The following is a 60,948-nucleotide window of genomic DNA, read 5'->3' on the forward strand; positions in this document are numbered from 1 at the left end:
TCAGCCAGGGGTGCCCTGTCACAGCGCGGGCAGAGACAGAGCCCGGCCTGGCCCTTTGCTCCTGAGGACAGAGCGAAGCCGCTTAGTGGCGGCGCGGGCTGCGGGCCCCGCCTGTAGCCAGGCCTGGGGCTGTGCCCGTGCTGCGGGGCTGCCTGTCCTGTCCTGCTGGTGACCTGCCAGCGTGCCTGGCCTGCCCTCGCAGCAGGCAGCAGCTCCAGCCCCCTGTAAGCAGGGGTGCAGCCTCTTTGGCAGCTGCTTTGCCAGCCCAGCTTTGTTTGCCCAGAGGACCTCGCTGCCACTGTCACCAGTGCCAGACCTGCGGCCAACGATGAGGTGAGACCGCCTGGACTTGCAGGCTTTGCTGCTGGTGAGGGGTCTGGGGGTGTTTCGGTGGTGGTTTGCAGAGTTGCCTCTGGGGCTCTTGGGTGCCCTATCCCTTCAGTTCTTGGAGCTGGAGCTTCTCAGGCCTAACTGTGTCCTCCTTGCTTGGCAGAAGGCGTCGAGGGAGAAAGAAGAGACGGCGTGGCAAGAGGATGGGACGCTTCGAGGTCAAGAGTGGAACGGCGTGGCAAGATGGATCAAGAGGATCAGCAGCGTCGTGGTCAAGAGTGGACCGGCGTGGCAAGACAACGGAGCAAGAGGATCAGCAGCTTCGTGGTCAAGAAGGTGACACGAGGGACCCTCTGGGCATAGCATCCCTGGTATTTCCAGGAGGCAGATTCCTAAGAGTCTGCTGGGCACCTTCACAGTGCCCTGTTTTGTGCTGGGCGACCTCCCTGTAAGCAGGGCTGGGTCTCTGCGTTGTAGCCGTTGGCCTTTTGCCATTGGGCTGCTTTGGCTGGCCGGAGAGAGAGGCAGCCCTGTAAGGAAGGGTGAGAGCCCCGGTATCCGAATACAAGGAGGCAAATGCAGCTCCCCCAGATCAGCTGTGAGTGGGGAAGGGCCTTTTCCCCGTCCCTGGCAGCTTTCAGTTTTGCGGGTGGAGCCACAAAGGGAACAGGGGAAGGGCCTGAAGCATACAACACTGGCATGGGACAAGCTGTGCTTGGAGGCTTTGGAGCAGGTGCGGGGGGATGTGTGACCCAGTGGTGGTTTGCAGAGTTCCCTCTGAGGCTCTTGGGTGCCCTTTCCCTTCAGTTCCTGGAGCTTCTCAGGCCTAACTGTGTCCTCCTTGCTTGGCAGAAGGCGTCGAGGGAGAAAGAAGAGACGGCGTGGCAAGAGGATGGGACGCTTCGAGGTCAAGAGTGGAACGGCGTGGCAAGACAACGGAGCAGGAGGATCGGCGGCTTCGTGGTCAAGAAGAGGTGGCACGAGGGACCCTCTGGGCATAGCATCCCTGGTATTTCCAGGAGGCAGATTCCTAAGAGTCTGCTGGGCACCTTCACGGTGCCCTGTTTTGTGCTGGGCGACCTCCCTGTAAGCAGGGCTGGGTCTTTGCGTTGCAGCCGTTGGCCTTTTGCCATTGGGCTGCTTTGGCTGGCCGGAGAGAGAGGCAGCCCTGTAAGGAGGGTGAGAGCCCCGGTCTCTGCAGCCAAGGGGGGAAGTGGAGCACCCCCAGGCCGCCCTGTAAGCGGGGCTGGGCCTTTTCCCCTGGTCCATGGCTTTGTGCCCCTGGCCAGCGTGTGAGCCCTGTACTCGGGGCGTGTCACAGCCTGCTGTGCCTTGGCCTCCCCTGAATCCTCGGAGCAGGTTTAGGCCCTTGTGGCCTTCCTGCAGCCGCCCCCTGCCCGGGACAGGCCTGAAGCTCTTGGTCTCGTGTTCAGCGGCAGGCAGGCCCCCTGGTCTGCGCATAGAGCTCTCTCCCTCTCCTGGCCCCTTGTCCTTCCTCGTGTGTTGCCCTGTCCACCTGAGTGTGAGCGAGGCGGTGTGTGTGTCCCTTTGTCCCCGTTAGAAATAGAGCAGAGTAGCTTAGGCTTCCCAGGAGAGGAAGAGGAGCTTGTGTGACTCAGCCAGGGGTGCCCTGTCACAGCGCGGGCAGAGACAGAGCCCGGCCTGGCCCTTTGCTCCTGAGGACAGAGCGAAGCCGCTTAGTGGCGGCGCGGGCTGCGGGCCCCGCCTGTAGCCAGGCCTGGGGCTGTGCCCGTGCTGCGGGGCTGCCTGTCCTGTCCTGCTGGTGACCTGCCAGCGTGCCTGGCCTGCCCTCGCAGCAGGCAGCAGCTCCAGCCCCCTGTAAGCAGGGGTGCAGCCTCTTTGGCAGCTGCTTTGCCAGCCCAGCTTTGTTTGCCCAGAGGACCTCGCTGCCACTGTCACCAGTGCCAGACCTGCGGCCAACGATGAGGTGAGACCGCCTGGACTTGCAGGCTTTGCTGCTGGTGAGGGGTCTGGGGGTGTTTCGGTGGTGGTTTGCAGAGTTGCCTCTGGGGCTCTTGGGTGCCCTATCCCTTCAGTTCTTGGAGCTGGAGCTTCTCAGGCCTAACTGTGTCCTCCTTGCTTGGCAGAAGGCGTCGAGGGAGAAAGAAGAGACGGCGTGGCAAGAGGATGGGACGCTTCGAGGTCAAGAGTGGAACGGCGTGGCAAGATGGATCAAGAGGATCAGCAGCGTCGTGGTCAAGAGTGGACCGGCGTGGCAAGACAACGGAGCAAGAGGATCAGCAGCTTCGTGGTCAAGAAGGTGACACGAGGGACCCTCTGGGCATAGCATCCCTGGTATTTCCAGGAGGCAGATTCCTAAGAGTCTGCTGGGCACCTTCACAGTGCCCTGTTTTGTGCTGGGCGACCTCCCTGTAAGCAGGGCTGGGTCTTTGCGTTGTAGCCGTTGGCCTTTTGCCATTGTGCTGCTTCGGCTGGCCAGAGAGAGAGGCAGCCCTGTAAGGAAGGGTGAGAGCCCCGGTATCCGAATACAAGGAGGCAAATGCAGCTCCCCCAGATCAGCTGTGAGTGGGGAAGGGCCTTTTCCCCGTCCCTGGCAGCTTTCAGTTTTGCGGGTGGAGCCACAAAGGGAACAGGGGAAGGGCCTGAAGCATACAACACTGGCATGGGACAAGCTGTGCTTGGAGGCTTTGGAGCAGGTGCGGGGGGATGTGTGACCCAGTGGTGGTTTGCAGAGTTCCCTCTGGGGCTCTTGGGTGCCCTTTCCCTTCAGTTCCTGGAGCTTCTCAGGCCTAACTGTGTCCTCCTTGCTTGGCAGAAGGCGTCGAGGGAGAAAGAAGAGACGGCGTGGCAAGAGGATGGGACGCTTCGAGGTCAAGAGTGGAACGGCGTGGCAAGACAACGGAGCAGGAGGATCGGCGGCTTCGTGGTCAAGAAGAGGTGGCACGAGGGACCCTCTGGGCATAGCATCCCTGGTATTTCCAGGAGGCAGATTCCTAAGAGTCTGCTGGGCACCTTCACGGTGCCCTGTTTTGTGCTGGGCGACCTCCCTGTAAGCAGGGCTGGGTCTTTGCGTTGCAGCCGTTGGCCTTTTGCCATTGGGCTGCTTTGGCTGGCTGGAGAGAGAGGCAGCCCTGTAAGGAGGGTGAGAGCCCCGGTCTCTGCAGCCAAGGGGGGAAGTGGAGCACCCCCAGGCCGCCCTGTAAGCGGGGCTGGGCCTTTTCCCCTGGTCCATGGCTTTGTGCCCCTGGCCAGCGTGTGAGCCCTGTACTCGGGGCGTGTCACAGCCTGCTGTGCCTTGGCCTCCCCTGAATCCTCGGAGCAGGTTTAGGCCCTTGTGGCCTTCCTGCAGCCGCCCCCTGCCCGGGACAGGCCTGAAGCTCTTGGTCTCGTGTTCAGCGGCAGGCAGGCCCCCTGGTCTGCGCATAGAGCTCTCTCCCTCTCCTGGCCCCTTGTCCTTCCTCGTGTGTTGCCCTGTCCACCTGAGTGTGAGCGAGGCGGTGTGTGTGTCCCTTTGTCCCCGTTAGAAATAGAGCAGAGTAGCTTAGGCTTCCCAGGAGAGGAAGAGGAGCTTGTGTGACTCAGCCAGGGGTGCCCTGTCACAGCGCGGGCAGAGACAGAGCCCGGCCTGGCCCTTTGCTCCTGAGGACAGAGCGAAGCCGCTTAGTGGCGGCGCGGGCTGCGGGCCCCGCCTGTAGCCAGGCCTGGGGCTGTGCCCGTGCTGCGGGGCTGCCTGTCCTGTCCTGCTGGTGACCTGCCAGCGTGCCTGGCCTGCCCTCGCAGCAGGCAGCAGCTCCAGCCCCCTGTAAGCAGGGGTGCAGCCTCTTTGGCAGCTGCTTTGCCAGCCCAGCTTTGTTTGCCCAGAGGACCTCGCTGCCACTGTCACCAGTGCCAGACCTGCGGCCAACGATGAGGTGAGACCGCCTGGACTTGCAGGCTTTGCTGCTGGTGAGGGGTCTGGGGGTGTTTCGGTGGTGGTTTGCAGAGTTGCCTCTGGGGCTCTTGGGTGCCCTATCCCTTCAGTTCTTGGAGCTGGAGCTTCTCAGGCCTAACTGTGTCCTCCTTGCTTGGCAGAAGGCGTCGAGGGAGAAAGAAGAGACGGCGTGGCAAGAGGATGGGACGCTTCGAGGTCAAGAGTGGAACGGCGTGGCAAGATGGATCAAGAGGATCAGCAGCGTCGTGGTCAAGAGTGGACCGGCGTGGCAAGACAACGGAGCAAGAGGATCAGCAGCTTCGTGGTCAAGAAGGTGACACGAGGGACCCTCTGGGCATAGCATCCCTGGTATTTCCAGGAGGCAGATTCCTAAGAGTCTGCTGGGCACCTTCACAGTGCCCTGTTTTGTGCTGGGCGACCTCCCTGTAAGCAGGGCTGGGTCTTTGCGTTGTAGCCGTTGGCCTTTTGCCATTGTGCTGCTTCGGCTGGCCGGAGAGAGAGGCAGCCCTGTAAGGAAGGGTGAGAGCCCCGGTATCCGAATACAAGGAGGCAAATGCAGCTCCCCCAGATCAGCTGTGAGTGGGGAAGGGCCTTTTCCCCGTCCCTGGCAGCTTTCAGTTTTGCGGGTGGAGCCACAAAGGGAACAGGGGAAGGGCCTGAAGCATACAACACTGGCATGGGACAAGCTGTGCTTGGAGGCTTTGGAGCAGGTGCGGGGGGATGTGTGACCCAGTGGTGGTTTGCAGAGTTCCCTCTGAGGCTCTTGGGTGCCCTTTCCCTTCAGTTCCTGGAGCTTCTCAGGCCTAACTGTGTCCTCCTTGCTTGGCAGAAGGCGTCGAGGGAGAAAGAAGAGACGGCGTGGCAAGAGGATGGGACGCTTCGAGGTCAAGAGTGGAACGGCGTGGCAAGACAACGGAGCAGGAGGATCGGCGGCTTCGTGGTCAAGAAGAGGTGGCACGAGGGACCCTCTGGGCATAGCATCCCTGGTATTTCCAGGAGGCAGATTCCTAAGAGTCTGCTGGGCACCTTCACGGTGCCCTGTTTTGTGCTGGGCGACCTCCCTGTAAGCAGGGCTGGGTCTTTGCGGTGCAGCCGTTGGCCTTTTGCCATTGGGCTGCTTTGGCTGGCCGGAGAGAGAGGCAGCCCTGTAAGGAGGGTGAGAGCCCCGGTCTCTGCAGCCAAGGGGGGAAGTGGAGCACCCCCAGGCCGCCCTGTAAGCGGGGCTGGGCCTTTTCCCCTGGTCCATGGCTTTGTGCCCCTGGCCAGCGTGTGAGCCCTGTACTCGGGGCGTGTCACAGCCTGCTGTGCCTTGGCCTCCCCTGAATCCTCGGAGCAGGTTTAGGCCCTTGTGGCCTTCCTGCAGCCGCCCCCTGCCCGGGACAGGCCTGAAGCTCTTGGTCTCGTGTTCAGCGGCAGGCAGGCCCCCTGGTCTGCGCATAGAGCTCTCTCCCTCTCCTGGCCCCTTGTCCTTCCTCGTGTGTTGCCCTGTCCACCTGAGTGTGAGCGAGGCGGTGTGTGTGTCCCTTTGTCCCCGTTAGAAATAGAGCAGAGTAGCTTAGGCTTCCCAGGAGAGGAAGAGGAGCTTGTGTGACTCAGCCAGGGGTGCCCTGTCACAGCGCGGGCAGAGACAGAGCCCGGCCTGGCCCTTTGCTCCTGAGGACAGAGCGAAGCCGCTTAGTGGCGGCGCGGGCTGCGGGCCCCGCCTGTAGCCAGGCCTGGGGCTGTGCCCGTGCTGCGGGGCTGCCTGTCCTGTCCTGCTGGTGACCTGCCAGCGTGCCTGGCCTGCCCTCGCAGCAGGCAGCAGCTCCAGCCCCCTGTAAGCAGGGGTGCAGCCTCTTTGGCAGCTGCTTTGCCAGCCCAGCTTTGTTTGCCCAGAGGACCTCGCTGCCACTGTCACCAGTGCCAGACCTGCGGCCAACGATGAGGTGAGACCGCCTGGACTTGCAGGCTTTGCTGCTGGTGAGGGGTCTGGGGGTGTTTCGGTGGTGGTTTGCAGAGTTGCCTCTGGGGCTCTTGGGTGCCCTATCCCTTCAGTTCTTGGAGCTGGAGCTTCTCAGGCCTAACTGTGTCCTCCTTGCTTGGCAGAAGGCGTCGAGGGAGAAAGAAGAGACGGCGTGGCAAGAGGATGGGACGCTTCGAGGTCAAGAGTGGAACGGCGTGGCAAGACAACGGAGCAAGAGGATCAGCAGCTTCGTGGTCAAGAAGGTGACACGAGGGACCCTCTGGGCATAGCATCCCTGGTATTTCCAGGAGGCAGATTCCTAAGAGTCTGCTGGGCACCTTCACAGTGCCCTGTTTTGTGCTGGGCGACCTCCCTGTAAGCAGGGCTGGGTCTTTGCGTTGTAGCCGTTGGCCTTTTGCCATTGTGCTGCTTCGGCTGGCCAGAGAGAGAGGCAGCCCTGTAAGGAAGGGTGAGAGCCCCGGTATCCGAATACAAGGAGGCAAATGCAGCTCCCCCAGATCAGCTGTGAGTGGGGAAGGGCCTTTTCCCCGTCCCTGGCAGCTTTCAGTTTTGCGGGTGGAGCCACAAAGGGAACAGGGGAAGGGCCTGAAGCATACAACACTGGCATGGGACAAGCTGTGCTTGGAGGCTTTGGAGCAGGTGCGGGGGGATGTGTGACCCAGTGGTGGTTTGCAGAGTTCCCTCTGGGGCTCTTGGGTGCCCTTTCCCTTCAGTTCCTGGAGCTTCTCAGGCCTAACTGTGTCCTCCTTGCTTGGCAGAAGGCGTCGAGGGAGAAAGAAGAGACGGCGTGGCAAGAGGATGGGACGCTTCGAGGTCAAGAGTGGAACGGCGTGGCAAGACAACGGAGCAGGAGGATCGGCGGCTTCGTGGTCAAGAAGAGGTGGCACGAGGGACCCTCTGGGCATAGCATCCCTGGTATTTCCAGGAGGCAGATTCCTAAGAGTCTGCTGGGCACCTTCACGGTGCCCTGTTTTGTGCTGGGCGACCTCCCTGTAAGCAGGGCTGGGTCTTTGCGTTGCAGCCGTTGGCCTTTTGCCATTGGGCTGCTTTGGCTGGCTGGAGAGAGAGGCAGCCCTGTAAGGAGGGTGAGAGCCCCGGTCTCTGCAGCCAAGGGGGGAAGTGGAGCACCCCCAGGCCGCCCTGTAAGCGGGGCTGGGCCTTTTCCCCTGGTCCATGGCTTTGTGCCCCTGGCCAGCGTGTGAGCCCTGTACTCGGGGCGTGTCACAGCCTGCTGTGCCTTGGCCTCCCCTGAATCCTCGGAGCAGGTTTAGGCCCTTGTGGCCTTCCTGCAGCCGCCCCCTGCCCGGGACAGGCCTGAAGCTCTTGGTCTCGTGTTCAGCGGCAGGCAGGCCCCCTGGTCTGCGCATAGAGCTCTCTCCCTCTCCTGGCCCCTTGTCCTTCCTCGTGTGTTGCCCTGTCCACCTGAGTGTGAGCGAGGCGGTGTGTGTGTCCCTTTGTCCCCGTTAGAAATAGAGCAGAGTAGCTTAGGCTTCCCAGGAGAGGAAGAGGAGCTTGTGTGACTCAGCCAGGGGTGCCCTGTCACAGCGCGGGCAGAGACAGAGCCCGGCCTGGCCCTTTGCTCCTGAGGACAGAGCGAAGCCGCTTAGTGGCGGCGCGGGCTGCGGGCCCCGCCTGTAGCCAGGCCTGGGGCTGTGCCCGTGCTGCGGGGCTGCCTGTCCTGTCCTGCTGGTGACCTGCCAGCGTGCCTGGCCTGCCCTCGCAGCAGGCAGCAGCTCCAGCCCCCTGTAAGCAGGGGTGCAGCCTCTTTGGCAGCTGCTTTGCCAGCCCAGCTTTGTTTGCCCAGAGGACCTCGCTGCCACTGTCACCAGTGCCAGACCTGCGGCCAACGATGAGGTGAGACCGCCTGGACTTGCAGGCTTTGCTGCTGGTGAGGGGTCTGGGGGTGTTTCGGTGGTGGTTTGCAGAGTTGCCTCTGGGGCTCTTGGGTGCCCTATCCCTTCAGTTCTTGGAGCTGGAGCTTCTCAGGCCTAACTGTGTCCTCCTTGCTTGGCAGAAGGCGTCGAGGGAGAAAGAAGAGACGGCGTGGCAAGAGGATGGGACGCTTCGAGGTCAAGAGTGGAACGGCGTGGCAAGATGGATCAAGAGGATCAGCAGCGTCGTGGTCAAGAGTGGACCGGCGTGGCAAGACAACGGAGCAAGAGGATCAGCAGCTTCGTGGTCAAGAAGGTGACACGAGGGACCCTCTGGGCATAGCATCCCTGGTATTTCCAGGAGGCAGATTCCTAAGAGTCTGCTGGGCACCTTCACAGTGCCCTGTTTTGTGCTGGGCGACCTCCCTGTAAGCAGGGCTGGGTCTCTGCGTTGTAGCCGTTGGCCTTTTGCCATTGGGCTGCTTTGGCTGGCCGGAGAGAGAGGCAGCCCTGTAAGGAAGGGTGAGAGCCCCGGTATCCGAATACAAGGAGGCAAATGCAGCTCCCCCAGATCAGCTGTGAGTGGGGAAGGGCCTTTTCCCCGTCCCTGGCAGCTTTCAGTTTTGCGGGTGGAGCCACAAAGGGAACAGGGGAAGGGCCTGAAGCATACAACACTGGCATGGGACAAGCTGTGCTTGGAGGCTTTGGAGCAGGTGCGGGGGGATGTGTGACCCAGTGGTGGTTTGCAGAGTTCCCTCTGAGGCTCTTGGGTGCCCTTTCCCTTCAGTTCCTGGAGCTTCTCAGGCCTAACTGTGTCCTCCTTGCTTGGCAGAAGGCGTCGAGGGAGAAAGAAGAGACGGCGTGGCAAGAGGATGGGACGCTTCGAGGTCAAGAGTGGAACGGCGTGGCAAGACAACGGAGCAGGAGGATCGGCGGCTTCGTGGTCAAGAAGAGGTGGCACGAGGGACCCTCTGGGCATAGCATCCCTGGTATTTCCAGGAGGCAGATTCCTAAGAGTCTGCTGGGCACCTTCACGGTGCCCTGTTTTGTGCTGGGCGACCTCCCTGTAAGCAGGGCTGGGTCTTTGCGTTGCAGCCGTTGGCCTTTTGCCATTGGGCTGCTTTGGCTGGCCGGAGAGAGAGGCAGCCCTGTAAGGAGGGTGAGAGCCCCGGTCTCTGCAGCCAAGGGGGGAAGTGGAGCACCCCCAGGCCGCCCTGTAAGCGGGGCTGGGCCTTTTCCCCTGGTCCATGGCTTTGTGCCCCTGGCCAGCGTGTGAGCCCTGTACTCGGGGCGTGTCACAGCCTGCTGTGCCTTGGCCTCCCCTGAATCCTCGGAGCAGGTTTAGGCCCTTGTGGCCTTCCTGCAGCCGCCCCCTGCCCGGGACAGGCCTGAAGCTCTTGGTCTCGTGTTCAGCGGCAGGCAGGCCCCCTGGTCTGCGCATAGAGCTCTCTCCCTCTCCTGGCCCCTTGTCCTTCCTCGTGTGTTGCCCTGTCCACCTGAGTGTGAGCGAGGCGGTGTGTGTGTCCCTTTGTCCCCGTTAGAAATAGAGCAGAGTAGCTTAGGCTTCCCAGGAGAGGAAGAGGAGCTTGTGTGACTCAGCCAGGGGTGCCCTGTCACAGCGCGGGCAGAGACAGAGCCCGGCCTGGCCCTTTGCTCCTGAGGACAGAGCGAAGCCGCTTAGTGGCGGCGCGGGCTGCGGGCCCCGCCTGTAGCCAGGCCTGGGGCTGTGCCCGTGCTGCGGGGCTGCCTGTCCTGTCCTGCTGGTGACCTGCCAGCGTGCCTGGCCTGCCCTCGCAGCAGGCAGCAGCTCCAGCCCCCTGTAAGCAGGGGTGCAGCCTCTTTGGCAGCTGCTTTGCCAGCCCAGCTTTGTTTGCCCAGAGGACCTCGCTGCCACTGTCACCAGTGCCAGACCTGCGGCCAACGATGAGGTGAGACCGCCTGGACTTGCAGGCTTTGCTGCTGGTGAGGGGTCTGGGGGTGTTTCGGTGGTGGTTTGCAGAGTTGCCTCTGGGGCTCTTGGGTGCCCTATCCCTTCAGTTCTTGGAGCTGGAGCTTCTCAGGCCTAACTGTGTCCTCCTTGCTTGGCAGAAGGCGTCGAGGGAGAAAGAAGAGACGGCGTGGCAAGAGGATGGGACGCTTCGAGGTCAAGAGTGGAACGGCGTGGCAAGATGGATCAAGAGGATCAGCAGCGTCGTGGTCAAGAGTGGACCGGCGTGGCAAGACAACGGAGCAAGAGGATCAGCAGCTTCGTGGTCAAGAAGGTGACACGAGGGACCCTCTGGGCATAGCATCCCTGGTATTTCCAGGAGGCAGATTCCTAAGAGTCTGCTGGGCACCTTCACAGTGCCCTGTTTTGTGCTGGGCGACCTCCCTGTAAGCAGGGCTGGGTCTTTGCGTTGTAGCCGTTGGCCTTTTGCCATTGGGCTGCTTTGGCTGGCCGGAGAGAGAGGCAGCCCTGTAAGGAAGGGTGAGAGCCCCGGTATCCGAATACAAGGAGGCAAATGCAGCTCCCCCAGATCAGCTGTGAGTGGGGAAGGGCCTTTTCCCCGTCCCTGGCAGCTTTCAGTTTTGCGGGTGGAGCCACAAAGGGAACAGGGGAAGGGCCTGAAGCATACAACACTGGCATGGGACAAGCTGTGCTTGGAGGCTTTGGAGCAGGTGCGGGGGGATGTGTGACCCAGTGGTGGTTTGCAGAGTTCCCTCTGAGGCTCTTGGGTGCCCTTTCCCTTCAGTTCCTGGAGCTTCTCAGGCCTAACTGTGTCCTCCTTGCTTGGCAGAAGGCGTCGAGGGAGAAAGAAGAGACGGCGTGGCAAGAGGATGGGACGCTTCGAGGTCAAGAGTGGAACGGCGTGGCAAGACAACGGAGCAGGAGGATCGGCGGCTTCGTGGTCAAGAAGAGGTGGCACGAGGGACCCTCTGGGCATAGCATCCCTGGTATTTCCAGGAGGCAGATTCCTAAGAGTCTGCTGGGCACCTTCACGGTGCCCTGTTTTGTGCTGGGCGACCTCCCTGTAAGCAGGGCTGGGTCTTTGCGTTGCAGCCGTTGGCCTTTTGCCATTGGGCTGCTTTGGCTGGCCGGAGAGAGAGGCAGCCCTGTAAGGAGGGTGAGAGCCCCGGTCTCTGCAGCCAAGGGGGGAAGTGGAGCACCCCCAGGCCGCCCTGTAAGCGGGGCTGGGCCTTTTCCCCTGGTCCATGGCTTTGTGCCCCTGGCCAGCGTGTGAGCCCTGTACTCGGGGCGTGTCACAGCCTGCTGTGCCTTGGCCTCCCCTGAATCCTCGGAGCAGGTTTAGGCCCTTGTGGCCTTCCTGCAGCCGCCCCCTGCCCGGGACAGGCCTGAAGCTCTTGGTCTCGTGTTCAGCGGCAGGCAGGCCCCCTGGTCTGCGCATAGAGCTCTCTCCCTCTCCTGGCCCCTTGTCCTTCCTCGTGTGTTGCCCTGTCCACCTGAGTGTGAGCGAGGCGGTGTGTGTGTCCCTTTGTCCCCGTTAGAAATAGAGCAGAGTAGCTTAGGCTTCCCAGGAGAGGAAGAGGAGCTTGTGTGACTCAGCCAGGGGTGCCCTGTCACAGCGCGGGCAGAGACAGAGCCCGGCCTGGCCCTTTGCTCCTGAGGACAGAGCGAAGCCGCTTAGTGGCGGCGCGGGCTGCGGGCCCCGCCTGTAGCCAGGCCTGGGGCTGTGCCCGTGCTGCGGGGCTGCCTGTCCTGTCCTGCTGGTGACCTGCCAGCGTGCCTGGCCTGCCCTCGCAGCAGGCAGCAGCTCCAGCCCCCTGTAAGCAGGGGTGCAGCCTCTTTGGCAGCTGCTTTGCCAGCCCAGCTTTGTTTGCCCAGAGGACCTCGCTGCCACTGTCACCAGTGCCAGACCTGCGGCCAACGATGAGGTGAGACCGCCTGGACTTGCAGGCTTTGCTGCTGGTGGAGTTGGGTGGGAGAGAGTTTTTTCCATTTGGAAGTTTCTAAGTTCTTTCTGCCCAAGAATTTCCTATGGTGTTTTGAGGTGTCAGGGGCTCAACAATTGTATTTCTATCTTTTTGCCCCCACCTTTAGGGTATTTGCTCATCTTTAGATTGATTGTTTTTGTCTTGTCTCTGAACATGTTTTCTGGTTTTTGCAGCATAAAACCTCTGTATCTCAGCATTAACATAATTCTTTTTTGTTTTTTTTCTTCCAGGAACACCAGCTTGGATTTCTTTTCCTTCAATAAAATACTTTTTTTGTGTCTGGTGTGGAGTTTTTCTTGACCCTTTTTCTCTCATGATTTTACACTTGTCCTGTGTTTCTTTGACATTTTCCCCTGCCGTCGTAGATTGTGGTGTCATGAGTTGTTTGTCCATCCTTGGTGTTCCTAAATGCAGGTTTGTTACCATGGTTTGGTGTCCAGGTAGGTGCCTTTACGATGCTGCAGCTTATATATTATGGGCAGATTTCTGTGAATTACCTGAAGAGAACATGAGAGTGAGTTGTAATCAAGTGCTGCCTGGCAGCATCTCAAACACCTTAGGCAGAAATGTTCTACCAGATGCTGTGTAGCTTCTGCTTTGGAACATGCTTGAGCTCCCTGAGCCACAGGGAGACATTTCTTCCATTAAATACAGACAGGAGGTGGTTTTGCAATGAAGACTTGAAGATTTAAAGGAGATTTATTAAGTATGTGTTGTCTTTTCTTGTTTATTCCTGGTGTTCTCAGCTGTGAATTCCTCAGCAATAGGAGAGCAATCTCAGCAAAACCTGATTTTACTCAGGTCTGTCGTGCTTCTTTGCAAACTTAAAGAATTTGCAAGTGGCAGGGCCTCCACTGGCTGAGTTTTAGGTACAGTAGAAAATAAGAACTAATAGAAAGGTAAGTAATTGATAATAATAGTAGATAATAAATAATTAATGATAATGGATAGTAAGTAATAGCTCAGAGAGATGAGGACTCACAGGCACAGTTCTTCAAGTGCCTGAGCAAGTTCTCACTGCTACAATCCTGAATTCTTTTTCCACTTTCATTTCTTACCTTTTTCTCTCATTGGGACTCTTTCTAAAACTCAGTGCTGCTTTATGACAGTGCTGTCTATATCCACACTCCTACACTGATATTTTCAAGCAGAGGGTTGGCCTGGACTTTAAAAGAAAGGAGTTTTTTAAGGGTGTGTTTTTCTGTGGCAAAATTGCTCCCCGGGGATGTGAAGTGACCAACTTGCTGTGCCCGAAGGTGACAGTGGAAGGGTTGAGGGACTTGGGTTCTCAGCTCTGCTGTGAGAGCCCAGACACTTGTGGGTTCTCCAGCCAAAGCAGGAGTGAACAACAAATGGGGGTTGAGCTGCCTGGGTGGCACTTGCACATCTTCAAGCTGCACCCCTGTGCTCCAAACCATTTGTGATTCTGGCCTGGCAGGGATCCCCGAGTGCCCAGGTACAGCAGAAGAGGTTGATGTGGCTTTTCGGCTGCTGCTGATCAGGGTGTGGTGCTGAGAAGGGGAACAGTTGGGCTGGCCGAGTGCCTGGGGCAGCCACAGCCCGGGGTGTGGCCAGGCAGCGCTGCCTCCTCCTCCTCAGGCACTCGGCTGTGCTGGGGCAAGAGGGCTCCTCAGAGCAGGGGAAGCCCTTTCTCCCTCAGCCCTGCACATGTGCCATTGTCCCTGCTAACAATGGGGAGAGGAGGGAGCGCTGGAGCTGATGACACAAACCCCAGGGCAGGAGCAGCTGCTGGCTGCTCAAGGGACGCTCTGTGTGTGCAGGCACTGCCCTGCCAGCACTGCCCAGCTCCCAGCCAGGGCTCCTGACAGCCTCAGGGCAGGACTGAGTCCTGTGCAGTGCTAGAAGGGGGCAAAATTATTTATCACAGAATCTCCTGAGTCCAGAGGCATCATTGAGTCCCCAGAGCACAGCCCCAACACTCCCACCCTGTGCATCCCTGGGAGCGTTGTCCAAACGCTCCTGGAGCTCTGGCAGCCTTGGGGCTGTGCCTGTTCCCTGGGGAGCCTGGGCAGTGCCCCACCACTCTCTTCTCTTAATAGCCAACCTATATCTTCCCTGGTATAGCCCCAGCCATTGCTTCCCTTTGTTTCCCTGGTCATCAAAGAGATCAGGGCTGCCCCTCAGGAGGAAGTTGTAGATTGTATTTAACCTGGTGCTCTCCAGAGTTTGGGGCTTTCCAGCTGGCTCAGAGCATAGGGACACCCTGCAGGCAGCCGCTTCCTGTGGTTCCCCTCTGGTGCTATTCCTCGGAATCTGCATGGTGGGAGTTAACCATCCTGCCCTAATGGTCCCCTCATAAATAAGGAATGTTAATAAACACTTTCTATTCCTGAAGGCCCAGCAGATCGGAAGAGAATAATCAAGGAAGCTATTTCCACTTTCTGTTACTTGTTAGTCATCTCTCGTGAGACAGAGGGGAAAGTTTGGCTGGGGGTGTCAGCAGATATGGTGCTGTGCTCCACATCTCTTTTTCTGTCAAGCAGCTTCTCCTTTCTGACGTGAGTACGTTTCCCTAAAACAAAGGGGCTTAAGGTTTATGTGGCAATCAGTTCCCTCTTGGGCCTTCCAGTGCTGCACAGCCCATATCAGTCCCCACAGGTACTCAGCATTTTAAAGGGAGTGAGGGTGCTGGTGTCAGGTGTTCAGCAGGTGGCAGAGGGGAGTTTCACCATCTGAAGTGGCATCTTTTCTCAATCCCAACTCTGTCCAAAGAGCCCATGGGATGTGGCACGTTGCAAAGAGCTTGGAATCCAGGCCCTGTGGCCGCTGGCCCTGCAGGTAAGAAAGGTCTGTAAACAGCCAAGAGTTACCTGCCAGACCTGCTGGGTTCAGCTGGCAGAGATGTCTTTCCAGCCCCAGGGATCTCTGCTGAGCTCCTGCCACAGCTCAGCAGAGATCAGATTTGCAGGGCATAGTGCAGAAAGCATCTCTCCCAAAAAAAAACCAGCCCCTGCCAAGAACTAACAGGATGTGATAGGAGGCAGTGAGGAGGAGGCTGGAGCAGGCAGCCAAGCACCCTTCCCACTCAGTCTGGAGAGCAGATGGAGCAAACTAAGAGCTCTCTACCTCAGTCAACCTCCTCTTCTAGGCTGAGCTGGCTCCTCGTGTCCTGGCTGGCTCCCACAAGGATTCCTGACTTGTAAAGAGATTTTAGTGGCCTTGTGCTGGAGGCAGACAGAGATAGTCACCCACTCCTCAGATGGGTACCAGTCTCTGGGGACAACAGCTCTGCTCGGGCAGGACAGCTGGACTGCTGAGCTCTTGCCTGGTGGAGCCCAGTGGGCTGGGAAGGCAGCAGGTGAAGCAGAGGTTTACTGGGGAGGGTCCTACACTGTAGGGAATGTTCAGTGCTGGCAGCCTCCCGGAGAAGCTCCCTCCACAACACTCCCACTTTGGGTCACTGCTGTGACTGTCTGTGAGCACAGAGCTCGGAGCTCCAAGGCAGCTCCAGCATACTGTGTGCAGCAAACGGAGGGAAGGGAGGGACGTTCCTGCTGGCAAGTGTGTCAGTGCAGGGCTGGAGCTGATTGCTCACAGGCACTCCCTAGCCCTGATCACTGTTCGAGATCTTCACTCTCTGGGGCTTCTCTTTATGCAAGACACAGGCACAAAGCAGGTAAAGGCTACCACGGCTGGGGCTCTGTGCCAGCCATGTCCTTTGCCAGGCTGATGTGACCCCAGGCCAGTGCTGCAGCAGGAGTCCTGCCTGCCCCTGTTTTCCCTGGCTCTGTGGTGCCTACAGGAAGCCTGGGAGCACAGTCTCCTCCACCCCTGCTCTGTGCAGCACTGCCACAAAGCCCAGGGGCTTCAGATCTGGGCCGTGCTACATTTAGCATCTGTGGGGCCTCGCTGGGCTCCCGAGGGCCATTCTGTCCCTCCAATCAAGGGCACAGCTCTTCTGCAGCCTCCCTTCCTTGTCCCTCAAAGATGGGGTGGGAAGGGCCTGGGTTTGGCTTAGTGCAGTGAGGAGCAAACCCTTTGCAACCCTCCTGTCTCTGGGGCAAGGGCTGAGCTGTGAGGCAGGTGAGCATCAGTCACTCCTTGGGCTGTGATCTCTGCAGCTCCACCACTGATTCCCAGATTCTCTCCCCTACTCCTCCATGTTGCAACTCCCCAGCCCTAATGGTCTTGGGAAGGGTGTCGGGGTCTGTGCACAGCACAGCTGCCCCCAGGTCCTGTTGCCCGTGTCCTTACATCACCTCCCCCCAGCAATTGGCAGTGTGGGAGGGAATGGCTGCTGTGTGGGTATTGTTTTGAGCAGGACCCAGGGTGTGCTGCTGTGCAGTGATTCACGAGCAGGGAGAGACTCTCCAATTCCTGTGTTTGGGATAGGCTGAGGGCAGGGCAGAGATGTTCCTCTTGGGAAGGATGTGCATCCACCTTTCTCATAGAAGAGTGTCTCCTGCAGCAGGATGTCCTTGGGCAAGGCCAGGTTTTAATTGCTGCAGCATCACCAGACACCCGAGTCATGGTGCCCCTCAGAGCTTCTGCTCCCAGCCTGCCTCCTGCAGCTACTGAGTTATTGGGAGCAGTGAATTTCCCCCCAGGGACCCCCACATGTCCTGGCTTTCTCTCCAGAGAGGATCCAGGGGCAGTTTGGCTGCTCTGAGCTCCCAGAGGAGCTGTCTGTGCCCTGCCTCTGCCTGCTGGTCTGTCTGTCCTGCCTCATCCTCTCCCTCCTGCTGGTGTCTGTGCTGCTGTGCTGCACTGTGCCCGTCTGGCTGCCTCCTTGTCCCTCTTGCTGTCTGTCTCCCTGACTGACACCTGCCACTGCAAACACCGCCTGCCCCCTCTCCACCGCTCTGCCACTATTAGCTTGTCTCCTCCCTTTCCTCTGGCTGCTGTCTGGAGGCCTCTGCATTAGGTGTCACTTGGGTGCTTTTTTCTGGTTTATGGATAGCAGCCAGGCTGCAATCTGCAGCAAAAGGACTATCCAGTCTTTTGCAAGGAGCCTCCTGCAAATACCTAGGCAGGACAGTGGCTGCCAGCACTGCCCAGAAACTGCACACTCACGCCTGCCTCCACAGCACCACAGCCAGAGACTGAAAGGAAGCCCAAAATCTCTTGCAATAGGACTTGAGTCACTGCATGCCTCTAAAAGCCAGTCATTGGGCCTTGAATTCCCTGGTTCCCTGTGCGATAGATGGGGTTGAGGCTGGGGATGTGGAGGACACACAGCTTGTGGAGATGCGATGCTAAATGTGAAAAGGCCCCTTGTGTGTGTGTGGTTACATGTGCTGCGCCACATCACAGCTGTGTTTGGACTGAGACCTTGTGCTTGCAGTTTCTCCCCCTGACAACATTGCAGCTTGCCTCGTGTCTGTGTCTTTGCCTTGCATTCGTCTGCTCCCAGTGCCGGTATCTCTCCCTGTTTTGCTGTGCCTCTGTTCCCATCCACAGCCAGCCGTGCCAGCCTGAGACAGCAGTGTGGTGTGTCATTGTGCTGCCACAAGGGTCAGACCTTTGCCCTCCTCATGGCAGCACACTGGCTGCACACCCAGGCCACCACAGGGCCCCCGGCCAGCTTGGGGGGCTGTCCCCATTCGGGCCAGCACACCTGCAGCCAGAGCCAAGCTTCTGTAGAATTAGCAAAACCCCCTGCACAGCCAGCTTGCAAAACCTCAGCACTCGAGTGTCACCTGGTTTCGAGTTCTGCTGGAGCAGAACATGACTTTTATATCAACTTTCCCAGCGTCAGCCCTTTCAGCAGAGCCCAGCCAGGGGTGTGGGAGGAGGTGAGGGCAGGGCAGGCATCCTTTCTGTCTCTGTGCCTTCCTGGGATACCTCTGGACCCGAACTCCCAGGGAAAATAGCACCCTAATGCTGCCCTCCCTCTGCTGTCATGACCTTGCCAAAGAGCAGGAAAGAGGTCTTGTCCCAGGCTGTTTTCTGGATCCAAAGCTATTTTGCCTGTGCAGAAGCAGCTCTGCTTATCTCCTTCCCAAAGGTGCTGATAGGAGCCTGTGGGGAGCAAAACCTTGGTTTGTCCTCATTGCCACCAGACCTGGCCCTCAAACTGAAGGTCTGTGTCCAGTGACATCACGGACAGAGCCTGGAGGTGTGACACTTGGGGCCATGGCTTAGTGGTGGATTTGGCAGTGCTGGGTTAGCAGTTGGGCTCAATGGTCTTTAAGGTCTTTCCCAAATAAAGTGATTGTGTGGTTCTTTAATTCAGCTGAATGTCCTGCCATTCCCACAATGATTTCCCACACGTGTCACACAGGCCTTTGGTGACTTGGTGCAGAGTGGCCTCTTCGAGCACCCGAGCTGAACTCATTTGGTGGCAGGGTATGATAGCTGCCCCCATCCTCAGCAAAGCCCACGCCAAGCTCCCTTTTCCCCTTCCCGACCATCCTCCTTTCCCAGCAAAACACCTCCCACGCTGCCGGGGAGGATGAGGGCTGGCAGCTCTTCCGCAAAATGATGTTCCCATGGCAATGGGGATGTGTCGCCCTTCCTGGGGAACATAAGGGAGGCGAACGGCACCTTCCGCATCAGTGCGCGCCCCTTGTCCGGGGCGGGGGCGTCCGAGTCCCGCAGAGGCAGGGCCCCCCCGCACCGCCCCCCGCCGCAGGGCCGGGGGCCGAGCCTCAGTGACGCCTCCCGGTCCCCATTCGCTGGGTCCGCCCGCCCAGCCCTGCCCAGACTGCGGGAGCGCCGCGCCCACAGCCCGCCGGGCAGCCCCGGACAGCGCCGGCAGCCCCGCAGGCAGCGGGCAGCACCGGACAGCGCCCGCAGGTAGGCACCGAGCGCCCCGCAGCGCCCCGCACGCTGCCGGGCCGGGAGCAGCCGCCGGGCTCGGGGCACCGCGCGGGGCTGCGGGGAGGGTCCGCGCCGGGGGCACCGGGGGCATCTCGCTCCTCGCCCGGGGGATGCTCGGCCGGCCGGAGCGCGCTGGAGGAGGGAACGGGCTCAGCTTCTCGCCCCGGTGCCGGTGCCCCCCACCCTGGGCTCGGGACTGCGGCATTGCCGGGGGCGCGCACGCCCGTACCGCAGCCGCGCTCCCGCTCCGCGCTGCCGCAGGGGGGGAGCTCGCCCACCCCCAGCCCTCCTGCCCCTCTCGAGGGTCGCCCCATCGCTGTTCCCTGCGCGTCCCCCTGCACCCCCTTTGCTGGCAGCCACCCCCCGGCACAGCCAAGCTCCTGCGGCTTTGCGTTTCCCTCAGCCCACCAGCCTGGCTCCGCACGCCCCCGTCCCCGCAGCTCGTTTGTCACCCTGAGCCTGTCACGCTGGCGGGCACAGGGGGTAGGTACCGCCGTGGGGTGACCCCGAGCAGGCGGGGAACGCGCCAGGAACTCTGCCCTGTAAGAGCTGGAGCCCCTCGAATGCCACCGTCCTCCTGAGCCCTGTCCCTACGCCAAACCCCTGGGATCATGCGGGAGTTACCTGGCTTGCTCTGCTCCCAGCACCGCTGCCAGGAAAAGAGGGGTCCAAGGGCTAACAAGCCAGAGCCTAGAAAATCGGGGAGTTTGGGCACATAGATGGGAGGAAGACCCCCTCTCTGGGAGCTTCTTTGCACTGATTTTCTGGAGGAAAGCCAGGCTATGACCTAGATAGTGTCCCAGGACATTCAAAAAGGAGCAGGTTGGAGAAATGACAAAGGAAGGGACAGGGGGACAGTTTCTAGGAATCCAGAGGTTCAAGCATTTACCCCATTGGCAACCTCTTGTTTGTCAAAATCAAACAGAAATTATTTTTTCCCCCTGGCCAAGGATTAGGGTTCTGGATAACGATTTTTCAGAGCTTCAGGGTGAGCAAATGGGTTTGGTATTTCCTCTTAGAATGTTAGATGAAAAACCAAAAAATTACTAAAGAGAAAAATGCAGCTGGCTGTGGTACAGGCAATTCCTTGCTCTTCCCTGGATGTTTTACCAAGCTCAGAGGGAGCAAACTGAGGGTCTCTTGTCCCCTCTGCCAGCCTGGAGTCATGAAGGGCTGGTTTATCAGCTCCCCCTCTTGGACCTGGCCCCACAAGGCCAGCCTGGAGGGCTGACTGCAGGTTTGGTGTGTCCTTCAGCCAGGCGGTTGCCTCGCTGCTCCCCCACCCTCCATTCCGCATGTCTGTGGCTGGATTCCCCACGAGGCTGCTTGGCCAGGCTGCAAACCCTTAATTGATTCCTTGTGGCTGCATTGGGCCAACGGGAATCAGCAGCCCTGGTGTTTGGATGGCACATCACGGGCCCCTTACCCACACACACAGCCTGGAGAGAGACAGGCACCGGGCAGGGACCCAGAAAGTGGATGCTGCCACCCAAACCCCTTCCACCCCGTGGCCAGGCAGGCTGAGCTCAGCTCCTGGAGGCTTCATGCCATCCTTTGGCGGTCTTGGCTCCCTGTCCAGCTGCTGTGTCCCTCTTCCTCGCTGCTCTTGGCCCCTTTCCCTCACTGCATCGCAATGACTCATCCTTGCTGAGCTCACCCGCTGGAGCTGCGGGAGGACTGGCAGGGCGGGCGCCCACCGGCCCCAAATGAGGGTCCCTCACCTGGCAGCCCCCTCACTGTGAGGCACAGACCTCTGGTCAAGGTGTGCAGGCACTGGGGGGCAGCCTGGCTTCACCTGTCCGAACCTTGGCTGGCCATGGGGATAAAGGGGGAGCAGGCAGGACGTGCAGGTCTTGCTGCGGGTCTGGCCACTCTCATTTAATGTCTGCTGGGGGATCTGCACCGGGAAAACCAAGTGTGGCTGGGGCATTGCCTGGGGATGTGCAAAGGTGATGCTGGGCAGACACACAGTGCCTGATTCCCCAGCTGGGTGCAGTGCCAGCCAGGCTCTGTGCAGTGAATCAGACCCTGGTGAGCAGGAGCAGACTCTAGAGCATCGTTTGTGCAAGAAGGGCAGCCTGCACCACCGAGTGCCCACATCCATGGGGCAGTGGCCTGGCTAACTGCCTCTCTCTCCCCCTGCCCAGGTTCCCCTCTCAGAGACAGCCCCCACCGGGCACCTCAGCAGCGAGATGAATCCCACCGTGGGCATCGCTGTCATCCTGACAGGTACAACCCTCCCTGCTCCCTGCTGGGCCCAGAGCAGCCTGGAGGCTGCACAGGCATCCCCAGAGCTCGCTGTTCCCTGTCCAACCCCCTCCTGCCTCTCCCAGTCCTCCAGGCCGCCCACTGCCAGATGATCAAGGACCTGAGTGCCTGCCTGCTGGGCCAGAACCTGCGCGTGGACTGTCGCTATGAGAACAAAACCGACAACCCCCTGACCTACGAGTTCAGCATCACCAAGGACAACAGGAAGCACGTCATCCACAGCACCATCAGCGTCTCCGAGAACATCTACCGGAGCCGAGCCAACGTCACCATGCACAAGAACCTGGTGTGCCTCCACCTGCAGAGCTTCACCACCAGCGATGAGGGCATCTACATGTGCGAGCTGAAGGCCACCAATGACTACACCGGCAACCAGATAAGGAACATCACTGTTATCAAAGGTGAGACCTGGCCTCAGCCCTTCCCACCTGCTCCTTGGCTTGGCAGGGCCAGCAGAGAACACCACAACTCTCTGTGGTGTCCCCAGATCCTCCCTGATCTCCATGAATGTGTCCCGAGCCTTACACGCCCTTCAGGTGGGCTTCATCCCCCAGATGGGCTCACTCTACCCCATCTCACACTGCTTCTCCTGCCTCTCTTGGGTCCCACCTCAGGCACATTGCCTAGATATGCCCCCATAGAGAGGACAGTGGGCATCCTCCACACCTACATCCCACAGGAGCCCTTTGTCTCACCTGGTGTCACCACCTGTTGCCTCAGTCAGGCACAGGCAGGGTTATGCTGCTCAGAGTCCCAAAAAATCTTTGCTGCTACACACTGGGAGGGAAGCAGGCCAGGATGGGATGTGCTGCACTTCTTTGACAGAGGAAAAGCAAGAAGCTGTGTGCCAATACCAGGCACACAGGACTCCCAGCCTGAGCCCCATTCCCGAGGGATTTCATTGCCTCTCTTCTCTCCCTCCCCATTCCTTCTCTTCACAGACAAACTGGAGAAATGTGCTGGCTTCAGCCTCTTGATCCAGAACACCTCATGGCTCCTGCTGCTGCTCCTTTCCCTGCCTCTCCTGCAAGCCGTGGACTTCGTGTCCCTGTGAAAGGCGAAACACACACACAGCGCTCGCACACACTCGCACGCACACACCGAGCACCCCGGCCACCCCGCCTTCCTTGCAGCCCATGGAAAGAGAAGCTGAAGCGTCTGGAAGCCGTGAAACCTCTCTGTGTTATCTCTATTTAGCCGTATATCTAACGCTAACCACCGTCCCGTGCCGAGGCCCACCATCCCACGCACACACGCCCCGCTCCGAAGCATGGTGGCTCTGCTAGGCAGCGTTGTTGCTTCTCCCATCGCGCCTCCCCGCTCCGTAGGCTGGCTGGTTTGCTTGTGCTGGGAGCACTGGAGGCCTCAGCCTCGCTTGTCCCATCCCTTTAACTCTTGGGGTTTGCCTGTTCTCAGCTGGGGAAAGACAGCTGGATTGGCAGGTAAGAGAGAGGGGTGATGTGAGAGCGTGCGGAGGGTGCCCGCGGTGGGCACTGTGCCCACGGCCCCTGGAGGTGACAGGGCTCTGCCACACAGGTGACTGATTCCTCACCCTGCTCCTCTCACCCTGAGCTGCCAAGGCTGGGAGAGGGCACAAAATGACTCCTGGCTCAGTGAAGAAGGGAGCCATGGGATGCTGCTGGGCCTGGCAGGCTGGGAGGAGAGAGGGCAGCAGGTTTAGGAGACACCGTGAACACCCCCTGCCTCCTTAGGGCTCCTCTGGGGCTCTGGGATCGGGCTCAGTGCAAATATGCTTCGGCAACAAGTTTTTCCTAATCTGTTTCTTACAGCTGAGCTGGAGGTGAGGCCTCCTCCAGACACCATCTGGTACTTTGGGCTGCCCGAGCCAGAGATGCCACTCGCTGTCCCCAGGGACCAGCCCTTAGCTGTGACGAGAGAATTGCTGCCAGCACCAGTGGAGGCAAGCAGAGCCTCTCTGAGCTAGCCACAGGCCCCCTACCCTCCCCAGGGCCCTCAGAGCTGTACCCAGGCTGGCTGGTGACGAGGGGGTTCCCCTCTGGGAGTGTGACCCCAGGGTCTCCGCAGGGACTCCTCTGCACCGGCACCTTGTCTTCCCTAAGGGAACATCTGGGGACCCCAGTCCTTCCTCGTGGAGAGGCAAAGCAGTCTTCCTCAAATCCCACCCTGCTCCTGGGAGGAGCCCATGTGCCCCCTCCCCTCTCCCTCCTCCCGTTCAGCATTTCCCTCTCTCCCTTTAAGAGCAGCAAAGGTTCTAAGGGCAGCCCACGACCTCGGTAAGGCCAGGATGGTGCCAGGGGTTGGCGAGAGCAGGGACAGGGATGGCCAGCACAGCTCAGACCTGCCAGCCCAGGGCTGCCCGCAGGACCCTGAGGAGCCTCACCCAGGGGAGGGCACAGGAGAAGGAAGAGGCAGGCAGGAGCACCCAGGTGCATGGGGTGAACCCCAGCTGTGCTACCCGTGCAGCCCGGGCTGTGCCACCACGGCAGAGAGCAATACACAGCAGCTGCTCCCCACTCCTTGCTCTTCTCCAGAGCTGCTTCCTACCCCCGTGCCCGTCCCCTGCCCATCCCTGCCTGCTTGCTTGCTGTCTAGTGCTGCTGAGGCCGTGCCCAGCTGAGGCCTGGCTGTGCCCAGCTCCCTGGGCGTGCTGGTGAGCGCCGGGGCAGGCGCAGAGCCCAGCGGCAGAGCGCGGACACGGCTCGAGTCTCATTTTTTTGTGAACATTTGTAGTTGTTTCCACAGCTTGTTGTCAAAGAAATTCTGTTAAGGGAAAAGGAAAAAAAATGGGAAAAAAAACCAAACCTATGAAAAGCAACAACAACAACAACAAAACAAAAAACCCCAAACAATCTTATCATCCAGGAGTGTTCCTCTGTCTGCACAATAAAACCCTACCTAGGTTGTGTGTTGGAGCCATGGGCGCCCGTGTGTGCGGTGGTGGGGACAGGGGCTGTGTGGGGACAGCGGCTCCTGCTGAGCGGTACAGCCCCCCTGCACCCCCAGTACCCCAATGCCTGTGGGACAGAAGGAGGCAGAGGGACAGCACTTGACTTTCCTGGGCAGGGCAACCCCCTCCTGTCCGCCTGGAGCGTGGCCCCCTGCGTGGGGACCCTTTGTCTCCATCCCTGTCCCTAAAGCCCCGCTCCATCCCAGAGGCCACCCAGTCCCCTCGGTGGTGGCAGGGAGGCAGAGCAGGGGAGCAGGTCTGGTCCTGGCCTATCCATCCTCTGGGGAGGGAGTTGCCAGGGATGGAAGTGGCCATGGGAGCGGGGCTGGGTGTGTCCGTGTCCCAGAGCTCCTGTGCCTGGCTCCTGCTGGAGCCCCTGTGCCCAAACGCTGCCGGGGTCTGCCAGGGGCTCCCGTGTGCTCCGGAGCAGCCATACCCAGGGTTGAGGTGCCACGGGTTGAGGTGCCACCCCGGCACCAGGAGCCACCAGCGGAACCCTGCCACCACCCCCTAACACCATTGGTGACCCTGCGCCACCTCCCAGAGCGACGCCCCGACGCGTCCCTCCCTGTCTAAGGGCTGGAGCCAGGCGGGAGGGAGGGAGGAAGATGCCACCCTAATTACATCCCTCCTCATTATCCTCGGCAGATGCTCGCTGAGTCACGGCCACGCAGGTGCCGTACCCCGGGCGGGTCAGGCGTCCCGGAGCCCGGTGTCCCCATGGATCCACCGGGGGTGGCCACGCCACGCCAGCTGCCCCATGCCCACCTTTGCTGAAGGTTTAGGGGGGGCTCTTCTCCCTACAGCTCACCCCAAGGAGGGCAAAACCCAGTCCAACTCCTCCCCTCAGCCTGAAGCTCTTCTCCAGACCTTGCTGGCAACCACGACCACCCCTTTTTTGTGCCTCCCTGCCCCCCACACATCAATTTGTGTCCCCCCCCCGGCTCCTTCCCTTAATCCTTCCTCTATTCTTTCCGTCCTGGACCTCGACTTCCCTCCCCAAATCTCTCCCTTCCTCACGCTTACCCTCAGTTCTCCTTCTCCATTCCCACAGCCCCCGCTATCCCCGCAGCCTCCCCTCCCGGCACCCCCTTGCCGTGGGCCACCAGCCCCCCCGGCTTCACGTCCCCTTTAAGCCTCCCCAGGCTGGAATGCGAGAGGAGCATTTCAGCGCCCTGTGAGGTCAGATAGAGACACTATATTTATCTGGCTGGTAACCTGAGCCCTGAATTTCTGCGGTGGTGTTTTTACGTGGCCCCACAACCCTCGGGCTCGGCCCCCTCCGGCCACCGCGCTCCGTCCCGGGGTGGAGGGGCTGAGCCGGGGGTGTCCTGTCCCCTGCAAAGGGCTCGGCTGCTGCCCATCTCCACATCGCCCATCTCCGGTGCCGGGGCAAGCTCCCCACGGAGGCAGGATCAGCCCCGAGGGCATCCCCGAATGCCTGGCTGGTGGTCCCTCGCCGTGCCCTGAGCACCCATCGGCCACCCGCGCCACATGCAGGTGAGTGCCGTGGGGACACCGCCCCGGGGAGGGGGACACGGGCACAGACAACGCTGCCCCTCCCTTCCTTCAGCTGGATAAGGGGGAGAGGTTTATCTCCAGAGTTCACGCACAAAATTCTGGCTTTGAGCCGCCCTCCCCAGCACCCTCCTCGTCCCCCGGCATGGGCAGAGCCGCCTGCCCGAGGGTCCCTTCTTTTTTTGGCCACCCACAGACCTCAGAGCAGTAACTCATGCCCTGGCTCTTACGTCAGGGTCCCCCGTGGGTTTGGGGGTTGCTGCCCGGGGGCAGCAGGGTGGGGATGTGTCAGCAGCACGCAGCGAGGCCGGGGCGATGACTCCCGGCCATGTGCTGTGGGCTTGGAGGGTTCTCAGACCCAGGGCTGGCAGGGGAAGGGCCCTGGCCGGGCTGGATGAGTGACCTTGGGCATGGCCTGGCACTTAGGGGGGTGGGAGTGCTGGGGGGCTGTGGCAGAGGCACTGCAGTCCCCATCTGTCGACAAGGGTGACTCCAGTCCCTTCCAGGGAACAAGCGTTTCGTGGCACATTCCCCCCCGGGCTGCTCGGCGTCACCCTTCCCGGAGGGAAATGGATACCTGGAGGGATTCTGTGCCTTGTTTCCCTTGGGGAATGGAGGGTAGGAGGCTGTCCCACCCTGCTGGCACGCTCAGCCGGACACAGAGCCCCTCAGCCCCAAACCACTCGTACTCTGGAGCGTGCAAAGTGCCTCCCACAGGGTCCCCTCTCTGCCTCCACCACTGCAGAGTCCTGGGAGCTCCCACGTAACCTCCAGGCTGGGACATTGTGTCTCAGGGGACAGGGGACACAGCTCCGAGCCTGCGTAAGCGAGAAGCAGCTGTGCTGTGACACCTTGGATGGAGCCAGCGCTGTGTAAGCTGAGCTGAGCCCGCTCTGGGGCTCCGTGGCCACCGAGGGGGACAGCTGCCACCGGGCACGGGCAGGACAGAGGGGACACCTGCCACTGGACACGGGCAGGACAGAGGGGACACCTGCCACTGGACACGGGCAGGACAACAGCTGGGGACAGAGCAGGGGCTCTGCTTCTCTGCCCCCAGAGTGAGGGTTCTGCCTCCTCCCTTTGAGCTGAGCTTCCCACCGGGGAGGCTGCCGGTGCTGGAGGCCAGGGCAGGACTCCCCAGCACCCTGAGCAGCCCCATGGTGTCCCTCTCCCATGTCGTGGCACTGCTCCTCCCTGGCCACGTGAACTCAGACCGGACATTCCTGTGCCTCAGCTTCCCCTGACACCCCGCGAGGATGATGAGGGTGCAGGAGGCCCTGACTCAGCCATGCTGGCCCCAAGGCTTTGCCAGGCAGGAGGAAAGCTCAGCACAATGACGGGTAGGGAGGGGCCAGGCAGCCCAGGAAGCGCTGGGAGGAACCGGGGTTTTCTCACACCCCCTCAGCTCCTCTGGCTCCTGCCACGCTCCGCTCTCCCGCCGCCCTGGGGTCTGCTCGGATTTGACATGGGGACTTGGAAGCACAGGCAAGCCTGGCAGATGTGATATTCCTGCATGGTAAGGCCTCTCTTCCCAAGGAATGGGGTAGCTCCCGTGTCCGGGGCCAGTGCCCGCTCCTGACCCTGCATCCCTCCATCGCCTCCTCCGCATCCCCAGGGCAGGTGCTGCCCTGTGGAGACCTGTCCTGCTGCCAGGAGCACCTGCTGCCCTCCTGTTCCCGAGCTGGTGCTCTCCTGCTGCTGCTGGTGCCAGGACAAACCGTGGGCACCTGGCAGGGGATGATGGCGTGGGACTGTCCTGGCACCGTCCCAAGCCAAGATCATCTCTGCTGGCAAGGTGGGGAGCAGGGGCAGTCCGTGTGCCAGGCTGCCCCGTGCCCCAGCAGGGCAGGCAGCCAGGCATGTGCTCCCTGGGAGCCCAGGGGCTCCGTCATTCTCATCCTGGCACTCGAGTGCCAGTCCCTTGGCTGGGGTCCCACTCCTTCTGAGCGAAATTCCCCACTGCCTATGTCAAATCCTGACTGGCAGAGCCACGCTCCTGGTGAGGGCAGCCGCAGCCAGGCTGGGACGAGCCGGGTGTTTTGTGGAGCCCTTGCCTGGGAGCAGATTATTCACCCTTCAGCCTCCGTCCCCAAACAGGTCTGTGCGCTCCACCTCGCTGCTGCTTGTAAATATTTCCCTCTCTGCTGTGGGATGCTGCTCCCTGGGCAAGAACAGCAGAGCCAGGCTGCCAGGCAGGAGCCCACGGGGGCTGGCTGCTGTCTCTCCTCACCCTCTCCTAAAGCATTCCCGGGTGTTTGCATGCTCACCCTGCGGGGCTCTGAGCAGGAGGAGGTGTCCCCCCAGGGCCAGGCAGGGAGTGACCCCCGGGGGCTCCTCTTGCCGGGATCCAGCTCCTGTCCCCAAGCCCGGCTGTGCCCTCGGAGCCGCCGGGGCCGTGCAAGGGACGGGCCAAGAGCAGGAACCGGCACCTCCTGGCTTGGAGCCGGGCCAGAGCCCGCCCTGGCTGGGCTGGGAAAAGCCTTTGAATCAGGGTCATCTCCCGGGTGACTGGAGACTCTCGGAGCCACATGAGCCACTGTCCTGCCAGGGAAGGGACACCAGTCACCCCGGGAGCTGAGCACCAGCAGCCGGGGCAGAGGAGCTCGGCTGGGGTCCTGCCTGCTCCAGAGCCACCCACAGCCCAGGACAGGTAGGGATCCAGCCAGTGTGGGTGCTGAGGGTAAACTCTCCTCCAGCTCCTGACAGCCTGTGTTTGGGGACTGCTGGCTGCCACGCTGCCCTGTCCCTACTCCGGGTTGGCTCTGTGTGTGCTCTGGGGGCCTCTGTCCCTGTCTCTGTGTATTCCTCTCTTGCCCTGTGTGGGAGCCACCAGCTCTCTGTGGGGACCGAGGGCTGGCTCTGCCCGGCTGGCAGGGGCACGGCTGCCACCTCACCAGGACGACTCTCGGCTTGAATTACTGATGGGGGCTCGTGGGGCACAGCCATGGCAGGGAGACAGGAAAGCTGTTCAGATGCTGACCTTGCCTCAGTTTCCCTCTCACTGAAATGTCAGCCCCATTGCCAAGCCCCAGCGCTCCCTGTGAGTAACCAGGGAAAAGTGCTGGGCTGGCTGGATCAGTCCATCCCACCTGCCTGTCTCAGCCAGAGCTGGGCCTGAGCACCATCCTGTGACCAGGCCTCCTGGAGGAGGCATTGGAGAGTGCCTCACTCCACCCCCAGGAGTGGGACAGCCACGGGATGGTGTGGCAGGGATGCCAGGGCTGGGGCAGAGGTGACTGCTGCAGTTCCTTGGTGTCTGTGGGGATGTTGGGTGCATCTGGCTGTGCCCTGGGGCTCCCTTCTGTGGTATGAGGTGTCTGGGAGCATGGGGTGGCAGTGCCAGCCGGGTTCTGCTGTCCCAGGCTCTCCAGGAAGGCTGGCAGGTGGCAGGAGCCACGGCCATACTGGGACCAATAGCCCCTGGATCCCCTGTGTCTCCCAGGATCGCCAGGCGAGGCAGGAGCTGCTCTGCGGGATCTGGTGGGTGCCCTGCTGTGCTGATCCCTGGGCTCTTCCCTTGCAGCCGATGCCTCCGGGACACCCTGCTGACCCCCAGCCTCCAGCATGTCCCAGCTCTCCTCCACGCTGAAGCGATACGTGGACTCCTCCCGCTACGCCGAGACCACCTACAGCAAAGTGCCCAGCGGCTACAGCTCCTACAGCTCCTATGGATCCACCCTGTCCCCCACCTACGCAGACAGCGACAAAATCGGCTTCAAAGCCAGCTACCTGCCGTCCCCCCGCTACCACCACGCTGGGGGGCTGTCCCCCACCGGCGGCTATGACAGCAGCCGGCTGTACCCCGACCCCAGCATCCGCCTGAGCCCCTCGTACATCCGCACGCAGCCGCGGCCGCCCGGCACCGGGCTCAGCGGTGGTGCCTGCTACACTTTCAGCGGCAGCCCCACGGGCTACCTGCCCTCCACAGCGCCCCTGAGCCGCCACAAATCCATCAGCCACTCGGACCTGGCGAGGGATTTCTCGGGGCTGCACACCTCAGACAGCGCCTACCTGCCCGCGGCCGGCGCGCTCAGCACCCGCGGCCGGCCGGAGCTCGGCAACCTGCAGGGTCTCTACCAGGCTGCCAGTCACTCCGACTACGTGCGTGGCTACCTGGAGAGCTACGGGAGGAGAAGCCACCACGGCAGCTTCTCCACCGGCCACCTCAGCCCCTCTCAGGCCACCCTGCCACCCTCGGGCACCCGCTGCGCCAGCCAGCCCTGTGAGAGGAGCGATGAGCACTGCGACGCGTCCGCCCAGGACCCCACGGTACGCGGGGCTGGCTGGGGTGGGGGACGGAGCTGTGCTGGGAGGGGATGTGGGCCGTGCTTGTGGTGAGCTGAGGAGCCTGAGGCACCCGCACTCTGCCTGGGAACCTGATTGTGCTGCTCCGTGCCTCGGTTTCTGCGTGTGACCCTCCGAGATGCCCTTGCTGGCGCAGCATTCCCGGCTGGAGCTGCTGAGGCAGCCGTGTGCGGGCGGGCGGGCGGGTGTCCTCCGAGGGGCTGTGCTCGCAGGGGACGTTCCCCAAGGAGGCAGGAGCAGCCTGTGCCCAGGATTGTGCCCGCTGCACTTTCTGCATGCATGTGACAGCAGGTGACGGCTCTGGCCCCATGTGGGGCTGACGAGGATTTCCTGCTGCCTCATCCCAGATAGGGAAGGTGACATGAGCAGGCTGGGCACTCATCGTGCTGGGACAGCTGGTTTGTCTGGTGCTGGCTCTGCCACAGTGACTCGATGCCCAGCGATGCCAGTTCCCTGGCACCATGCACTGCTGGCACTTTGGGGCCCTGTGCCCCAACCTGTGCCCAGAGCAGGGGGTTCCCCATGGCAGCGCTGCTCTGGGAAGCACCACATGTGTTGGCAGGTACTCGGTACCTCACGTCCCCATCGGTGCTGCAGCGTCCCCAGAGCCCCAGCCCGGGCCGGGAGCAGGCACCGCACACGCAGCCCGTGCAGGGGAGCAGCCTGGTAATTTTCCACTCAGGTTTCCTTCCAAGATCTGGCCAGGCTCTGCCTGCGTTGTCTCCCGCTGTCTTTCCAGTCACCCTCCATTTACCCATGGTCTGACCTGCCCTTTGCTTCCCTGCGTCTCTGTCCCACCGCCATCTGCCAAACCGCGAGAAGTCCTGTCCTGCTCATAGGAAAGCAGAAAAAAATCCCCCAGCAATGTTTCCCTTTGAAGCCAGTGCCCCCACATCCCTCCCTGTGCCTTCCCCCACAGAACCACCTTCAGCAGTGCCCTGCCGTGGTGTGGGACCCGCTGCCTCATGCCTGGCCCCAGTCCTGGGGTGAGGGAGCGGGCTGGGGAGTCAGGGCAGTGGAGGATCAGAGCTGTGGAAGGGAATTCCTGCCTCCCCCTCCCACACCAGGCCCTGGTGGGGGGGACCAAGGGGGGACCCAGCAGCTGCTGGAGCCGCTGGCTCTCACAGAAGCCCACACTGCCACTGCAGGGTCCCCACCCCATGTGCCCACACACTGTGGTGGGGTGCCAGGCTGCTCCCGTGGGATGTCTGGGGGCAGCAGGGGCTGTGCAAGTCACAAACCACAGCACTGTGGTCTACATGTGAACAAGCCTGGGCTGATAGGTGGCAAAGGTGGCTCAGGGTGTTGGGACAGACACCCATGCCAGGGGAGGCAGGGTCAGTGACACTGGCTTAGGTTTCCTTGGTGCTTTGATGGGCACACCTGCTATTTTCCACTGCTGTGCTTTATTCCCTCCCTTTCCCAAGCCGGGAAGCAAATGTCCCGATCGTAAACCAGACTTGGGTGCCTGCGGCCGTGCCAGGTGCCGGAAACAAGCGCAGGCTGCAGCCCCGGAGCTGCCATCGGTTCTGCCCCATTGCCCAGCCCCGAGGGCAGTGTCAGCAGCACCCACTCCTGACGCAGCCAGGCGACAACGGGGCTGGCCCCTGCCTCCTCCCATCCCGTTTTCCACCTCTGCCTCCCGCCTCTGTGCCACAGAAACCGCCATCCACAGGGGTTTGCAGCCAGGAGTGAAGGTGTCTCTGTGTGTCCTTCCCCTCACCATCACTTCGTGCCTCAGTTTACCACCCCATGGGCAAAGGGAGGTGTGTGAAGGTGTGGTTTCAGCGAGAGGCTGTGCCTGCGGAGCTGCAGGGCGGTGCTGGCTCCCGGGAAGGGCAATCTGGCAGGGGGCAGGACTGGAGCTGTGCCGGCCCATTAACCACCCCGGGTGTACATAGGGTCAGAAGGCCAGGGCCACCCACAGAACCGCCGGCAGCTCTCCGCAGTCCCATCCTGAGCAGCTGACATCGCTGGCCCGCAGCCAGGGCTGGCTGGCCCTGCCTGTCACCGCGGTGCCAACCGGGCCCGTGGCAACCTCTGCCCGCGGCAGAAGGTCACCGCTGCAGAGGGGCCAGCTGAGGGCAAGGGCCTGGCTCTGGGTGGTGCCATCCCACCGGGTGTCCCCTTCTCTCTCCCGCTCCAGCCTCGCCCTCAGAGCCTGCACGCCTGTCTCCGGCTGGAGGAGAATTCGGTCTGGGGCGCTCGGCGTCACCGGGGCACGAGGTTCAACACGGGATGTGGCTGAACCGCCCTCCTGCCATGGAACCGGCTGGGCCAGCACCGTGCATCCCCGCAGGGAGAGCTGCCCCAGCTCCCTGCACAGCGCTCGGGGCTGGCTGTGCACCGGTGCCCATCCTGTGGGGTGGCAGAAGCCCTGGATTTTGGGGAGCTGTGCCACAGCCTGGAGGTTTAGGCTGTGTCCCTGGGCAGGCTGACAGGCTGCAGGAGGGCAGTGGGGTGTGTGCCCCGGCGCGCACACCGTGTTCCCGTGTGTGTGTACGCCGTACACAGCGCGGGGTGTGTACATGTACACACGTGTGAGCGCAGGCCCCGATTACGACAGGCCTCCTGTTGTGATGCAAAAGAGCCCTGGCCCTGCAGATGAATAACGCTGCAAGATGCCTCCTCAGATATTTTTGCTGGTGCCAAAAATAGTCTCCCTCCTTTCCTCCCTCCTCCCCCCCGTCCCCAGCCAGCCCCTCCGCTGGCTGTGCCGAGCTCCGCTCGACAGGGAGGGCTGCAGATGCAGCAGCCCCTGCCTCTGGATGGGGTTTTTTTGGGGGCTCCAGAGGAGGAAAGGAGGCTCTTCTTAGAGCCCTCTCGGTGAGGTTGGAGGCTGTGGCTCGGTCAGAGCAGCTCACCCGCACTCCCTGCCCTGCTTGCCCGTGGAAATTTCCCTGAGCAGGCAGAAGAACACCTGGGCACGCACAGTCGGCGCAGGGCTCCAGCGCTCGTCCTGCCGCGGTCAGAGGGGTGAAGCAGCGGGAGACGCAGGACGAGGACGCAGGACACCCGGGCTCCCTGCCAGTCTCCGCATCTGCCCTTGCTGCAGGAGAAGAGCTGGAGCCCTGCCCGTGCCGTGCCTCAGTTTACCGAGGCGAGACACCAGGTGGGGTCTTTGCTCCACGTAGGAAGTGCGGGGAGTTTTCCCCAGCGCAGGGCGCTGAAATATCCTCTGAGCTCAGCGCTAATGCATCCCCCAAAGAGGGGGGTTCCCCCAAAATATCACTGCCTGGGAACCTGGCATTGGCACTGCAGGAAAGGCACATGTCCGGGAGTCCCACAACCCTGTCTGGAAGCCCGCAGCCCCTCTCTGAGCACAGGCACCCCTTGCCCCCACATGCTGTGGGACCGCCCCACTTTTACCACGGCAATTTTGGCGAGTAACCCCCAGCTGGAGAGCCCCTCTCCGTGCCCAGCGCCTGCCCGGAGCACAGCGTTCCCGGGGCCGGGCAGCCGGTGCCACCGGCCCTGGGCACGCCGGGCTGGGAGCACGGGGGGAGCGCTGGGGGGGCAGGCGCTCCTCCGGCTGCCGCCCCGCTCCCCTCTGCCCCCGCGGTGCCGGTGTTGGGGTACGGGAGCCGTTCTGAGAGAGCTGCCGAGAGGGCATCGCAGCCCTCCGCAGCCCCCCGGAGCCGGGGCGGTGTCGCCGCCCCGTTCCGGAGCGTGTCCCCGGGGCAGAGCCGCCCCTCGCGGGCCCCCCTGGCTCCCGGCGCGCTGTACCACGCGGTGCGCGGGGGCTGGCCGTCACCGAGCCGTCACCGAGCCGTCACCGAGCCCGGCTGCCGCCTCTCCACCCATTTGATGTCAGAGCCGCTCAGGTGCCGTCAGCCCCGCAGCCGGCACCGGCTCCGGCCCCGCACGCCCAGCACGGGGGGCTCCGCGCCCGGCCCCGCGCCCCCGGCTGCAGCCGGCCCTGGGCGAGGGCGGCCCGGCCGGTGGTCCCTGACACCCCGCTGCCCGCGGCTGCTCCCCGCCGTCCTGCGGTGCCCGCCGGGGCCACCATGAGGGACTCCTACACCGTGACGCTGCCCGAGGAGCCCCCCGCGCTCCCCGACCTTCACAAGGACCTGCGGCCCCGCACCTCCATGCCAGGGTCCCTGCTGGTCTCCACCTTCGTAGGGCTCGTCCTCAACAAGACCAAGGTACGAGATGCCCGCAGCCCCCCGTCCCCCGGCTTGGGGGCGGAGAAGGGGACACCCCTTGCCCTTCCTGGGGAGCTCGGGGTGCCCTGTGCCATGCCCTGTGCCCGAGGATGGGTGCCTGGGGGTGGGTGCCCTCTCAGCTGCCCGTGGGGACGGCGTGTCCCGGTGTCCCAGGGTGGGAGGGAGCAGGTGAACTGCACGTGTCAGGACACCTGGGTTCCTCTCCCAGCCCTGTCCTTGCGGTGACCTTGGCCAGGTCCCTGTGTCCCACCGTAAGGTAGGGTCTGCTGGCCACACCGAGCCCCTTGGCAGTGTCATCGGAGTGAACTCGGCTGTGCCCAGAGCCACAGTGCCGGGACAGATCTTTCCTGCAGCGATGGCAGAGCAAGGGGCAAGGAGGGCAGGGGCTGGGCACTTATGTAAGTCTGGCTGCTCTGCTTGTCCTGCTGCCCCAACAGGCTCCTGGCATGCGGACCTGGATGGGGCAGGACGGTCAGGATCTTGTCCCTTGTCCCCATCGCCTGTTCCTTGTCCCCGTCCTGCGGTGCAGCCTCGGGGAGTCCCCAGCCGCGCCGCGTGAGCCAGCTCTCCTTCACCGCCTCTGAGCATGTCGTGTCCTAGATAAAGCCCTGTACGGGAGAGGGGGATTAGCTGGAGTTGAGTCACCCAGGGGAGGGAAATCCAGGGGGGGAAATAACACCTCGGTGCACACAGGGCTTGTGCCACGCTAGGGGAGCACCTGACACCCCCTCCTCAGGTCCAGCCTTCCCCTGGGGCTGTTCCAGGCTCTGTGAGGACAGCTGGGACCTGGCTGTGGGGGAATGCAGGATCTGTGGGGAGGTTTGCACCCACAGGGGCAGGACTGGCCGGTCCCTCCTGGCACACGGTGGGAGCTGCCCAACCAGGGCAACTGGACCAGCATGTCCTGGTGGGGATGGCTGGGGCACACTGGGGCAGCTCCCAGGGGTTGCTGCTCACCCCTGGCACCGTGACCTTCCCTGGGGTTGGTATGGGGACACGAGCAGGGCCTTGGGGCTCGGATCCTCCGAGGGATGGATGTAGGTTGTTGGGACACAGGCCCTCCTCTCCTGTGGCCATCTGCTCAGGGACCAGAGCCAGGCCAGCTCCTCCAGCCGTGGCATGGTACTGACCTGTCACATCCTGCTGGCACCCTGTGCCCAGCTGAACCTGCCCCAAGCCCAGGAAGGCACCGGGGAGCTGCCTGGCACTTTTGGACAGCAACCCCCCGGCATTGACAGCCATGAGCAGCCACATCTGGGGACACCCCTGCGCTCTGGGCACTGAGGGGGCACTTGATGGCACAGAAGGCAGCCGGTCAGTCTGGCAGAGCCACGTGTGCCCACGCAGGATGGCCGGGTCCCTGCTGGTGCCGGTCCCTGCCGCGGTGGGTGATGCCTGCGCCGTCGCTAAGGAGCACGTGTAACTGGATCTGGGTTATTTTGGGCTGCTGTCAGGGCTGGGTGCTCAGCACCTCCCACACACACACCAGCTGCTGCTATTTCGGAGCTGCTGGGCCCCCTCCCCTCCTCTCGCCTCCTCTCCTCCTCCTCAAGCCTGAGGTGGGCAGCTGGGCTGTTTGCCTAAGGATCCTTAAATCCTGGGCATCTGGGGGAGCACCATCAGCAGGGTGACCCCGCAGGCCCTGTCAGACCCCCACCCTGCTCCGGGGAGGTTCATCCTGCTCCCTATGCAGGGCTGGGAGCAGGACCCCTGGCCTCTCACCAGTGCCCCCCAGAAGCATCCTGTCCTGCATGCTGGCACCCCTAGAACCCTCTGTGCTCTCGTCTCTCCAGCAAAGAGTGATGACGCTTCTTGGTGTCATGCTGCCCATGCCCATCTTCGCTTTTTCCGGCTCAAGGAGCACCTGGAGCACCTGGAATTGCCATGGCACAGGTGCAGCACAGCCAGGGCTGCGCACAGCAAGTGGCTGGGAAGGCACCGCTGGGCACGCAGCCCTGTTCTCTGGGCTGGCTGTCACAATGGCTGGGCTTGCACTTTCCCAGGTGGACTTTATCCTGCAAAAACGGCTGTGTCAAAGTCTGGGCTGTGCTTGTGCGGGGTGTCCTGGAGGGGATGGATGGCTGGCATGGACCAGACAGGCAGTGACAGGGCACCGTGCTCCTCCTGCAGCAAGGGGCAGGCCCAGGGCACTGCCATGAGCCAGTGTCCCCAGGGGAGGCAGCCTGGGCTGCTGGCCTGACCTGCAATCCTGGGCATGGGGCAAAAGCGTTGCCAGGCAGGGAGAACTTTGAGCCCTGTGCGTTGTCCTGGGCCAGCAGGACGGGGCAGGGCAGCCATGGTTTGTGACCAGGCCCTTGGCCCAGAGAGCTGCTCGGTGCTGCCCATGATGTCACAGCGGGATGGGGCCTCTGCTGGCACCTGAGGGTCCACTCCACGGGCAGCTCTGTGGCACCATGGCCTCGCTGGGCTGCCCACAGGCATGGCCAGCCTGCCACCCTTCCAGCCCTGTTCCCTCTCTCTGCAGAGCTCCAAGGCCGTGCAGGGGCTGACCGGCCTGCGGAACCTCGGCAACACGGTGAGTGTGTCCCCAGGCCTCCTGCTCACACTGGGAACATCTGTGGGGCAGGGGGAGCCCTGTGCCTCCACCTCTCCCCAAACACCCTCACCCCAGCAGCTCCCTGCACCCCTCTCCCCACGATGCTGCCTGAGGAAGAGCTTCCCCTGCTCCTCATGGCTTCATCCCTGTCCTGTGCCTGCCCGCCCCAGGTGTCCCCCTGCCATGGCCTGCCTCCCTCTGCTCCCTGTTGCCATGGTTTTCTCTTCTGCCTCCCCCAGTGCTTCATGAACTCCATCCTGCAGTGCCTGAGCAACACCAAGGAGCTGCGGGATTACTGCCTGCAGAACCAGTACCTGCGGGACCTCAACAACAACAGCCGCATGCGCACGGCGCTCATGTCAGGTAACTGCCCATCCCCGGCCCCTGGTGGCTGCGGGGGCTTCCCTGCAGCAATTTCTGCAGCACATCCCTGCAGCACATCCCTGGGACACCCCACAGCCTGCAGGACCCCCACTCAGAGCTCGATGCTCCTCCTTGGGCTGCCTGGCCCTGGCGGATCAGGCCCTGGGACCCCAGAGCGTGGCTGTGACCCCTTGGGGCCATGGCCGTGCCACCCCACTGCTGACCTGCCTCTCTACCTGCAGAGTTTGCAAAGCTGATTCAGCTGCTCTGGACCTCGTCCCCCAACGAGAGTGTGAGCCCCTCTGAGTTCAAGACGCAGATCCAGAGATACGCCCCACGCTTCGTCGGCTACAAGTGAGGGGGGTGGGTGCAGGGTGGTGGGGGGAGCCGAGCCCCCCACAGCCTCTCACTGGCCATGCCCCCTGTCTTGCAGCCAGCAGGATGCACAGGAATTCCTGCGGTTCCTGCTGGACGGGCTGCACAGCGAGGTGAACCGTGTGCTGGTGCGGCCCCGGGCCAGCACCGACACCCTGGATCACCTCCCGTAAGTGCTGGCACTGCACAGCCCCACAAGAGTTCACTGCCTGCAAGGCCAGCCCAGGGACAGTGAGCACATGGGTCCCTCCGGGCTGGGTGGCGGGGCTGGTGTCCCTCAGGCCATGCTCAGTGCCCTGCTTTGTCCCCATCCTTGCAGTGACGATGAGAAGAGCCGGCAGATGTGGAGGAGGTACCAAGAGAGGGAGGACAGCCGCATCAGCGGTGAGCAGGGCTGGGGGAAGGGAGGACAGGGCTGGGTTGGGAGCAGGGTGGGGAACCAGGAGTCTCACCCTGCTCTGTCCCACCCCACCAGACCTCTTCGTTGGGCAGCTGAAGAGTTCTCTGACCTGCAGTGAGTGCGGCTACTGCTCCACAGCCTTCGACCCCTTCTGGGACTTGTCCCTGCCCATCCCCAAGGTGAGGGAGCCCCAGGGATCCCTGTCCCACGCTCCCTGTCCCACATTCCCTGTCCCTAACCATCACTGTACTGCCACAGAAAGGCTACGGGGAGGTGACGCTCATGGATTGCCTCCGGCTCTTCACCAAAGAGGACGTGCTGGATGGGGACGAGAAACCGGTACGGGGCAGGGGGGCTTGCTGGGGCCCCTTCCCCTCTGTGCTTGTGTTGCCAGGATGTGGGCAGTGCCCTCACCCTCCTGCTTGTGCTGCTTGCCTCCCACAGACGTGTTGTCGCTGCAAAGCCAGGACAAGGTGCACCAAAAAATTCAGCATCCAGAAGTTCCCCAAGATCCTGGTGCTTCGTATCCTTCGGGCAGAGGGATGGGGACAGGGGCTGTTGTGGGGAGGGAGAGATGGATTATTGCAGGCTCCCCTTTGTCCCTTTGGCTCCTTGATGTGACCCTCCAGACCTGAAGCGCTTCTCCGAGGCCAGGATACGAAGCAGCAAACTCACCACCTTCGTCAACTTCCCGCTGAAGGACCTGGACCTCCGGGAATTTGCCTCGCAGAGCTGCAGTGAGTCCCGACCCCTGCGTGCCCCTAATCCCAGCCCTGAGCTCCTGGTGACTCCTGGGCTGCTGGTGTCCCCAGCTGGCAGGGGGCAGAGGCGTGAGGGGTGGGAGGCACGGAATCCACTGCTGGAGCTGCTGGCAGTGTGGGGGGCTCAGCGCTGGCACTTTGTGGGGCAGCAGGGCTGAGCAGCCCCCCTGCTCCACACAGACCACGCCGTTTACAACCTCTACGCCGTCTCCAACCACTCGGGCACCACCATGGGGGGACACTACACAGCCTACTGCAAGAGCCCTGTGTCCAGCGAGTGGCACAGCTTCAACGACTCCCGGTGAGCCAGGGGTGGGACAGCGAGCAGGGACCTCCTGCTCAGGGCATCCCGTCCGCGCTGCTCACAGCTCTCCTCTCCCCCTCTCTGCAGCGTCACCCCCATGTCCTCGAGCCACGTGCGCAGCAGTGATGCCTACCTGCTCTTCTACGAGCTGGCCAGCCCGTCCTCCCGCATGTAGCCAGCCCTGCCTCCCTGGAGACCCCCCGTGCCACCCCTCAGAGCCGGCTCCGCCGCGGTTCGGGCATTTGGCCCCCCCACAGCAAGAGGGAGGCGAAGAGGAGACAGCCCCGAGGCGGCTGCAGAGGGAGGCTGGGGACGGCCAGGATCAGAGCCCGGGCAAGGACATCCCAGCTGAGGAGGGACTCGTGACAGGACAGGGCTCAGGCAGCTCAGGCGCCTTCTGATTGCTGGCATTTGGTTTTTACCTCGGGGTTTTAGTTTATTTTTTTTTTTTCTTTTTATTTTCTTTTTTTCTTTATTCTTTTTTTTTTTCTTTTTTTTTTTTTGTGTGTAATAAAAATCCTGAGCAACGGACTCTACAAGAATGGGGCCACCTGTCCCATTGACTCAACCAGGACCTCTGCTCCCCTGGGACAGCACCCAGAGCTGGGGACCCAGGAGAGCCTCACACATCCCTCGTGGCCTCTTGCCACTCCTGTATCTGCTTGACCATCCCAGAGGATTCATGAACTGGTCCCGACCTCCTCCCGGCACTTCCAAACCTCCTGGCAAAGGACTCCAGCCCTCCAGCGGCCTCCATCCCGTCTCAGGCAGCACATCCCCTGCAGCTGCCCCACACACACTCCTCAAAGCAGCCTGAGCCCAGGCCCAGACTCATGGACAGGAGCAGGAAAACATTTTGTGGAATTTATATGTATTTATAGTGGACTTCGCTTCAGCCTGGAGCCCCCCGCCGCTTCCTGCCTCTCCAGGGACTTGTGCCGGGGGCTGCTCCGGGTGGGTTTTTACCTGCCTCCTCATACGACGGTGCCTTAAACCATTTAGGGGAGCGGGGGCCGTGGGGGTCGCACAGGAACCTGTGCGGGAGAGGGAGGGGAGGACGGTGGCTTTCCGGGACCATCTGCAATCGGGGCTTTTTTTTCTCCCTGTGATCAGGAGCCCCCCTGGGTACCCGGGGACCCGCCCTGCTGCTCTGTCCTCCAGCTAGCAAATGCCAGTGGCCTTTTTAGCCTTTAATTTATTCTCCTCCCCGTCCTGCCTTGCCTGAGGTGCAGCGGGAGGAGACACGGGCACCATCCCAGCCCTCGAGGCAGCTCCATCCAACCCACACCCGGCCGGCTTCGCCCTCGCTGCCCTGCGGGCACGGGCTGAGCGCTGCCACCAGCATCCTGCCCAGCCTGGGGCATCCCAGCGGGGTTCAGGGGGGGCGGGATGGGAAAGGGGGGCTGCCCGCGGCAGGAGCTGGGCTGGGGCAGCGATGCTGCTTGGCAGGTGGCTTGTTTACTGTGTAAGCAAGGTGGGTGGGAAGTGTCTCATACAAGGGAGACTCGTGCAGGAATAAATTTGAGCTTGAACAGGGCTTTGGGTGCGTGTGTTTTGTCTCTGGGAAGACACCGGTGGTGACCCAGGAGTGCCCCTGGACCGGGAGCAGTCGGGGCTCACCTGGAGCGAGGGAGATGTGGGTGCAGGTGGCAGCGCTCGGAGGGAGAAGGAGCCTTTCCAGCCCCATGGAGCTCCCCGGTGCCCACGCTCTTCCCTCAAAACCCCTGAACAATGGCCCCTTTCTCCCCTGCTTAGGGATGGAGACGGGCATTAAGGGGCAGCGGGAATGCAGGTGGCAGGGCCCAGGCACGCAGCGAGGGCAGGAGGGACACGCTTAGCCCAGGGTCCCCAACACAGCCCCGTCAGCGCTGCCCTGAGCAGTGAGGAGCCTGGAGGATGCTCCAAAACCAAGGTCCCGTGTGGGGACCCCACCAGCAGGGTCCCTTGGGGATGGGCTCCCAGCGGGATGGGCGCGAGAACTCATTCCCCTTTAAGACGCCGGTTCTCCGTGCCAGAGCCTGACCTCGGCATCCTCAGCTGAGCTGGATTAACGGGGCGAGGGGGAAGGGGCCTGCACAGGGGACTGGGGCTGCAGCGTCCCGGGGCTCCCCGCACTCCCGGCACGGCGGGCATGGCTCTGGGGTGCGCTCCGGGCTGCCACGTGTAGAGCTGGCACTGCCACCACCCCCGGCCCCGGGGCCCATGGGGGCAGCTGGGGAGGAGCGGGCGGTGGGGCTGCGGGGCACAGGGCACCGGGCACGATTCTAGCCAGGCTGCGCCGGGAACCGCCTGCTGCCATGAAGGACTTCACCGAAATCACGCTTTGCCCCGAGGCTCTGGACGGCAGCAAGGTAGGGCTGGGGGTGTGGGGGCTGCTGACCCACGGGTCCCCAGGGTGCCACCCGCGCTCGCTGTCCCACAGACCGAGTTCTGCAACCCCGTTTTTGAGGGCGAGGAGCCGCGGGCGGAACCGAGCGTGGAGCACCCGCCAGACAAGGATGGGACCGGCCCCGCACCACGCCGGGACGGCCTCGGTATCAGCCTGGGGGTTTGTACACACACCCCCCGTCCGTGGGGCCGCAGGAGCGGGGTGGTGGGCTCTGGGGCTGCTTGGGGACACATTAGCACCGCGGGGACAAGCGGTGGGGACGTGCCCAGCGAGGGCTGAGCCAGCCGTGCAGGGAGGTGCGGGCACGGCTCAGCAGCACCCCGGTTCTGCCCGCTGTCCTCGCCTCCAGGCCAGCAGCTCTGGGCACAGGTGGGCTGGAGGTACCGCGCCGACTGCAAGTTCACTTGGCTCTGCGTGGCTCTGATGAGCACCATCCTGCTCTTCCTCATCGCCCTCCTGCTCGGCATCGTCATCCACCGTGAGTGCCGAGCCGAGGGGCGGCTGTGGCCGTGTGGGGGACACAGAACCGGCTCAGAGTGGGAGAGGGGCAGCAGAGGACATCCCGGGGTCTGCCCGCACAGGGGAGCAAGGGGGATTTCCATGTCCGTGGGATGTGGCAGTATCGCCGTCCCTGGGAGAGCCGTGTGGGATCCCCTGGGAGCTGCACACCTGTGGGGAGGGTGGGAGCACAGGGCTGGCTGGGTGGGCTTCCTGGGCCCCTTCCCGGCCCCGCAGCCATCCCTCCCTGCTGGGGCTGAGCAGTCCCTGCTCTTCCCTGGGCACAGAGCTCACATCCCCACATCCCCCCGGCGCTCCAGCCACCGCCCTGCCCGCCCGTGGCACTGCCACCACCACCACAGCACCCATCCGAAGGGACCCCCCGGTCCCCAAAACAGCCGCCACCCCAACCGAGAGCTGGCTGCCCACGGTCCGCACAGCAGCACCGGGTAAGTCCCGCGTGGGGCAGTGTTTTGAGATGGGGGTGCCCCTCTCCAGCTCATGCCCACGCTGTTGCCTCGTTCAGCCTGCGGAGGGACCCTGCGGGGCGCCGAGGGCTCCTTCAGCTCCCCCAACTACCCCGGCCCCTACCCCCCCAACGCCCTCTGCATCTGGCGCATCGAGGTGGGCGCCGGCCTCGCCATCCAGCTGAGGATGGAGACCTTCAGCGTGGAGGGCACGGCCTCCTGCCTCTTCGACCGCCTGGAGCTCTACGAAGAGCTTGGCACCGGCGGCACAGCCCCCGCCCCAGCTCGGGGGAGCCCGGCCAGGTAGGGCTCCTCACACCTGGGGAGCGTGGCGGTGCAGCGGGGCGGTGCAGCGAGCGGTGCCAGCGCTCGCTGTGCCCCCAGGTTTTGTGGCAACGTGCCCCCCCCGACCTTCAACACCGACTCCAATCGCCTGCGGGTCACCTTCGTGTCCGACAGCAGCGTGGGCGCCCAGGGCTTCAGCGCCCGCTACCGCGCCGTGGCCCCCGCCGAGAGTGAGTCCCCGGCGCAGGGCACTGCCAGGGCCCCTCGCCATGGGGAGAGCCCGCGGGGAGGGCGGGGTGCCCGGCGGAACCCCCCGCCAGCCTGGCTGTCTGTGGCTGCGTGCAGAGAGCTGCGCCTGGGACGAGCACCTGTGTGACCAGGGGCTCTGCCTCCAGCTGGGCTTCGTGTGCGACGGCTTCCACGACTGCACAGATAGGAGCGACGAGGCCAACTGCAGCCTGAAACACAAAGGTGGGCGGGAGAGAGCCCCACCTGCAGCGGGAGAGATCGCCACCGGCACCCCGGGATGGGCGGGGAGAGGGGACAGGGAGGTCACTGCTTTGGGGTTGGTTTTTTTCTGACTTCCAAAGAGAAGAAAATGGATTTTTTACGAAGAACTGATGAGAAGCAGACGATGTTTGTGCGCCCACACACAGCACACAGGCACTGAGCTGCTCTGGACAGGGAGAGGAGTGGAAAATCCATCTAAAAACACAACAATTGGCTCCTCTCTGCAGGTGTGGGTCAAACCCAGAGCCGGCAGAGGCAAGGTAGGAGCGCTGCCTTCAGTGGCCACGCAGGAGCTCCAAAGGCTGAGCCCGCCCTGCCTGGCTCCTGCAGGACCAAAACCCGGCCAGAGCCGTTCCTGGGGCTCAGAGCCCAAGGCAGGACAGGATTTTCCATTCTGTCACACATCTGCATCGATCTCTCCGGGCTTTGGGGCTGTTGTTGGCTGCAGGTGTCCCCAGGTGTCCCCAGGTGTGTCCCCAGATGTCCCCAGGTGTATCTCAGGTGTCCCCAGGTGTGTCCCAGGTGTCCCCAGCTGTCCCCAGTGTCCCCAGGTGTGTCCCAGGTGAGTTCTAGAACATGCTCTAGATTGTCCTAGATTGGGTTCTAGACCGGGTTCTAGACTGTTCTAGACTGCTCTAGAACGTTCTAGACTGGGTTCTAGACTGCTCTAGAACGTTCTAGACTGGGTTCTAGACTGGGTTCTAGAACGTTCTCGACTGGGTTCTAGACTGTTCTAGACTGTTCTGGACTGGGTTCTAGAACCAGGATGGGCAGGGGTCAGGTGGTGCTCTCCGTGTGTCCCTCCAGAATGCGGGGGCCCGCTGACCGCCTTGGAGGGGCACTTGTCCACCCCGAACCACCCCCAACCATACCCACACCAGCAGGTGAGAGAAGGGGTCCCGTGGGAGCGCGGTGAGGATGAGGGCGGGCGGGGAGGAAGGCAACCCCTGCCCCGGGGAGAGCTGGGGGTGCCCCTGCCCAGCTTCACGGGTGTCGCCGGCTGCCCCCCGCCCCGCAGCTGTGCCTCTGGCAGATCTCCGTGCCCCTGGGCCACGTCATCGACCTGCACTTCCACAACTTCAGCCTGGAGTCACACGAGGACTGCAGCTTCGACTTCGTGGAGGTGCACGACAGCGCGGGCACGGGGACCGCCAGCCTCATGGGCAGGTACCCGACACCCCCAGGCCTGCTGTGCCACCCTGGTGCCACAGGGGCTGTGGCTCACCTGGGGAAACTGAGGCACGGGGCTGGCTGGTGGGGAGGAGCCACCAGAAGGCAGGGTTTGGGGAGGTGCTGCTCAGCATCCTGACCCCATCCCTCGTCCCATGACCTTGGCAGGTTCTGTGGCCACCAGCTGCCACCCACCCTGACCTCCTCACGGCATGTCATGACCATCCTCTTCGTGGCAGACGAGGGAGTTGCAGATGATGGGTTCTTTGCCACCTACCAAGCCCACAATGCCACAGAGAGTAGGTAGCCCAGCGGAGGCACAGGCTGCCCAGGGTGGGTTGTGCCACATCCGTCCTTGGGGGGCTTCAAGGCCAGGCTGGATAAAAACTTGGGAAAAACAACTTTTGTTCCACAGCTGACCCTGCTTGGAGCAAGAGACCCCCAGGGCCCCTTCTCATTTGATTTACCCTATACATTTATAGCCATGGGGATGTGACCTGGAAGGGCTCACTGGCACAGAGGCATGATCCATGACCTGAGGGCTGCCCCCAAATAACACAAAATAAGGGAATTTGGGATGTCCTGAAGCTGGATCTGCCAGATCCCCTGGCTAGTGACCCAAAAGAGTAGCCAGGGGTGGTCTGCATGGCAACATGCTGACTCCTGGCCATGCCTTGCCCTCTCCCCTTCCAGAGACCTGCAGCCCCGCGGAGTTTTCCTGTGGGAATGGCGAGTGCCGGGCACTGGAGTCTGTGTGTGACGGCTGGCACGACTGCCCCGATGGCACCGACGAGCTGAACTGCACCGGGGTGTCCTACCCTGCCTTTGGTGAGTGTCACCCCGGGTGGCACCCTGGGGCACAGGCTGGCACAGCCGGTGGGCAGCGCTGCTGCTGGCACAAGTGAATCCCCTCTCCCTGTGGCAGGGTCTGTCTGCGAGCCCGTGGAAGTGGAGATGTGCTTGGGGCTGGGCTACAACGCCACCTCCTTCCCCAACATCTGGCTGGCCATCCCGGACCAGGAGGGAGCTGCAGAGGTGCTGCAGGACTACCAGGTGAGCTGCCCGGGGCTGCCCGTGGGGCTGCCCTCAGCGCACCCCACTGGCTCACGCCGCTGTCCCCGCTGTCCCGCAGACGCTGATGGAGCTGGCGTGTTACCAGCACCTCCGCCTGCTCATCTGCAGCCTCTTCGTGCCCAAGTGCACCCCGGACGGGGGGGTGCTGCAGCCCTGCCGGGCCGTGTGCCTGGCGGCAGAGCTGCGCTGCCAGCAGTCCCTCGGCCTCCTCGGCATCCTCTGGCCCATCAACTGCAACATCCTGCCCGATTCCAATGACCCCGTAGAGTGCTTCCAGCCCTGAGCCGGCCAGAGGAGAGGAGCAGGGGCTGAAGCCACCCTCCCCACCCCAAATGTCCCTCCCGTGCTCTCCCTGTTGTAACTACCATGCTGTTGGGGTGCCCCTTGCCTGCCCTGAGGTCAGCCCCTCTGCCCAGGCTTGGTGCCTGGATGCCACGGGCTTGCCCACAGTCCCATTTCCCTAGAGAGCAGGTGACATATCCCACAGGGGAAGGTTTGTGCTGGAGGGGCTGTGCTGGGGCATGAGGGAAAGGGCTGATGCTCCCCAAATGGAGCCAGGCTGGGCAGAGGTGAGCTAGGCTGAAGGCATGAGAGCCCAGGGCTGCCCTGTTCCACAGCCCCAAAGCCAGCAGAATAAACAGCGTGAGAAGCTGACAAACCCAATGGAGCAGGTGACTCATCTGGGGTCTGTGTGGGGGTGCTGCTAGGGGAAACTGAGGAATGGGTGGAGGGAGGAAAGCCAGGGATGGATCTGAGCAGGGACAGAGAGTGGCACAGGAGGAATCCTGCTCCGTTTGTAATTTTCACAGGCAGAAGCCCGCTCCTGGCCATGGGCCCTTGGGCACGAACAGTGGCCATTTTCCATGGAAAATAAAACTCACCCCCCCAAGTTCCTGATGTCACTTTGTCAGAGGCATTTGGCACTCCAAGGGCAGCCCGAGTTCTAGGTGGGGACAGCTTGAGTCCAGGGGCAGCTGGCTGTGCCCTCACTGGGCTGGGGGCTTGCGGGGTCCCAGGGAGATGGATGGGTCTCAGAGGGGGTCCAGTTGGTGGCCCCATGGTGCAGGGAAGGGATCCTGGAAGAGCAGTGGCTCTGCTGGCTGAGCTGGCTGTGCTGGCTGAAGGCCACCCTGGTAGCCACAGGCCTGGCAACACCCATGGCCACAAACCAGCGTCCAGCTGGCCAAAAACAACAGTCCCTTCACACCTTGGGAGAGAGGAGACAGGCGGCTCCCTGCCACCACCCAGCCTCGCTGTGGGTATCCAGGCCTGGAAGGAACATTTGGCAATGTCACCAGCTCCAGTGCAGGCTCTGGCACGGGGAGGAGAGAGCCAGCAGTGCCATCGTGTTTCCCACTGCCCTGAGCGTGTAGAGAAATCCCCCGTCTGGCTGGGGTCACTGGGAACAGGACCCACTCGTGCCAGCACCGCTCTGCCCCTGTACCCAGCGTGGCACTGCCACTCCCACCCGGCTCAGGGGCTTTGAGCCCACCCAGCTCCTCCTCTCCCTGCTCGTCCCAGCTGCTGCCGGGCATGGGGACACCCTCCAGCCACAGGCCCGCCCGCTGGCCAGCGTGTGACCGTGTCCCTTGGACGCACTCGGCTCTGGAACAAGTTGAAGGCAAGCTGGGAGCGCCTCGAAAGCTTCACCGCGTGCTCCGCGGTCCCTGGGGCCAGCGCTGCCTCCTGGCACGGGCACAGCGCTGCTCTGCCTGCGCTTCCACCTGCCCTGCACGCTCAGCCCAACGTGCTGGGACCGCCCAGATGGATCCTGCGGCTTCCCCTGGATGCTGCCAGGGCTGGCACTGCCAGGCAGTGTGTGTTCTGCCATCCCCTTTGCCTCAGCTCTGCTGCCAGTGAGAGCTCCCACTTCTTCCTGCCTCTCCATCTCTCTCTGCCTTGCTGGATTTCTCCCCCTCCGCCTCTATCTTGTTTCCTTTCCCTCTGCTGCCTGTTTTCCCTGCCTTCCCTCCATCCTGCTGCCTGGGTGCCCAGCTGTGCCCAGCTGAGGTGGTTCACAGCCTGCACCTCCTCTCTCCTCGGCTGTTTGCAGCGCTCTCCCTTCCCCCTGCTTACAGCACTTCCGACATCATGAGATTATTTTTCTTTTTCCCCTTGTCTTGTAGCTTTTGGCTCCCAAGGCCCTTGATTTCCTTTGGAGTTTGGGAGGAGAGACGTGGGGAGGAGGGGGGGGTGGAGAGGCTGCCTCTCTTAGGGCCTTCGTCAGAGCCAAGGGGCCAGGAAGAGCCTCAGCCCTTCCAGAGCGGCGAGCAGCGAGCTCCCGGGACGGGGACGGTGGGATCGCAGTGAGTGGGGATACCCAGCCGGGGGCAGCTGGGACTCCCTGGCTTCCTGCCTCCGGCTCCTGGGCGGAGGAGAGACACTTTTCTCCTCCTTTTCCTCTTTGTTGCCGTCGTGGAGGGGGAAGAGAGCAGCTTTGCTGGGTCAAGGCCAGGGGGAGGGGGCCAGCGCTGGCCCTGGGGCTCAGCCCCCGTTGCGCTGCTGTGGGAAGGGCCGGGGGCAGCCCGGGCGGGGCGGTGGTCCCGGCAGAGGGGTGGTCCGGCACGGCCGGGGATGCTGCAGCCGCGGGCAGCCGTGCCCCGGGGAGCCGGCCGGGGTGGAGCGGAGCCGGGATGCTGCCAAGGGCAGGGCCAGCGCACAGCCCCGCGTTCTCCGAGCTGCCGCCCCACCACGCACCCCACAGAGGCAACAAACCCACCCCAGGCACGCTCACAGCTCACCAGCTGACAGCCCTAAATCCCCCTGCCCGTTCCCCCATAACTGGGCACGATGGGGCAGTGCCCACCCCAAAGGAGACCCAGCCCCTGGCCCTGTACCCACACCCATCCTGATCTGTCCCGGGGATGGTGTGACGGCACACGGACCATGGGGATGCTGTGGCAGGTGCAGGCAGCACCAGGGAGCTGAGGGGAGCAGCCCAAAAGGTAAAGGGAAAAGAAGTGGGGGAAATGTCCCCTGCGGACCCCCCACGCTCCTTGCTGAGCACTCCCGACCCTCTTCACTGTGATCCCCAGAGCTGTGATCCTTCTCTGCCCCCTTCCAGCCTCTCTAGGACAAGATGAAGCAGCTTTTCCTCCTCTTCCTCCTCGGGCTCATCACCAGGTCCTTGCAGATCGAAGACAACAAGATCCCTGGGCTGTGCTCGGGGCAGCCGGGCATCCCGGGGACCCCGGGCCTGCACGGGGGCCAGGGTTTGCCAGGCAGAGACGGACGAGATGGCCGGGATGGAGCCAGGGGGATGCCAGGGGAGAAGGGCGAGATGGGCCCTCCTGGTAAGAAAGGAGAGATCCCAGCTGGGGAGGGGGATTTGCCGCTCCCTGCTCGTGGGGAACACCCTCACGGCAGGGGGCGAGTCCTGCATGTTGGCACAAGATGCCAAACGGAGAATGAATCCTGCAGAAGCGCCCCTCCCATGCCACCCTTGTGGTGCCCCTGTGTCCCTGCAAAAGGCAGCAGCTCCCTGTCACTGCTAAAGCTGCATTTGTCCCCATCCCCGATGCCACACCTCTCTCTTCCAGCCCTGCTTTAGGAGGGACCACCAGGAATTGCATCATCCCTGCCCTGGCTCCTGGGCTGGGCTTTCTCCCAGCCTGTAAGGGTTTCTCCAACGATTTCTTGATGCTGTGCTAAATTACACACCCAGCCCTCCCCACTAGTGCTGCTTCCCCACGCGGTGCCCTGGCTGTGGCAGGGAATCCCTGGTGGAATCGGGCAGGAGGAGCTGTGTTGGTGACTCAGAGGTGACCCTGTCCCCTCCTGCCTGCCCCAGGAGTGCCCGGTCCCCGCGGCGAGGTGGGCAGCCCCGGCGTGGACGGGCTGCACGGTGAGAAGGGAGCTCAGGGCGAGTGCGCCGTGGCTCCTCGCTCTGCCTTCAGCGCCAAGCGCTCCGAGTCCCGCAGCCCTCCCCTGGCCGACCAGCCCATCCTCTTCGACGTGGTGCTCATCAACGAGCAGGGCCACTACGACCCTGCCACGGGCAAGTTCACCTGCGAGGTGCCCGGCCTGTACTACTTCGCCGTGCACGCCACCGTGTACCGCACCAGCCTGCAGTTCGACATCATGAAGAATGGCCACTCCATCGCCTCCTTCTTCCAGTACTACGGCAACTGGCCCAAGCCCACCTCGCTCTCGGGGGGCTCCCTGGTCCGCCTGGAGCCCGAGGATGAGGTGTGGGTGCAGGTGGGCGTGGGGGACTACATCGGCTTCTACGCCAGCGTCAAGACGGACAGCACCTTCACCGGCTTCCTCGTCTACTCCTACTGGCAAAACTCCGCCGTGTTCGCCTGAGCCCGCCCTGGGCTGCGGCCGGGGCCGGGCAGGTGCCCCATCCCAGCCAGCAGCGTGGTGGGAGCCGGGGTAGCGGGACCCCTGCCCGGCCCAGGGCAGAGAAACGTGCCCGGTGCCGTGGCGGGGCTGGGCAGACCGGGCCGGGGGCCAGCAGCCCGTGCCGCGGGTCCTGTCCCATCCCTCCCCTCAATAAAGGGCTGCTCAGCTACGCGTGTGCCGCCTGCCTCCGCGCCCCTGCCCGAGCCGTGCGAGCCCGGGGCTGCGGGACCCCCGACGGCGGAGCCCTGCCTGCGGGTTCCGGGCCGGGCCCGCCGTGTCGGGATGTCCCCGCAGGGCCGGCGAGAGCCACTAGATGGTGGCATCGGCGTCCTTGAGCCATGAGCGCAGCGCTGCGCCAGCCCCCGGCACCTCCCCGAGGCTCGGGATCCCCCCGAGGACCGAGTGTCGTCGGATGGGAGGGTCCCGATGCTGCCAGGGCCAGCCCGGGGGGAGCGGATTGCCCGGGGCGAGCAGAGCCAGGGCTGCGGGGGGTGGCCCATCAGTCCCCGAACGGGGCTTGCGGAGCCCTCCGCGCCCGCCCCCCGCCCCAGTGTGAAAGCGGTGGCCCGCCGCTGGGAAAGGTCGCTATTTTTAGCAGGGAAATGAAGAGCTTCCTCATTCCTTGCCCAAAATAGGTCCCTGGGGGGACCAGCCGGGGAGGGGGCTCTTGGCCAGCGGCCCAAACCTCTTAATGAGCTTGGGACGCTGCCCTGCCCGGCTGTAGGGTGCCAGCGGGACCTTGCAGCTCTCCCCAGCCCAGGAACCCCGTCCACAGCCGGACAGCCAGCCCTGCCCTGCCCCGGACCCCCCTCTGCCCCCCGTGTGTGCCGGATGGACCCCCAGGATTACAGCTGTGCCCGTGGAGATGAGCAAAGCCCATGTGCCCCTGTACAGTGCCACCCCCAAGGAGAGCCCCCACTCGGGGCCTGAGGACCATGGGCACATCGCTGCCACCTGCCCGGGCCACCCGCAGCCCTTGGGGACCTGTGGAGGTGCTGGGAGCAGGGGTGACACCTCGTGCCCCTTTGGGGACCAGGGGGGTTCTGCTGGAGCCGCCACGCAGCTCCCTCAGCCAGCGCCGGGGTCGGGTTGCAGCAGGAGCCTCTGTTTGGGTTGGAGATGGCTTCTTCTGTAAGCAGAGCTGCTCAGGGGGCAAACAACGCCGCAGAGCAGATCGATGGCTATTCTGGGAAGAGGAAAGTGAATTTTTTGGACAAGGTGTGTGGGGGCTGGGAGCATTCCCTGGTCCCTGTCACGATGTGGGGAAGCACGGTCAGCACAGGCAGCCACAGTGCGTGGCACAGCAGTTTCTGGGCTCTGCTTCCTTTGGGATGCTCTTGGTTGTGTGGATACTTTGTCTGGGATCAGGGGGACCCCCTGTGGGAACGTGAGGGCATCTGCTGCTGCCTGGGGAGGATGAGGAAGAGGGCAAGGAAAGGAAAAGGGAAGGAGAGACAAGTTCCTAGTAAGCTCCAGCTGCTTTTGATGAGCTCTGCCAGCTTCCCCCTGAGTTAGGAGAGCTTGGAGACCCTGTTCCAGCTGAGCCCAGGTTAGGGAGGGTCAGCATCCCTCAGCCAGAAGCCATATAAGAGCCAGGCTGAGCCCACAGGTGCTGCAGTACAGCTGACAGAGGCAGCAGTGGGGTTGCTTTGTTGTTTCTTTTGAGTTTTTTGTGGTTGCTTTGTGGGTTTTTAGAAACAAAAATAAACGTCAGCACCGCTTTTCGAAGCAGCACTCGTGTCCTTGGCACTCCAAGGTCACCTGAGGAGGTCGGCAGGCACCAGAGATTAAAGAGATCAACTGGGTCGTCTCTGAGACCCTACAGCTGCACAGTGCTTATGGTGTCCGAGCGTGGAAATGCCCCCGGTGGTGAAGGGTGGCCTGGTGACTCCTGGCAGCAGCAGGATGGCTCCTGCTCCACCCAAAAGTTTGGTTATGGCCCAGGTTCAGAGGTCTCATCGCTGACGAGGTGCAGGGAACACTCCCAGCCATCTTCAGGACTGGTAAGGAGACCTTTAACCTGGGAATGGCAGGGGAGGGGACAGTCCTTGCTCACGTGGGGGTGGGGTGGGCAAGAAAGGGACCACAAGCCTGGATTTTAGGAAATCAGACACTGGCTCTTTCAGGGATATCCTGGGGAGGATCCCATGTCCTGGAGAGGTGTCCAAGAGGATGAAGGATCAGTTCCTCCCAACGAGCAGGGATGAGAGGTGTCAGCATCTCTGTGCTGACCAAAGCCTGGCATGGGCTGCTCCGAGGGGCAGCAGAGTCTCCCCTCACGGCGATATTGGAAAATATATTTATATTAATATTTTATATTAAATATTCTGTCCCCAGAACCCTGCAAGCTGCTCTAGGCTGGGTGACCTCCATGTCCCTGTCATCCTCAGCCCCTCCGTGTCCCTGAGGCTGCGAGGCAGCGGGATCGCTGCTGTGTCCGGGGGGTCAGTGAGAGGCTCCCTGTGCTGGCTCACTAATGAGAGCCAAGCTGGTGCCGGCAGCAGCCCAAAGGCCCCCCGTGGTTCCGCTGCTGATCCTCACCTGCTCCCTCCCTCCGGCCGGGTATCATTCCCCGCTCCTGCTGTGCCACATCTGCGCTCCCGGCTGGCAGGCAGACCGTCCCTCTTGTCCCCAGGCTGTGACGAGCAGCTCATTAGGGAGGGGAATTGCAGCTGGGCTGACAAAAGGATTTTTCCCAGCGCCTGGGGGCTCCTGCTTTCAGCCGGCTGCCAGAGCCGACCACCCCAGCTCTCCTAAATTGGGGTCACCCGGCAGCATCACGCTCCTCCCTCCTTGGGGAAGGGTCTTGGCACTTTGATGAGCTGAGCAGCCCGCTTGGCTCATGTGGGAGCCTCCCAAACACGTTCTGGAGCAAGGAATACCCCGAGGATACCCAATCTTCTGCCCTGGAGTGCTCTGTGAGCGTTGCCGCTTCCCAGGCTGTGCAGCCCTGCACCAAAAACCAAAGTGCCAGGGCAGGCAGGGCTCACGGAGCTTGTCCATTAGCAGGGAGGTGGTTGCATTTTCCTCCTGCAATTGCTGGCTGCTTGAGCAGAGATTGAGCCAAGTGTGTGCAGGATGGCTCCCGGGGGAGGGTTGTGTCCTGCACATCCTGTCCTCTCTGGGAAAGCTCGGCTGCACTGGCCTGAGGTGGCCGAACACTCTCCCCACCCCCTGCTGGGGGTGCTGGGCTGGGAGCAGGGCATTCCAGACATTCCCCTGCCCATCCCACCCTCCTGCCCTCTCTGCAGCCTCCCCAGGTGCCCAGCCAGCCTCAGGTCACACTCTGGAAGCAAGAGAAGTGCCTCAGTTTTCCCAGTTATCACCCACCTGCCAGCACTGCCCTCCTCCCTGCGCCTGAGCAGGTATCTGCCTCTTTCTGGCCTCCCAGCAGCTCCCATCTCCCCTCTCTTGGTTTCCATCCTGATTAAAATGAGCCACTTGGCTGGCATGGCCCTGCCAGGAGCCAGGACTCCTGGAGTCTCTGTCCATCACGGTCCTGAACCATTTTTCCAAATAATTTATGAGGATGGCCTGAGCCTGCCACAGCCTTTCTGCAAGGCAGGACCCAGCCCTGTGCTGCCTCCATCCCAGGGACAGTGTGGCACAGGACGTTGAGGCATCAGATATGTGCAGGACCAGCAATGAACATGTCCCAGCATGTTCCTGCCAGCCTGGAACATGCTGGGAAACCCCAGCCCCTCGTCCCTGTGCCCTGGTGTGGTATATCCACAGCCATCTCCTCTTGCTGTGGGTTGGCAGAGCAGGAGTTTGGGGTTGCCAGCTCTGAAAAGCCCACCCAGAGTGAGTTTGGGTGTAAATTCATCTCCTGGGTGCTGGATTTCCCCTGTGCAGCAGCCTGGCTCCAGGGCATCCCACAGCACTGCTTTTCTGGGGGAAAACACCCCTGAGCCTGCAGGTGATGTTGACCCTTTGTGGGGAGTGATGGGTTTTCCCTGGTGTCCAGGGGTGGATAAAGGAGACACAAACACACATTCCCCCCCAAAGAAAACCTTCTCAAGAATGAGACAGCACCCAGCTTTTGGTAAAGATTTTAATCTGCTCAGTATCTAGTCCATAGTGCAAAGAGTTAAACTTAAGGCAAAGCCTTCTCTTACAAACAGCAAACAGGCCCTAGACAAACAAGCGCGACTACTATAATAATAATAATAATAATAAAAATAAAAAAAAGGGGTTAAGGGAACAAACTGCAGTTTTAGGGAGGTGTCCTTCCCGCCCCCCCCCCACCCTGTAACTCATGTAGGGAATGTTGCATCCCCTGATCCATGAGCTGGTCCCAAGGGAATGCTGCTGCCTGTGGTCAGCAGGGCCACTATCCCACATCTGAGTGACTCCAGCTGCAGCTCCCTCACTCCTCTACAAGTGCCTGGGACAAGCCAGAGCCTGGACTTACTTCTCTGGTGAGGGTTTGGCTTCTCCCAAGTGTTGGTGGCTGGAGAGAGCCAACATCAACAAGGGAGGTGTGTGGGGAGGCACAGGGACAAGAGTTTGAGCAATGGGGAGCTTTGCATCTCTTTGAAGCAGCTGAGAGCCCTTCTAACACCCTTAAGTGCTCAGGAGCCTGGCTTGGCCCAGGGAATCCTTCCAGCTCCCAAGAAATGTGGGAGCAACCAGCCCTGGCAGTGCTTTTCCAAGCAAAGCCACTCAACAATAAGACAGTTCCTTGCTAGAGCTCAGCTTTACAGCTCAGAGGCATCTCCCAGCACAGCCTGGCCTCTCCGCTGCCTCTGTTTTGGCTTAAATTGCTAATCAAGAAGGAAAATAGAAGGAAAACCATGCCAGCTGTCCTCAGGCTCTTGGCTTCCGGTCCAGAGTCAAGATTCTCTCTGCTCTGGCTCCAGCCAAAATTGTGTGTGGCGTGTGGCTGACCCCAGGCAAGCAGCTGGAAAAGGAGAAGCTTTTTAGTGCAAGGCCCTCTTGCAGCCCAGCAACTTCTTGGAATGGTGCTGGTTGCCCAAGCTGGGATGAGCCATCCCAGGGTGGGATCCCTTTGTTGGACTTCAGGGGACACTTCTGAAGGGAAGTAGCTACATTGGTGACAGACAACAGGACAAAACAACAGTACAGCCCTGCCCTAATCCAAGATATTCGTGGTCCTGGTACTGCTCCACGTGCACAACTGCAGATCCACAGCACGGACGTGCAGAAACTGCGCCCTGGAGCCGGAATGTCTGTGAGCTCCCAGGAACTTTGGGGTGCTCCCTCTCCTCCCAAAGAGTTCCTCCCTTAGCCAGCCCAGCCTGGGAAGGAGCCAGCAAGCTCTGGAGTGACCCTCCCTGTCCCATGGCACTCTTAGCCTGCGAATGTGTGAGTTTTGGAGAGGATTCTCCAGCCTTGGCTCAAATCTGGGCTGCTGCTGCTGCCAGGGCTGGGAGCACTGGCTGGGGGGCCACTCCTCAGGCTCCCCAAGCAGCACCACCAGCCTGCAGAAGGAGTGACTCCCTCCAGCCCCCCAGTGCAGGTAACCTGCCGTGTGCTCGCTAGTCTTGCATAGGTGATGCGTGGAAGCAGCAGCAACACTGAGCTCTGCAGGGAGCCTGAGTAAATCACAGCTCCACGCTGTTCTGGCAAGTGAGATCCCTCAAAAAGCATCGCTGGGGTGATGAAGTACCCCAGAAACCCTGTTCTCCAGCTGAGAGCCAGGTTCAGCAAACACTGAAAAACTCAAGTGTGCTCCTTGCACTCCCTGGGCCTTGCAAACAGGGCACTCTTCCCTTTTCCCATGGAGCTCCTCCACTTTGATGGTGGGAGGAGGAACAGGCCTGGATGCAGCCTGCCAGGTAATTTTCTAGTGAGACCTTGGGAAAGAAACCTCCCTTGCCTTGCACCAGCCCCTGTGATTGCCAGGAGGGCACAGCCTTTAACCTTTCCATCAGCTTTGGCTAGGAGGGACCAGAGCATTTTTCTGCGCTCTGCTTTGGATCTCAGGCTGCAGGCTTGAGGCAGCAGGCCCTGAAACAGCAAAAGTTGTCAACAAAAAACCAGGTAACTCTTCCAGCTCGCTGCAGAGATCAGTATTGTGCTTGCTAGCAAGAGCTACAACCTAGTTAGGCAGCAAATGTGACCAGCAGAAACCTCACAGCGTTCTGCCCTTCCAGCACCATCCACAGTTCTTTGGAAGCTGCTCAAAGCAGCCCTGGGAAGTGCACACAGGGGTGCCCTCGACCTCCTGGAAAAACGAGCCCATGCCACGGGCTCACAGGTACACGTTGAGGGTCTGCAGGATCACCTGGCGGCACAGGGGACAGTTGCGCTGGTAGATGTCCTGCTGCAGGAGCACCTCTGTGCACTCCTGGCACAGGCACAGGTGCCTGCAGGGCAGCAGCAGGACTGTCTTGGTCTGGTCCTGGCAGATGACACATTTCTTACGCTCCTCTTGCTCTTTCAGCAGCACCCAGGGGTCATCCTCGGGGGGTCCCTCGGCATTCCCGGCTGTCGCGTTCAGCTGCCGCTTCCTCGGGGCTTTCCACCAGGATGTGCCCGGTTCTTCCCTGGATGTCTGGGGACGCTGCCCTGCCCCGGCACGGCTCAGAGCAGGACGTGGCTGTGGCCCCTGCTCTGCATTCAGCTGCTCCTCCAGCTCGGCCAGCAACTGGCCCAGGGTGGCCCTGTCGGTGGCCGGGGCTCTGGGGGCAGCCGCGGGCCGTCGCTGGTCACTGCCCTGGTTCACCATCCTCCCTCCCTGGCTCCAGTTGGTCACCTGCAGGATCCAGTCCATCAGCCTGCGCCAGGGCTGGGAGGTCATGGCCACTCCCAGGGTCAGCACGGCCACCTGGTGGAGCCGCCACAGGTCCCGCTGCAGGCGGCGGAAGGAGGGCAGCGTGTGGAAGTAGCCCAGCAGGTATCCTGTCAGCGTCCACAGCAGCCCGGGGTTGAACACGAAGGCGCTGACCACCACGATGAGCAGGAGCAAGACCAGGCCGTAAACGTTGACGAAGAAGATGCTGATGAAGAGGTCGGTGGCGGACAAGAGCAGCTCGAAGGCCATCTGGCAGGGCGACCACAGCAGGATGGACACGGCGATGGCACCGCTGGACACGTGCGCCAGGAACGCGGCCAGCAGCTCAGCCACCCTAATGACGGGTCCGGCCAGCGAGTCCCAGAGGGCGGCGAGCAGCGTGAAGAGGTTCTGGGTGCCGATGAGACACACGTTGACCAGGCTGTTGACCAGGTACATCAGCAGGCTGGTGCCGATGGCCAGCGCCTCGCACAGCTGCCGGCCCAGCGCCTGCCCGCAGCCCAGCACGGCTCCCAGCCCTCGCTGCACCAGCTCCCGGCCCCGCAGCGCCAGGTGCGACACCAGGTGCGACACCAGGTGCCCGGCCGCCCGCATGGCCTCCATGGCCCCGCAGCACCCGCGCACCAGCACCAGCGCATCCCAGCACGCCACCACCGCCGCGGCCGCGGCCGCGGGCAGGCTGGAGGCCGCGGCCAGCAGCCACAGCAGCGCGGAGACCAGCGAGGACACCAGGAAGAAGTTGAGGTCGAGCACCAGCAGCAGCAGGTCGAACAGCAGGCGCAGCCCGCGGAGCAGAGCGAACAGCACGTCCATGGTCCCCGCGGGGCCCGTACGGCAGCTCAGCCGCGGGGCCCCTCCGCCATGGGCGCAGCCATCTTGGCACCCGCCGCCGTGCGGCGCGCAGCCAATCAGAGGCGGCGGCTCCGGCTGGCCTCGCCTCCCATTGGTCAGTTCGCAGGATGCGGCGGGGGCGCGGCAGGGGCGCGGCTTCCAGCAGAGGCACGCGCCTGGCCACGCCCACTGCCGTTCATTTAAAGGGCCAGTAGCGCCCGTTAGCCCGGACCGTTCTCTTCGCCACGCGAGACGTCGGTTTTTGCAGTTTTTTAATTGCGGAATGAAGGCTATGGAAGTAATTCCATATCTCTTTGTGGAAGTAGATCTGCCTGAACACTACGGTAAGAGGAAAAGCTCATGGTGGAGGGACACCTTCCAATATCCCACGTGGCTCAAAGCCCCATCCGGCCTGGCCTTGGACAATTCGAGGGATGGGGCAGCCACAGCTTCTCTGGGGACCCGGTGCCGGGGCATCCCCGCTCTCACAGGCAGGAATTTCTTCCCAATATCCCATCTAACCCTGCCCCCATTAGTGGGAAGCCATTGCCCCCAGTCCCACCACTCCCAGAGGAGGGCACAGGGATGCTCAGGGGATGCAGCAGCTCTTCTCTGGACACAGGCTGAGAGAGCTGGGGGTGTCCAGCTTGGAGAAGAGAAGGAGGAGGAGACCTTGGAGCCCCTTCAGGTGCCTCCAGGAGAGCTGCAGAGGAACTTGGGACATGGGATGGAGTGATGGGATGGCGTTCAGGAGCCAGGACAGAGCAGGCACAGTGCACGGGATGCAGGCGGCTTGATATCCATCCCCCTCACCCTGGTTCCAAGCAGCACAGGGGGATCCCCGCACCTGCAGTGTCCGTGCATGAGATGAGTTTGTACCAGCCTCAGCCCTGGCACAGGGAGGGTGTGCACTTGCCAGCAGGATCCCCTGGGCCGGTTTGGGACAGTCAGCCCAGGGTTACCCGGCCAAGCAGTTTCCTGCAGGAGGTTTGAACATAAAGCCATGGCCATGGCCCAAACCAAGGTTACAGCCCTGGAGCAGGTCCTGCCCTCCCTGCTGGATCCCAGCCAAAATAGCCTCTGCTCTGCGGTGCCCCAGGGGATGGTCCAGCCCTGCTGCCTTGAAGGTGATGACAAGTTCAGGAAAATCCAGCCTTGAAGGCTTTTTAAGGAAGGAGAGAGCGAGTGCAGTGCACGATGACCCATGGGAAAGCCATGTGCAGCCCAGGAGGCTCCGGCCAGTGTGGGGCCAAGGAGGGAAGCACCACACCCTGGGCAGCGAGGCATGAGCCCTGAAGGGAGCTGGGGTCACCTTCCTGCAGGTGCCTCCCTGAGCAGGCAGGGCTGGGGCCGGGGTGGCACATCTGTGTCTGTCTGTCCCCGCGTGGGCTCTGTCCTGCTGTCTGGCTGCCGCCAGCCCTGTCCCTGTGGCTCTGAGGCAGCGGGCGCCTGGATCCCCAGGGAGCGCACGCCAGTGACGGAGTCAGGATGCTTTCAGCATTTATGGTAATGTTTGGATTTCTCATCGCTTTCCCAAACAGAAGAAGGGAAAAGAGAGCTGAGCCAAGGGCTGGGTGTGCTCTGCTCATTCCCTGCCTCCGGCTCTGCACCTGCCTCACCCTCCCTGCTCCTGGTGCCTGCCCATCCCCTGCCGTGCCTGGGGCACCCTGGTGGGCTCCCCACTGCCGGGCCGGGGGTGCGGCGGCTGCAGCGTTCAGAGGTCGTGGCTCCACAGCAGAGCTTCTCCGTGCTCCGTGGGATGGAGGGGAACTCTGTCACTCTCATTCCGGTAGGATGTCCAGCTCCAGGGCGTCCAGACCTGCAGGAGAGAAGCACAGGGGCGAGGAGGGGTGCAGGGGGCTGGCAACACCTGGTAGCAGTTGAGGTTGGGACAGTGATTTGGTTGGAGTAGAGTGGGGCTTTGGATGGAAACCCCTCCCGGGGCTCTGCGGGGACACAGAGCTTCCCACGAAGGTGCCTGACAGCCACGCTGTGCATGGGACCCCTCCTTGCGAGGACAGTCCCTCCAGGTGTTCATGCACTTGCTGGAGGTCTGGCTTGATGCCACTGCAGTCCCAGCTGTGCCCATGGCAGCTGCTGGCAGCAGGACAAGGTGTGCCACACTTGTGAGCCCCCTCCCCTCATCAGCCTCACTGAGCACAGGGCAGACAGAGCTCTGCTGCTCTCTGGGACCACCAGAGCTGACCCTGAGAGCGCAGAGCCTGGCACGTGGGTGACTCCTGCAGCCCTGCCCTGCCTGGACACCCGGGGCTGTGCAGCACCGACCGTGCTGGCACCGAGCCTGGCCACGGGGCTGCTGCATCACTCTGAAGGCTCCGAGCTGCCTTCCCACTGCTGAGCTCACCCCTCATTCCAGAAAAACAGCGGCCAGAGGATGCCAGCTCCAGGGAGTGCCTCAGCCATCGCAGATGCTGAGTCCTTCTGGATTTATCTGGAAGCAGAGGAAGACAGGGAACAGCTCCAGGGCTCGGTGTGCCAGTGCCGGGGGGGATTGCCCAGCCCCAGCATCTTGCCATGCCTCCCTTGTTCCTTGGGCACATCCTGTGGGAATTTCTGGAGTGTGGGTCCTGCTGGCATCACTCCAGCGCTCCCAGTGCGCTCCCAGCTGCCCGAGCAGTGGGGACCATCCCCAGGGTGCCCTCCCCTGCAGCTGCAGGGTGTGTGGCAGCCCTGACAGCCATGCCAAGGCAGGGAGCTCGGTCCTGCTGGGCAGTGCCAGCAGCCTCACCTCAGGTCCCCTCAGGACACCCCTGCCCAGCCCTGGGCAGCCAGAGGCGGGTGCCTGCAGCCTCGTGCTCGCAGCCCCGGCGGGAACAATGGCTCATTTCGCCGCATCCGCTCCGGAAAATCCCCCGGCCCCTCTCGGGCTCCGCTCCAGGATGCTGTGGCTCACTCTTCCTCTGGCCTTGGAGGGGCAGGTGATGGAGTCCCCCACAGCATGCACCCTGCGGGCAGGGAACAGCCTCAGGCTGCTGGGAAGAGCCCTCAGGAAGGATCTGGAGCTGCAGGGAGCCCAGCCCTGTGTCCCCAGCAGCCACAAGCTTCCCTGCCTTGGCTCACCCTGCAGCCCTGTGCAAGAGCAGGAGCACGAGGGCTGCTCGCTGTGTTTGTGGAGGGCTCTGTGTCTCTCCATGATGGGAGCTGGGATATCTATCTCCTCCTGGAGCCTGGCCAGACAGCCCTGGGAAAGGCAAGTTCTCTTCCATGGGAAAGTCCTGCAAGAAGAAATTCCTGCAGCCCCACCGTTCCCCAGGGCCCTGGTGCTCCATTGTGTCCCCAGTGCTGTGGGGATGTGACACAAGGACTGTGTCCTGCTTGCTGCCTTATCCCAGTCAGTCCTTGGCTGTCCCCACCCCTCCCCACAGGGAGCCTTCCCCGAGGACATCCAAAGGGATCCCCTGCAAGAGGGGCTCCCCCAAAACTTGGCCTGCTCTGGGCTAATCTTTCATTAGGCTTTCTCACAGATGATCCTGATGAGCCGTCCTGGGAGAGCCCTGCAGACAAAGCTGGGAAGAAGAGATCCCTGCAGGCAAGCCCAGGGAGTGATGCTGTGTCCCCATCCTGGCTTCTCCTCCCTTCCTTGGCAGCAGAGAGCCGGAAAAGCCAGGTGTGAGGGAGCTCAGGGCAGGGCTGTTCCTCCTGCCCACTCCTCCAGGCAGCTGTGGCGTTGGCAAGTGCTGGATGAGCGCGGCCAGGACCTCTCGCTGTCCCCTGGGCAGCCCAAGCCCACAGCCAGAGCCATCGTCTGCCCCATTGTGTGGGCGAGTGCCCGGCCCTGTGCCGGCCGGCGCCAGCACAATGGGGCCTTTTTCCGGCCGGCGCTGGGGGAGATGGACTCGGAAGTGCTCCCAAGG

General features: G+C 62.2%; 5 protein-coding genes across 6 annotated transcripts; 4 read left to right on the forward strand and 1 right to left on the reverse strand.

The window, feature by feature from the left end:
- The first annotated feature begins 18,579 nt into the window (after nucleotides 1-18,579).
- THY1 (Thy-1 cell surface antigen) lies at nucleotides 18,580-23,955 on the forward strand. The gene is made up of 4 exons (XM_058857155.1): nucleotides 18,580-18,769; nucleotides 20,941-21,022; nucleotides 21,127-21,462; nucleotides 22,003-23,955. The coding sequence occupies exons 2-4, from the start codon at nucleotides 20,986-20,988 to the stop codon at nucleotides 22,113-22,115; spliced, it is 486 nt and encodes a 161-aa protein (XP_058713138.1). The 5' UTR covers nucleotides 18,580-18,769; nucleotides 20,941-20,985; the 3' UTR covers nucleotides 22,116-23,955.
- A 1,257-nt stretch (nucleotides 23,956-25,212) lies between these two features.
- On the forward strand, nucleotides 25,213-39,057 carry USP2 (ubiquitin specific peptidase 2). Of its 2 annotated transcripts, XM_058856899.1 has the most exons (13): nucleotides 25,213-25,490; nucleotides 29,032-29,777; nucleotides 36,468-36,518; nucleotides 36,779-36,902; nucleotides 37,145-37,256; nucleotides 37,336-37,446; nucleotides 37,597-37,661; nucleotides 37,753-37,856; nucleotides 37,936-38,016; nucleotides 38,122-38,200; nucleotides 38,307-38,414; nucleotides 38,619-38,739; nucleotides 38,830-39,057. In XM_058856899.1, the coding sequence occupies exons 2-13, from the start codon at nucleotides 29,073-29,075 to the stop codon at nucleotides 38,915-38,917; spliced, it is 1,749 nt and encodes a 582-aa protein (XP_058712882.1). In that variant the 5' UTR covers nucleotides 25,213-25,490; nucleotides 29,032-29,072; the 3' UTR covers nucleotides 38,918-39,057. The 2 variants fall into 2 exon arrangements, with proteins under 2 accessions (XP_058712882.1, XP_058712883.1); XM_058856900.1 differs by lacking the exons at nucleotides 25,213-25,490; nucleotides 29,032-29,777 and adding an exon at nucleotides 32,551-33,961.
- A 1,982-nt stretch (nucleotides 39,058-41,039) lies between these two features.
- MFRP (membrane frizzled-related protein) lies at nucleotides 41,040-45,992 on the forward strand. Its single transcript, XM_058857074.1, has 14 exons — nucleotides 41,040-41,093; nucleotides 41,165-41,276; nucleotides 41,481-41,609; nucleotides 41,917-42,078; nucleotides 42,156-42,399; nucleotides 42,481-42,611; nucleotides 42,727-42,852; nucleotides 43,434-43,442; nucleotides 43,699-43,775; nucleotides 43,910-44,058; nucleotides 44,230-44,360; nucleotides 44,755-44,889; nucleotides 44,987-45,114; nucleotides 45,194-45,992. Exons 1-14 carry the CDS (start codon nucleotides 41,040-41,042, stop codon nucleotides 45,416-45,418), a joined length of 1,812 nt encoding a protein of 603 aa, XP_058713057.1. The 3' UTR covers nucleotides 45,419-45,992.
- A 1,312-nt stretch (nucleotides 45,993-47,304) lies between these two features.
- C1QTNF5 (C1q and TNF related 5) lies at nucleotides 47,305-49,644 on the forward strand. The gene is made up of 3 exons (XM_058856988.1): nucleotides 47,305-47,441; nucleotides 48,200-48,428; nucleotides 48,926-49,644. Exons 2-3 carry the CDS (start codon nucleotides 48,215-48,217, stop codon nucleotides 49,441-49,443), a joined length of 732 nt encoding a protein of 243 aa, XP_058712971.1. The 5' UTR covers nucleotides 47,305-47,441; nucleotides 48,200-48,214; the 3' UTR covers nucleotides 49,444-49,644.
- Nucleotides 49,645-53,530: 3,886 nt separating this feature from the next.
- RNF26 (ring finger protein 26) lies at nucleotides 53,531-57,154 on the reverse strand. Its single transcript, XM_058857076.1, has one exon. It carries the CDS (start codon nucleotides 57,053-57,055, stop codon nucleotides 55,700-55,702), a length of 1,356 nt encoding a protein of 451 aa, XP_058713059.1. The 5' UTR covers nucleotides 57,056-57,154; the 3' UTR covers nucleotides 53,531-55,699.
- Between the last annotated feature and the right edge of the window lie 3,794 nt (nucleotides 57,155-60,948).

The sequence above is a fragment of the Poecile atricapillus genome, chromosome 25, assembly GCF_030490865.1.
Source record: "Poecile atricapillus isolate bPoeAtr1 chromosome 25, bPoeAtr1.hap1, whole genome shotgun sequence".
NCBI classification, from domain to species: Eukaryota; Metazoa; Chordata; class Aves; order Passeriformes; family Paridae; genus Poecile; species Poecile atricapillus.

Coding starts and splice junctions, on each gene's coding strand:
- C1QTNF5 (XM_058856988.1), top strand. CDS start 48,215: ATGAAGCAGCTTTTCCTCCTCTTCCTCCTCGGGCTCATCACCAGGTCC. Junction 48,429..48,925: donor GGGCGAGATGGGCCCTCCTG/GTAAGAAAGGAG, acceptor TGCCTGCCCCAG/GAGTGCCCGGTCCCCGCGGC.
- USP2 (XM_058856899.1), top strand. CDS start 29,073: ATGTCCCAGCTCTCCTCCACGCTGAAGCGATACGTGGACTCCTCCCGC. Junction 38,415..38,618: donor ATTTGCCTCGCAGAGCTGCA/GTGAGTCCCGAC, acceptor TGCTCCACACAG/ACCACGCCGTTTACAACCTC. Junction 38,740..38,829: donor CACAGCTTCAACGACTCCCG/GTGAGCCAGGGG, acceptor CCCTCTCTGCAG/CGTCACCCCCATGTCCTCGA.
- THY1 (XM_058857155.1), top strand. CDS start 20,986: ATGAATCCCACCGTGGGCATCGCTGTCATCCTGACAG. Junction 21,023..21,126: donor CATCGCTGTCATCCTGACAG/GTACAACCCTCC, acceptor TGCCTCTCCCAG/TCCTCCAGGCCGCCCACTGC. Junction 21,463..22,002: donor GAACATCACTGTTATCAAAG/GTGAGACCTGGC, acceptor TTCTCTTCACAG/ACAAACTGGAGAAATGTGCT.
- RNF26 (XM_058857076.1), bottom strand. CDS start 57,055: ATGGACGTGCTGTTCGCTCTGCTCCGCGGGCTGCGCCTGCTGTTCGAC.
- MFRP (XM_058857074.1), top strand. CDS start 41,040: ATGAAGGACTTCACCGAAATCACGCTTTGCCCCGAGGCTCTGGACGGC. Junction 42,612..42,726: donor CGCCGTGGCCCCCGCCGAGA/GTGAGTCCCCGG, acceptor GGCTGCGTGCAG/AGAGCTGCGCCTGGGACGAG. Junction 44,361..44,754: donor AGCCCACAATGCCACAGAGA/GTAGGTAGCCCA, acceptor CTCCCCTTCCAG/AGACCTGCAGCCCCGCGGAG.